This window comes from Juglans microcarpa x Juglans regia, chromosome 2S, assembly GCF_004785595.1.
Source record: "Juglans microcarpa x Juglans regia isolate MS1-56 chromosome 2S, Jm3101_v1.0, whole genome shotgun sequence".
NCBI classification, from domain to species: Eukaryota; Viridiplantae; Streptophyta; class Magnoliopsida; order Fagales; family Juglandaceae; genus Juglans; species Juglans microcarpa x Juglans regia.
Genome location: NC_054597.1, coordinates 23,408,138 through 23,466,992, shown reverse-complemented (window position 1 = coordinate 23,466,992; position 58,855 = coordinate 23,408,138). Strand labels below are relative to the sequence as shown.

The following is a 58,855-nucleotide window of genomic DNA, read 5'->3' as shown; positions in this document are numbered from 1 at the left end:
CCGAAATTCTTGTTCATTCGAATACCTGCTCTGTCGTTCAAACCAAGCATCTTCTGACTATATTCGTCTAAATTCTTGTGTGATCTAAAGAATCTAGACTTTTATAGGCTGATAGTACTATGATTATGGGCAATCTCAACAGTGGTCACCACCCAAGTACCCTCCACCAAGTGAGCATTTATCATTGCCTTACAATCCGTTTTAATAGTTGGACGTGGTCTCGAGATATAACTATGACTAGGATGGTACTTCCCGCCACTCGCACACCCAATCGTTAAATGCTTCACCCTCCCATTAGCCTCTCTCTTTGTCCTTTGTGTTATAACACCAAAATCTTGTTGCTCGGAAAATTTGGCATTGGTGAGGGTTATACTCGTCCACAATGTTAGAACGGGTAACAATGAACTTAAGGAAAAAAATTGAAGGTTTAAAATGGAATGTACCTAGCTACCCTATGCGTATGTATATGAATTCGGATATGCATTTGGCTAAATCATAAATGGCAGGTAGTAAGCATTTCTTGGACAAAGAGAGACCTACAATACACAAATAAAATTACATTAACTATTGGAATCGAGACACCTTCCTTTTATGAATGACCAATGTATCATACCTGAGTCGGTGGAACTGGTGTATAAGGCCTGGGAGACCTTCTATCTTTCTCTTTGTCCATCACACTATTTCAACTGAGTTTTTAGATCGACATCACAAGAAAAAAACCATTAGTCCATTATCATAATAATAAATCAACATTACTAGAAAAAAACACTTTTGGTTACTGCTACATTTGTGACTTTTCTATGCTATGCAGCTCAGCTTATTGTTATCTTATTTTCATATGTTTCAGTTGGTCTTCTTAGTGTGCCTCTGACTTGTGCATTTTATGTTGAACATTGTTAGTTTAAATTATTTTGGGAGTTTTAAGGTTGGAAAATTGTATTTAAAACAGCCTCTAGTTTACTTTGAACTTTACAACAGCCTCTGATTGTATTTAAAACAACCTCTGATTTTATGAGGGTAACATATGGTTTAGATCTGCCCAAAGAAATCTCAAAATCAGTAATTTTATGATTTTATCCTTGCATCACATACATCTAACTGAGGACATTAAATGAGAATGGTATGCAATGCTCCTAAATCTTGAAAACTTGTTTACGGGAAATTAAAGAGTTTTCCAAGCAACTTTCAGTTTACATTTAGGTAATTTAGCAAGTGAAAATGGTATGCAATGCTCAAAAGAAAATCAAATACCATGTTATGCTAAATGGGCTACGATACTGACTGAATTGTAAAGTTCAAAGTAAGCTAGATGTTGTTTTGAATACAATTTTTCAACCTTAAAACTCCCAAAATAATTAAACTAACAATGTTCAATATAAAATGCTCAAGTCAGAGGCACACGAAGAAAACCAACTAAAACATACGAAAATAGAAAATACAAAACAAATGCAGCAGTAACCAAAAGTGTTGTTGGTGCAACCCCATGGATCAGATTCCCTAAGATATAAGACTAAGAAACATCTCAGCAAATCCAACCAAAGAGGATTAAGCAGTAAAATGGATGACCACAATGTAGACGGCGGAAGGCAGACGACACGGCACGGCACACCCAGACGGCACGGCAAAAGGTAGACAACACGTGGACGATGGAAGACGGCAGAGGAGCGGGAGGAACTTAGCAGGAGGGGCAAGGTAGCAGGAACTGAGCCGGAGAGAGAAATTATAATGCAATATGGGTTTTGAGCAGACGGCACGGCAGAAGGTAGACGGCATGCGGACAACGACAGGAACTGAGCCAGAGGGACGAAGTTGCAGGAACTGAGCGGGAGAGAGAGAAATTGAATGCACTATTTTGGGGGAAAAGGGAATATGGGTTTTGAGTAAAACGTCTCGTTTTACTGTAGCAAATAAAAAGAAAAAAAACCACATAGACAGTATGTGGTGTTAGTTACTGTAGCAGCTTAAGTGCAGAGGAACTCTTATCTATTACATGAATTATTATGTCACGAAATATTTATTTGTTATATAATATATTCTGTCTTATGTTACTATCTGTTGCAAGTATGATATATTAAGGATTCTATATGTTACATGTATGTCATGTCACATAATATTCACTGTCACATGTTATGCCATGTTACGAAATATTGTCTGTTACATGTTATGTCATGTTACGAAATATTGTTTGTTATATGTATGTCATGTTATGAAATATTTTCTGTTACATTTATGTCTCAAAGTATGTCATGTCTATCATCTTACGTTTATGTCACATTATGCTATGTCAGGACTTCTGTCTTTTATGTCACATTCATGTCAGGTCACGTTACGAAATGTCACGTATGTCAGTTAAGTTATTAATGTCAATTAGGACCCTAAGTGCTAGGATAGGGTAATATCCTAATGAAACTTCTGTGTTCATGCTGGAGTGTCTAAATAGGTGTGAAATTTCCTGGGTTGATGAAGTATAGTCAACAGGTTGTGAATGGGGCCTAACTAGCTGGTCACCGGAGTGCGCCAAGCACTAACGCCGATGGAGCCACACTTTATGTTACGTGTGTCTATAGTAAGTGTGGCACAAACAATTCATGGGGCCACACCAACTGTGGAGGATACACTACGTGAGACACAGTAATTGTGACATGTAGAATACATAGGGCCACAACAACTGTGGAGTACGTATTAACGCACTCACAACTGGTATAGACACCAGTGTTGTGATGACTCAAGGGAACCCGTGTAGCACCCGTATGGTCACTTTTATTAATTAAGTCTATTGAATAAGATTTCAAGTTCATGTATTTCACATTCAAGTCATGTTTCACATTATGTTATGTTCAAGTTTATGTTCATGTCAATCATGATAACCCCATGACATAAGAATACGCAATCATGGTAATCCCATAAGATAAGATTACTCAATCATGGTGACCCATGAGACAAGAATATGTTTCAAGTTTATGTTTATGTCATGTTATGTTCATGTTTATGTTATGTTCAAGTTCACGTTCATGTTATGTAATGTTCACGTTCACGTTATGTTTCAAGTTCACGTTTATGTTATGCTATGTTCAGGTTCATGTTATGTTCAAGTTCATGTTCAAATTATGTATGTTCACGTTCATGTTATGTTTCAAGTCCATGTTATGTTTTAAGTTCACGTTCATGCTATGTTGCTAGTCCATGTTATGTTTTAAGTTCACGTACATGCCATGTCATGTCAAACTAAGTTTCAGTTTTAATTTAAGTTATGTCATTTATGTCATGCTATATGTCAAGTTATGCAATGCTTACTTATGACTTTGATTATACATTCATATTTTTACTGTCATGCATGCATCATTAACATGTGTGGAAGTTTCCTATTAACTTGCTAAGATTTGTAATCAAATCTCACCGTGGTAGTCTCAACTACCATTCCCCCGAATGGTAGGCGATGTGTCAGGATCAGAGCAGGGAGCAGACACTGGCAAACTAAAAGAGGTTGACTAGACGCCGTAGATACAATACGGAGCTTGTAGATTCCATAGTTAGGTCTTTGGATAGTATTCCGCATCGTTAGTCGAGTTACACGAGTTACTCAACGAACTAGCCCAATAATGTATGTTGGCAATGTAATTATGGAGCCAAGTCTCCGTTGTTTTGAGATTACAGTCTTCTGATACCTCTGTTGTAATCGTGGATGTTTTAAGTATGCATGATTTATGTTTTAACTATTTGAGATATTATAAGTTTAATATATAGTATTGCTCAAAAAAAAATTATCGGCTGTGAATATTGCATAATGCTATATGCATGTTAGGAACATTGCATCTTATATGTCATGAACGGGGGCAGATAATCTTGTGTTGCATGTTCCAACGCTTCGGATGTCCATCCGATCCCAAGTGAAATCTGGGGGCTTCACAATTGCATTCGGTACAAATGAGGGTTTGGGGTTATGTAGTTCTAGCGGCGATAAAACACAATTCCATTAAATGACCCTCATCACCCTAATTTGGCTCGCATGTTATTATTCGGAAGGGAATATTAGAATGCCGCAAGACAACATAGATTTATGCGGAGATCAATATATTATTGAAATATTGAATAGACATCTACAAAATTATAGATTTATTTCAAATGGAGGTCGAGGCATTTCGCATTTTATACTACATGTTAGGTGGACATCATATTATGGAATCTACACGAGAGGTGGTAGTGGAGGAATCAGTAGATATGTTTTGTCTTTTGGTGGGTCATGCATAGGGACCACATTTTGGAGGACCGGTTTTAACATTCTAGTAAAACCATTAATCGCCATGTTAAGACAATGATGCGGGCACTATGTCAACTTGGGAGACATTTTATTACACCAACACACACAACTGGGACGCATCCTTATATTGTAAGTAATTCTTGACATTATCACTGGTTTGAGGTAATTATTATCTAGTAAGATCTTATTTCATTGGTAACGCTTTAAGAACTTTCAGAGTGAGATTATAATATAAGTAATTAATTGACGTACGCAAGACAATATTATTGCAAAAATGCATTGGTGCAATGGACAGCACAATAATGGATGCTTGGGCACTAGTTGATTTTAAGTAACGCTTCTCGATACTGTCATCAGCGAATTGCACAAAATGTGTTGTGTTTATGTGACTTTGATATAAAGTTTTTGTTTGTGTGCACGAGGTGGGCAGGAACAACCTATGATACTCGCATCTTCCTCAATGCCTTGAGTTGAAAGGGGAACCATCCATTGTCTCTCAAAGGTAAATATTATACATTATTTAATTGGAGTAGAGAAATTTTTTCGCCTGGAGTGGTAATGTTATTTATTTGGTAATGAACCCAATTTATGGTTAAGGTATGTTCAGGTTATTATTATCTAGTTGATTCGGTTTTTTCATGCACTATTGGATTTATGCTCTCATATCCTAGATAAATGTATCACAGGTTTGATTGTAATAGTGTGCGTTCATTTAGGGGATATAAAATGTTATTGAACACACATTTAGTGTATTGAAAGAACAATTTCAAGTTTTGACCTCAATGCCTTGATACTCAGCAGTTAGGCAAGGGTTGATCATTACTGCGTGTTGTGCCCTGTATAACTTTGTTAGAACGATGACTCCCAATGATGAGTTATTCCAGAGATTGAGCAATGTGAATACCCCTATAAATAGGCCTAGGGTTGATGAGGTGACCAAATCTTCTTGTGTTCTAGGCATGTCCAATGAATCGACCCAAATTATGGTTGCAATCATGGATGGGATTGCAATACCTATATGGGCACATAGGAGTGAGCATTAAACATGTATTTCTTATTCATAATTGATAATTATTGAGAATTTTTTATGGTTGCAATAGTGCATTTTTTATTGATAAATATAAACACTTTCCAAGATATAATTGATAATTAAAATGAAGTATTTTTTTTTTATTGATAACTGATATTATTATTTTTTATTTTAGAATTAAATAAATTTGAAAAAAAATAATGCTGTGAAGTTTCCAAGCTATAATCAATAATTATAATTGTGTACTTTTTTTATTGATAATTGATATTATGATTTTATTTTTGAATTAAATAAATTTGGAAAAAATAAAGTTGGAAATATATTCGATAATTAGAATGGTGTATTCTTTTATTGATAATTGATAGTATCTTGGAATTTTTGAATTAAATAAATTTGGAAAAAAGCAAAGTAGGGAATTTTCTAAGGTATAATCAATAATTAGAATGATGTATTTTATATTGATAATTTAATTTGGGAAATTTCTAATTAAATAAATTTGGGAAAAAATAATGTATGGAATTTTTCAAGTTATAATCGATAATTAGAAATGTGTATTTTATATTGATAATTGATAGGAATTTTCATATTAAGAAAAATTTCTGAAAAAAAATAACTGTACTTTTCCAAGCTGTAATTTATAATTAGAATTGTGTATTTTTTTTCATAATTCAATAATTTGGAATTTTTGAATTAAATAAGTTTAGGAAAAAATAAAGTTGGGAAGTTTCCAATCTATAATTGGTCACTATAGAAAGATATATTTTATATTAATAATTGATAATTTTTGGAATTTCCAAATTAAATAAATTTGAAAAAAAATAAACTTGGGAATTTTCTATTTTAACATGTTTGGGGATTTTCAATTAATAATTGATCATTGCTAATAGAAAATACATTCATAAATATTAATCAATCATTAAAAACACTTTACAATCATTGATGGGATCCATCACTTTTTCAAATCCCATAAAAAATTAAAATCATCTCATCTCACTTCTACATCCAAACATATCTGCAATGGGATCCACAAATTTTTTACAAAACCAACTCAAATATCTTAACTCAAACCATTTCATTACTATTAGGGATGTAACCGGTCCGGTTTTGGACAAAATTTAGGACCGAACCGGTATGTACCGGTTTTGTATTTTTCAAAACCGATTACGTACCGGTTACCCTCTTAAACCGGTATTTCCAGTTTTACCGGTTTCCGGTCCGGTCTGATCTGATTTTTCGGTTTTTTAAAATGTAAGTTTATCATTAAAAATAAAAATCTGTTAATAAAAAAAAAAAAGCTGCTTCAAAAAATCTGTTCTAAAAATATGTTCCTATTATAAAATCTGCACTACTAAAAAAATCTGTTTTAGTAAAAAAATTAGTATTAGTTATAAACTTATATATTAGTATAGCTATATAATATATTAGATTATACAATAGTATTAATATTATACTATTAGTATAGTTATATATGAGTATTAGTTATAAACTTATATATTAGATTGTACTAAGAAATTTCATGACCGTTTTACTAGATTTTTAGGAATATCAAGCACGATTCTACAGGATTATTCAGAGTTGTTTATTTTTTAAGTGTTGATTTTAGGGTTTTTATAGGTTGGTTAGCAGTGGGTCTGCGTGGTTTGGAGTTTGGATTATTTTTAAGGATTTCTATAGCCGATATTGGTGAGGAATCTATTGTACCGATCAATGCAGAAAACCACCTTTAATTTGGACTATTATTGAAATTTATTGATGCACCAACCAAAATGATAAATGCATATAAGTTGTCAACAAGGAGAAATGGAGGATGCCGATCTACTATTTCAAAGCCTATACAAATAGGGGACGACAATATTGAACAGTGTGTCCGTCAATGTCTAAGAGATCTCTAGATAAGAAAGTTGAAAAAGAAAATGAGAGAAAAAAGAAATACAAATAATCTTCACCAAGCGTATTTAACAAGGTCTTAAGTCACATGAAAAGTGAGAAAGATATCAATGACGGAGAGATAGTAAACAGTAAGTAGAACTAAAAGGGACAAATCAGAACTTATACCTTAAGAAGAAGATAGAAATGGAAATCACGAGCTTGGATATTGATAATATGAATGAGTAGCCTGGCCATAGTTTGTAGATGTTTAAATACATATATAGGTTGCTGGATATTATGAAAATATGCACATATTTGTATTAATTACTTTAAAATTACTTGCTAATTGTAGATATTATGCAAGCATCATGTTGCTGAATTGACTTAAATTTATGATATTTTGTGCTAAAATATTGCATTAATATTAGGTTAGTATTAGATAGGTTGCTGATTTTTATTTATTTGCTTTGTGCATAAACTATTGTGATAGCTGATTGTACATTAACAAGATGTATTGATTGTAGTTTTGTAGTCACCTATGGTGCAGATTGTTGACTTTGAAAACTTTTGGATGCTTTGTGCATGTCAAATACCAAAAAGTGACGTTTACCTAAAATTTTACCTAAATGAATGCGCTTGATCTTCTTAATTGTTTTCCTACCTTATAACTAACTTTATGAGAAAAAATATTTGTAATTTTAAATTATGCAATCGTCGCGTAATCGTTTTGAAAAAAGTAAATAAAATATGAGATTCACATGAAAAAAAATTAATTTTTTAATAATAGATCTCACTCTTTTTTAAAATAATTACGCGACGTTTATAATTGTATATAAAATTACAATTGTTTATAGTTGGGCTTAGCCCACTTGACAGAATCCAATTAAAGATTGTCCAGGTGTGTAATTGAAGAAGCATTTTTAAAGATGAGTTCTGCTACGTACAGTTATTTTTATATATTTTTTATATATTTTATTGATGTGATTGGTTAAAATAATTATTTTATTTTAAAAAAAATGATGCAACCAATCATATTAATAGAATATATAAAGAATACGCAAAAGTGACAATACATGAAATTTTTGCTCAAAAGATATTGCACCCGTTATATCATATATCTTTTCTTAACAATTTTCTCTAAAAATTATATTGTATCAAATACTATAAAAATAGTTGTGTACTCGCACGAAGTGCAGAAAGAATTAAGACTTTAAAATAATTGATCGTGTCATTAAACAGGTTGTATTGTAAAAGTGACTTTTACATCTTTCATTAATTCACAAGACATATATAGAGTTTTGTTTATTTTCACAACTCCTCTCAACTCATATCTTCTCATCTTATCTCATCTAATCATTACAATTTTTTTAAATTTCCACATGAAATAAAATAAACAATTCAATTTTATCAAATTCTAGAACAAAAATAATATTAAAAACATATATGTTAACAATTTTTATTCAAATTTTAATTTTAATTTCAACTCATTTTATCTCATCTTTAAAAACAAACGAGATTGTACAATTTTAAAAAAAATGCATCACATGGTTATTTAGATCTAAACTATAACACTAAAATATAAAACATAAATCTTAAAGTTTCTAACACTAATTATTTTTAATACTCCATATCTAGTCACCACTTCGAGTGGGAGAGGGAGTAATCACCATCAATCTGACTTCTGCTCAGTGGTGGTGGTCGTACTTCGTCGAAATTCGTTTGGCATTGGTTGGTAGTTGCTTTCTTTCTTTCTTTCTTGAAGTTTTTTTTATAAATTTGTGTTTTGAGTATGTATGGGTGCTTATTCATGAAAACATTGATACCATTATGAGTAATAATTTGTGTTGATGGGTTATGTTTGTATCATGTCAAGTTTTGATGGATTATATGGATCAATCCGAATAAGAATCATTTTAATTAAATAGGTCAGATCTTAAAGTCTTAACACTATTTATATAAATAACAAGTTAGGATAAGACTTACATTATTCGTTTAATAATAAACTCTTATTGGATTAACTTGGACATAACACATTTAACTCGTATAAATCTGTTTAACCCGTTTCAACTCATGATTTAACTTGTGTCATATAAATAGATCAAGCCGACTAGTATATTTATTTTTTATCCAATTAATATAATTTCATATATATAACACAATGATAACTATATGAATTGTTCATAATTACATTTGGATCTACGATAAAATATTTTATGGTCAATATCCAAACCAATGATATATAAGAAAATTAATATTTTCATAAAATAAAATTATAGATCAAAGTTTAATAGTTTGAGATAGTAAATAGTAAAATATTACCATTAATATTACATCCCAACAACAATGAAGACATAAAAAACTAAACATTTATGAAATTTGAAAATAAAATTTATTTATTATACAGGTTAATTTCGAGTTTCGTGAGTTGACTTGTAATTGACTCGTTTATTAATCATATCTTATCAGATTAATTCGTTTTGACTCAAACTTATTTATATAAAATTTAAACAGGATTATTAATCTGCATCGTGCTCGTGTCAAATTCATTAGTCGTATCATAGACACCCCTAAATATGACAACTTTTGGTTGGAGAGAACTAAAGTTGCTTTTACATATTATTTGTTTTAAGATTAATCCTTGTTAGCTATATTCTATATTTTTTTAATTATGTTCATAACTTGATTGTACAGTTGTTTGAACGTGACTTTTTCCTATTACTAATTTTATTAAATTAGAGTACGAGGAAAAATCAAGCAAAATATTGTAGAGGAAAAAAGATGAAGTGATATAAACCTTTAAAACTTCAAATTTATTAACGTTTATTGATATAATTTTTTAAACTATTTGAAATTTATGATTAACTATTTAACATAAAAATAAATCCCATAGCTCTAAGAATTCACTTAGAAAAGTTATATATATATATATATATATTTAGTCAAGAATAAATAACCTCATTAATTATTATTTACTACCTTACATCTCACATTCTATGTAGTAAATTGGATTCACTAACAAGTAAATCGGTTCTTGCCCCAACTCTTCTATCTCAGTCCCGCTCGAAAGAAACATGAGAAGAGAAAACTTGAGGAGAGAGAGCTTGAAGAGAGAGAGATTGAAATTAGAGTGATGAGTAATGGGTCTTACATATATATATATATAAAAATAAAAAAATAAAAAATAAAAAACTGTCAAATTTAAAGTACAAAAAACATAATAACTGATGTATAATAAAACTCACTAATCAAATATATATCTCTCGAGGAATGGCCGACTTATCTGAACTTGTATGCTTTTAGACCATTATTCACTCTACAGGTCATGAAGTGCCATAAGTCAGCTGGTTGGAATGCTGATGGGATGCCATTGGTTGGTCAATTGACCTTTGTTTCCTTTATTTTGAAGTTAAAAAGAAACCAATTATGTGAGAGTTTAAGGAGTACACACCCATTAAATCCTTTTTGGCGGTTGAAGTAATGATGGAAGTTATGGGTTAAAAAAAAAAAAAGAAAATTTACATCCACCCTATGTGAGCCCCACGACGAGCGATTACTATGATTACATAATGTGACATAATTATGACCATCTTAACTTAAAAGTTACTGAGTAATATTATAAAGCTCGTTGCATAATCCAAGTGAAAGCTATTATTCTTTGTCCATTTGTAAACACATAGAGTCGAGCTGAAAATGGATAATAAAATTTTATATATTGTATATATAATTTTAACTTTGTGTTTCATAATTGAGAATATTTTAGCTATAAAAAGGATTATAAAAAAATAAACTTTTAAACTGAGGTGACTTAATGTATTACATCAGATTGTAAAATTATTTTTATTGTAAAATAGATCTAATGGATCATATGAAATCACGTCAGTTTATATGTTTACTTTTATATAACAAAAATTGTGTAGAGTCACTTTTACGTATTTTTTGTGTATTTCACTGATCACGCAAAAGTGATTATATTTAACATAATTTTTTATATAATCTTTTTATATCTTTACTAATTCTCTTCGTAATTTATATTGCACCTCTCTCCATTCATTGTCCTTTCTTTATTTTATATATATATATATATATGTATATGTATATATTACTTTTGAAAGATAAATCTATTGCTTTCTCGGCATCATCAACGTCTACTTTGCCTTCATTCGCTTCACCCAAATCTTTTAGCCTTGAACCATTCTAGCATTTGCAAGACAATTCTCATCATCTTTTCAAAGTAAAGATTGCTTTTGCTTTCCTCTAATCAATCACGTACGGATCCCAGGCCCATTATCTTCCTCGATCGGTCATTAATTTTCCTTCACTTGCAATGAATTGTCCGAAAACCCTACACGAATTACTGAATTAGTGATCATGACCGCCATCCACTCCATAATGCATGCATGGGTGACTCTTCATCATTTGACTCGTCTACAAAGACTCTTCTCTTTAGCGCATGCAACCCAACCGTTTGATTGCTCTAGAATGGTACTTGTTGGGTAAGTCTTCCCTTTTTTTTTTCCTGTTAAAAACCATTAAAGTACTGAATCAAATTACATGATAATTTCTTTCTAGTTTTTCCTTTGTACTATAATCGACATTATTAATCACTATAAAAAAATTACTATTTATTTATTGTTAATTATTTCTTATAAAAAATAATAATTATTATTTTTTATCAAAATAAATCTATTCTCATCATAAATAATTATTTTTAACGTAAATAACCCGTCTCTTGTAATGATTATTTGTTTGTAGTCTTTACGTACGTACAGCCTGTGTTCCTTTGACAGATCCGCCGCCTGTGTATATAATTTGAGCATGTAATATTACATGGTTTCAAATGATGTGAGCTAGTGTATTATTCAGTTAATGGCTTTGTGATTGGTCTGTCATCTAATTGGCATTGGGGAAGTCTGTCTTTGTTTTCTGTGTTTGTCCATATTTCTAAGAAAAATAAGTTAGAACTCTTAACTTTCTAATGGAACATCCTCCGTTTTTTCCAATACTGTTATGCCTCTCTAATTCTTATCACGTAGTTGTTCATTGCGTGAATCTTGTTCTTCATATTTTAATAGGAACAATATCACAATAAAAAATCTATTCATCATCCTAACTCCCATCATTCCATGATATGGCATTAAATGGTAAGTTCGCAAGTGAAATATAATAAATAATTTTCAATTACCTAATGCTACATCATAAGATGATGGAAGTTGAAATGATAAGTAGCATTACTCCTATTACAACTATTTTGTATGCCGGAAATAATTGGATAAGAAAAATTATATTCTCAAACTGGCCCATCATGCGTAGAGCTTACTTAATAAAGTACTTACATGATATAATTTGATTTGGAATATAAATTTTAAGATTTAAATTTTAGAAATTAAATATTATCATTTAAGTGATGTGAATAGTATATTTTACCTATCGGCTTAAAAGCAAAATAACTGATTGGATAAATATTCTAAATTTATATGGATGAAGAGATTTGGCCGGTTTCGTATAACATCCATGATTGCAGGATATAACCAAATGATGATTTGTTGAAAGCTTTAGCCTAGTTTAATTTATGAATCTCTCTTTTTAGAGATAAATATTGAAGAGTAATATTACGTATAGTCTTCAAATGGAGATTGCATTGCAAGTCTAGTTAATTATATTTAGATTTTTTCAAAATTACAATAATATTCTTATCAAAATGATATTTTTTTCTATTTAATGAAGGACTTGCATATGCAATCCCTATTTAGAGATTGCAAATATAATTTCTCAATATTGAATGACACGAGTTGTTTGGATTGAGAAATATTCTCAATTCATCTCTTCTTATCTCATCATTATAATTTTTTCAACTTCACATACAAAATATAATAAATAATTTATTTATTTTAAATAAAAAAATAATATTATAAAAATAATATTCTAACAATATTTTATTTAACTTTCATCTCATCTCATCTCATCAATCAGCTCCTACCATACTTTTAGTGATTTATTTCAGATATTTGGTCACACTTTGAGATTTTCTTTTGTTCCACAAAAATCCTTTTAGCGAATTATTATATGATTCATTCTTGACAACAATAACAAAACTAAATTTTTTTTAGTGAAATATTTAAAAGTCGAATAATGCTGTTTTTATTTTTTTATTTTATCATTTTTAATCATATAAGTTGATTTCACGTATTTTAAATAATTTTTATAAGAAAAATATTTTTATAATATATTAATATATATAATAAAATATGACAAATTAAGTTATGTGGTTAGAATCACAAAACTTAAAATAAAAAATTATATTATGGCAAGCATGTTTTAAAACATAAGGTCCCCCACTCCCAAGTTCTGTTGTTATGTACAATGATGTTAGGCATCAATGTGGGTCCCATGCCTGCAACAACAAACACCAGTACAAAGTGTAAAAGGAAAAAAGAAAAAGAAAAAGAAAAAAAAGACTGTGTCGTCATCGTCGGCCAAAGAGGCAAAGAACAATCCCCACCTCCGAAAAAAATCCCCAGAATAACACGTGGCATTGACCAAGCCACTATCCCTTACGAAACTCTTAGCCACGTGTGAATATGAGAACGCAGGGAGCAGCCGGGCTCGGTGAGAATAGTCACACCCAAGACATCTCTCTCTTACGAGGATCTTTTCCGGAGGCAGAGCTTTGTTATGGCCGCCTGAGGCCCTGAACTCTGCTGCTTCTTCTTCGTCTCCTCCTCTGTCCCGCTGGATATCTTGAAATATCGGTCATACAAAGGTTAGCTAGGTTTGGAGTCTGTTTCCGTTTCTCTTCCGTTATATCTCTCGTTGTTTTGCGTTTCATTCTATTTGTTTCTGAACGATTCTTTCGTCTAGGAACACAGATACTAAAGTCTCTTTCTTTTTACTTGATCTCGGGCTTGGGGTGACGTTCTTGTCGTAGGTTTTTATTTTACCTCTAATTATTTACTTCTGAGTTTTGATTGTATTCATTTAGTTCTGAAATATTTTTTTTGTTTTTGCCTTTTGGTTTGTGTGAATTTGTGTAACTGTCAGAGTTGGATTGAAGGAAAACTACCTGATGGAACATCTAAAATCTTGTGCTCAAGATTGCTTCTTGATCAGTGGCTTAATTAGTTTTGGAACCTTTTCACTCATCAAAAAGAAGAAAATGATTTCTTGGGCGATTTCTACTAATCCCATCTTACTGCGCAAAAGCAGAAAAAAAGTATTTCCTTTCAACTGTTGTGAAATGCTTCAGGAGAAGAATTAAGAATCGCTCTTCTTTTGTTGTCTTTTCTTTTTTATGCTGTCTGTTCTGAAAACGGGTACAGTTTCCAAGTTGCCTGAGAATTTCGGTAACATGGAAATCTTACGCTTTGGGTTATTACTATCCATTGTCTATTGCTAAACAAACTATTTGAGTTCTGGGTTTAAGCTATAATTGTAAGATGTTCCATATCTTTGTGTTTTTGCAGTCATTTGTATTCTGATTTAGCAAGCGATTTGTCATAATTTTGGGTCTCTCTGACTTGGATTATTGTGTGTATGGCAGGACGGGGGTTTTGAGGATGGCTAATAACGAAGAGAGAGGTAGCCCACGTTGGAGTGCTTCATTCTTCATGCAGACAACGGAAGACGTTGCGAGAGCTGTTGCTGCAGCAGCTGCTGCTGCCACTGCTAATCGTTCCCAACGTCCATCTGCGGTAAATTCATCTAAAGAGGATAACGGCGGTAGCCCAATTCAAAAAATGCAGCGTCAAGTTACTAGAGTGCTAAAAGGATTCTCGCAACCTCCCGAAGTCAAAAGTGCAAGTTACAATCCAGAAATTCTGACTAGCCAAAAGCGTCAATGGGCAAGCTTTCAGTCACAATACTTGGTATGCTATTTTGAGTTTTTGGTTAGTGGACTGGATGCTCATGCTAGAAATTGGCCTCAACGGAGGAAATACTGAAAGCTCTTTGAGTTTGTTTTATTATATAGATAGTCCATCCTGTCTCTTCCATTCAGTTTTTTTTTTTTCTTTTCTTTTTTTTTTTAATTTAATTTTATATAATTATAGGGTAAGGTGATGGTGTGTTTAATGTTTGTGCTCGAAAAATTTTATCACAATGCATTTATTGTAGTGTTTCTATAACATTTATCTTCTTCAAGCGTGCAGGGTCATAAGTCTTTAATGGAACCAACAAGGCTTTTTGAGAGCATGGCAGTTGTAGGACTTCATCCTAACTGTGATATCCAAGCACTTTATAGGCAATACATTGCCAGGAAGCATAAAGGTTCTGGAAGATTGCGAAGTGCACTAAGTTGTCAGAATCAATCGCGTGTGGAACCTAATCTTGAACCTCAGGTAGGCCTTATTTTTATCAAAATGTTGAATTCATTGGCCTTTGGATGTTTGTTTGAGCATTTGATATGAATATATGATTCTTTGTTTTTCTGTTTTCAGGTGTTGTTTGCCTACCCTCCAGAAAAGGAGCTGCCTCTCAAATACAAAGATCTTCTTTCATTTTGCTTCCCTGGAGGCATGGAGGTTGGGTGTATGCTTGATGGGTCCATTATATATATATATATGTATTATGTTCACATGACTTCTAGTTAGTTGGCTGTTGTGGATTTATAAAATTTAACTAATGTGAAGGTTATTCAGTTGCCAAATCACTGAAACAAGACAAACCCTCAAATTTTGAAACTCGATTGAAGTTGATAACTTCCATTTCTCTCCCATTTAATTTTGGACCCTGTGAATTGAAAAATACCTTGGTGGATTAGGAATAAAACTTCATATCACTAAAGCCTTCAAATACCCTGTTTCTTTTCCTTTTTAATTGGATCACATCCTCCTATTGTAATTTTTTATTTTTTTTACCTTAGTTATCAAAATAATTCTTTTTGTACCTCAATGGATTTTTAGTTTATGAACTTTAAATGCTAACGTTTTGAGCCACCCATGTTAGCTGCCTGTTTACCAAGGACGGTCTCTTCAATTATTCATTTTTAAAAGGAGCTATTATCTAGTAAAAAAAATCCAAAAATTTAATGGAAACTTTTCCAATTCTCTTGAGAATTGCAACAAAAGATAAAAAAAGTAATAACTAGAAACTCTGGCTAGTTTGCATATGTTTTTAGCTGGAGTTGTGTTTATCTTCATGGACAGTGTGGCCCATTGTGGAATGTCACGAATCCAACAGTGAAGTGCAAGCATAACTAACCCTTGTAGCCAAGTGATACTTCTATCCCTTCAGTGAGGGGAGGACTTTGTCTTGGTAAGGAGGGATGTGGAGAGGAAGTGGTTGCCTATTATCACTCCACATAAAAGCGGAAATGTAACGCCCCAATGGAAGACCCAAGCTACATGGCCTATACTTCAAAAGGACTAGTCAATGATACAATTGGAGCCCTATTGAAACTTTATAAAGAGCAAGAACTTCTCAATCCTAAGTAATGTGGGATCCCATACACCACTTACCCTTATCCATATCATATGGGGTATCACAATCTACTCCTCTTAAATTCCCGACGTCCTCATTGGGTCAGTCTGTCGTAGGTGGCACGGCTCAAGTCTTACATTTCTGGTTGGAACCAGGCTCTGATACCATTTGTAACACCCCTATGGAAGGCCTAAACTACATGACCTATACTCCAAAAGGACTAGCCAATGATACAATTGGAGCCCCATTGTAACTTTATAAAAAGCAAGAATTTCTCCATCCCAAACAATGTGGAATCCCATACACCATCTACCCTTATCCCTATTATATGGGGTATCACAGGAAAAAACAAAGAAAAGAAAAGGGTGGTTGTAACTCATTGCTAGTAATAAGATGTGTGCAACAATAATTTAACCAGCACACTTGTGAAGTTTGTGTAGGAATAGAAAATTTTATCACAACTGGTACTTTCTACTTTTAAAGAAGTTAAATTTCTGAACTTTTATGTACTTGACTGGCCTGAGAGTCTAGCCTTTCATTTTCTTTCTTCTTTCTTATGCTTTAGTACCCCAAGTAGATTTTTCTATTCCTTTTTCTTTTTTCTTTTTTACCCTAAAGTAGATGTGAGCAAATGTAGGCGTTTCTAAAACTTGGACGTATGTGGTTTCAGGTTCATGCCATTGAGAGAACTCCTTCCATGAGTGAGTTGAATGAAATTTTGGTTGGGCAGGTATTTTGATACATTACTACCCATTTTATAATCAGAAGAGATTTTTTATCAGCTAGTTTTGGTTATGGTACTTACTTGCACCTGTTAATGTTTTCCATCAAATTTTTTTTTTCTTACCCATCAAAAAAGTGATTTGTGTTTACCAAATTGGGTTCATTTTCTTCTCAAAATGGTAGTATTAATAACCTCCAGTATAAATGATGAAAAGCTGATCCTCTAGTTCCTTGTTTATGTTGCAGGAACACCTTAAACAAACTGATCTCTCCTTTGTATTCCGGTTACAGGTGAGCTAATGAATGCTATGTTTGTTGGCCTTGTTTTCTTTCATTAGTATCATTTGGCCTTTCAATAAAAAGAATTCTAAACCTTTGTTACCATGTGAAATCTTCTGTTTGGCCTATTAATTTTTTTTTTTTATATTTTTTTAATCAGTAAATAAGAATTTTATTGAAGATAATAGGCATAACCCAAGTACACGGGATATACACAAGAGCGACACCTAAGCATGATTATCAAGATAAATGGAGTAAAGTGTTTAAAAATAAACTTCTAAGCTCGACAATAGACCATTCTTGATCTTCAGAGATTCTATCATTCCTCTCCCTCCAAAGGCACCACTAAAGAAAAATGAGAACCATCCTCCTTACGGCTGCAACTTCCAGATTACCACGTAAGCCTCTCTAATTTGCAAGGAAAGCAACTACCCTCCTTGGCATCACCCAAGCCAATCCAACTCTAGCAAAGAAGTCATTCCATAGGGTCGTGGCAACCTTGCAATGAAGAAGTAAATGATCCACCAACTCCTTGCTCGATTTGCACATACAACACCAATCATTATGATAATTCGACTTTTCCTTAGATTATTTATGGCCATCCATACGAAGAAATTTGGCTTTTGGGGGTGCCTTAGTCCTCCATATGCTCTTCCATGGAAATGGATTTGCATTGTTCACAGTGATAGATTTATAGAAAGAACGGACCATGAACTTCCCTTTCTTCAAGAGGCTCCAAAAAAGCTTGTAAAATAGAGAAGATTGTAAAATTCAATGAATGCTTCAACTTTCCAATTTTGTGCAACTCGAAAGAAAGTGACATTCCATCGAGGAAAGCCACTAACTAGTTCCTAGAGATTTGCAATTGTCTTGTGACCTCGCAATTCCAAAAATTCCTAGGCAAGCTTCTTTGAGGGTTCTATCCCCACAACATAGGTCGTGCCAAAATTAGATTCTAGACCCGTCTCCCTCTCCAAACCAAGTATGTCTAAAGAAAAGATCACATCCTCTTCTTATGTGTTTCCAAAGCCCCACCCTATGTGGTCCACTTATCTCATTTAAGCTTCATCCACCCTTAGCGCCACCAAAATTTTAGCCAAGTTCTCCACATTAGGAACATTTCCCACCTAAACCATTTTTTTTTTTTATATATATAAGTAAAAATATTATATATATATATATCAAAAGGAGTAACTAAGTACACTGATATATACACAAGAACACTTTGCCCATAATAGAAAACCCCTAATAACCCAAAAAGCCTGTGAAAAACAACCCAAAATACACCAAGCCCGACCCCAACCACTTATTTCCTGTAGAACTAAAAAACTATGCCCAAAAACCCCACCCCAACCCCTTGTTTCCCGTCTTCACAATGCCCTCCCTTTAGACTTCCCTCTAGTTGAGCTATCACCCTTAGTGTTGTAGTTGATTGTTGAAAAAAGACGTTGTAACTCCCTGCTTTTCTTGAAACTTGATTTGGTTTCAAGCGAGTGGAGTGGCTCGCCTCAATGGCTGTAATTAATTCTTTAAATTGGTCTTCACATTCTCCATGTGAAATTCTCATGAACTGCTGAATCTCGTTAACTTTAGGCAGAATCCAATCTGCTATTGGAGGAAGAGAGACCAAGGGAGCCACAATATCCTCAGACACAGTATCCAGCTGCACTTCTGACTCTAGGCAAGGCACCAACGCCAAATCCATGTTCAAATTCCGTACCTCCTTAGCAACTCCATTGGTTATCTCCAATGGTATGACATCAAGTCCCTTCACCTCTGGTGACCCTTTATGTGCAACTTCAGCGGGTCCCTTCACCAATGGTATGACACCATTTTCCTTCAACTCTGACGAGGCGAATGACATTCTATTGCAGATGTCTCTATGCTGATACCCAACGTAGAACCCACTTCAAATAACCCAGACTTCCTTTTGACCCGCCATACACTTCTGGATCTGGTTATAGGAACAGGGCTAAATCCGATTTTCCGTTTTCCTTTATCTGAGTTTAAAGGATTCGAGCCTATCTTAGTCTTGTTCTTTACAATTCTGTTGCCTCCAGTTGAAAGCAGGTCTATTTTCGTAGACAAAAAAGCTATCGCTGCCTTCAATTCGACAAGTTGGGTTTCTGTCTCCTTTAAAGAATTATGCATCGCGACAAGTTGGTTCTGAGGCGTGATCTGCAAACCACTTACATCATTCCCCTCACTATGAACCCCCAAATCATGACCGGTCTTTAGAGCTACCGCATATGATCGTCTCGCCACTGTGGATGTACTTGGGTCTTTATGATTCACCTCCAAGTTTATATTCTCATTCTTCTTTTGGTTTTCCTTCTTTGACCCATCAGCAAAAAGCATATTCACAGCTCTGCGTAATTCCGCAACAAATTTCTCCCAACCCAGACCTTCATGCCCTTCAAGAATGGCTACAACACTCCGCCGGCCTCCTCCACCATATTCGGTGACAGCTAAAAACCTACCATGCTTATTGGAGCATTTTGAGCCATGAATGTTCTGCTACCTTCGCGCAAGTGTTTTGTGAAGTCCAAATTTTTTCGTGCTTGTAATACTGCTTCCATCGTAGCCGCCAACCATTCTAGACCACTGCGACCCATCACTACAAATCTCCACACCCTTCTACTCCTCTCCACAATTTTTAATGACGATCTCCATGATTCTGGCAAAAGCTCAAAAACCTTCGATTCCACCCAAAAGCGCACCAGCTGACCCATATTGATCAACCCTTTGACTTCAGATAGGGGCATCCCACGCTGAAATGCATCATTCTGTTGAGTAAAAGCAGTGCGCGAAGGTGGCTGGAGTTATCGGGTTGGGAAAAACAGAGCCCAAAGGCGCACCAGGTTGGTAAAAACAGAACCCCTTAACTGAGATAACGGAAACTTCCAGTTGCTGGAGGATGACCGGTGTCGGAGACCCCACAATGGGGTCACTGGAGTCCGTCGAACACGTCTGTAACGATGGCTAATGCAAAGGCTCAGGTCGCGTGAAGTAACAGAGGAATTAACGGAAAAACAGCAGAATACTCCCAGTCGCTGGCAAAGGACCGATGTCGAATGCCTCACAACGGACTCATCGGAGTCCGTCGTCCAAGTCTATGACGGAGTTGAAAGTGCACGGAGACAGTACGACACCTTCGACAGAGATGAAGTGAAAAAACCAAGTTCGCCAGCAAGGATCGACGCTGGACGGCCCTCAGCGAGGACGCTGGGGTCTGCCTGCCTCGTCTGTGACGGAGGTGAGATATCACACTCCGATTGATGATGGGTGAGGGGTGGCGGTGGGTTGGTTGAGTTAGGGTTTCTCATTTCACTGTTCACCCACGGGAATTGCAAGGTGTATGGAGAGAATCGCAAGGTTGATTTTGCCTAATTAATTTTACTCGAACCAAACTTATTCCTTAACCATTTCTGACTTTGATAAGTTTACTTGTAACCCAAAAACCGGCTTCAAAGTATAGTAGAAGAGCCCTTAACAGAGACATTCTGTCTTCAAGAATTTGCTTGCCTTTAACAAAGGCATTTTGGGGCTTTGATACGATCTTCTCCATCATCACACTTAATCTATTTGCCAAGACTTTGGAGAGTATTATGTACATCCCACTTTTACCTGATAGGGCGATAATCTTTTTTGAACTTTTCATATTCGGAGAATCCATCCCCGTAACATTATCCTTGATCACCTCCCAGCAAGTTTGACAAAAGGCCATAATGAACACCCATAGGGGCCTGGAGCTTTGTCACCTGCCATATTCTTTACCACTTTTTTGTATCTCTGTCTCCTCAAAAGGCCTCTCAAGCCCTTCAACTTCTTGTTGATCAAGAGATTCGAATGCAAGACCATCAAGCTTCGGTTCTGTGAAAACTGTCCAGACAATAAATGCTCATAATAATCAACAGTGTGCTGCATGATCGTCGGAAGGTTTGAAGTTGCCACTCCATCTAACCATCATTGTCTCAATGACATTGTTCCTTCTATGCAAGTTCACCATGCGGTGAAAAAATTTGGTATACTTATTGACCATAGAGCCCTTTACTTTAATAGTTCTTTTTATTGAGATGACTTTCTTGCTATTTTAGATCAGAAGGTTGATCTTCATGCAGGGGCTGTGTTTTCTATTTCATGGTCTAGAACTCTACCTTGGAACATTTTTTTGACTACCCTAGGGCCCCGTTTGGATAGTGAAAGTGTTTCATCTCCTCTCATCTCATCTCATCATTATAACTTTTCCAAATTTCCACACAAAATATAATAAACAATTCAAATTTTTCAATTCCCAAAACAAGAATAATATTAAAAAAATAATATTCTAATAATATTTTATTCAACTTTCAACTTTCATCTTAACTCACTATCCAAACGGCACCTTAGTGTTTTCACTTTGTATAGTGTAGTAATCAAGTTGGGTTCCTTGATTATACAACTACCCACTAAGTTATTTTTGAGTCTAGCTTATGAAGCTGAGTAGCTTAGTTTCTTTATTCAAACCATAGCCATTGGAACATCTTCCAGTACCACACATGCAGAATCCCAATTAAGTGCAGAACCCTGTCCTTTCATGATTTTACACACCTACTCTTTATTAGTGCTTAAACTTGCAAAAATCTTTGTTGTTTTGATTTATAGTGTACTTTGTTAGTTCTACTCTATAATCAACCTAAAAACTTGGCTAGTATTGTAAATAGTATCTCAGAATCACCCTATTTATAAGTTTTTTTTTTTTAATTAATTGATTAATTTTATCTAAGAAATGATCTATCTATTAGTGCTGAATGAATATGAGTTCTGAAACATATGTAAAGGTTCTAAAGGAGCAACAGCCCATTTCAGAGAAAGGATGTTATCATGGAGGAGCATTAAATTTAAATTATAGAATAATGATAGGTCTCATTTGTTTTTATGCTAAGATCTTGTGTGCTCAAATAAAAGGACGAATGCTGCAATCCTTGCAGGATTTGACATTCGGACACAGATTTTCTAGTGTAACAAACTGCTATGCTCATGGAGCTTGAGTATCTGTACATCTTTTGAAAACTTTATTACCAAGGGAATATGTTTATTAATTCATGTCATTAAATGTGCTAACTTTTTAGTTTTTATTAGCTCTGACTGATACATTTAATGAATACTCTTCTTTTTTGTTTTCTCTCTGGTACACACATACCTATTCAAATATTCTTTAATAGGTTGCTGATGATTCAGCAATGTACGGATGCTGTGTGCTGGTTGAAGAACTAGTCCAAAAACCCTCTGGATTACTTTCCATGATTTCAGATAAACAACCTTCTGGTCCTTCTTTGAGCCGTCATATTTTGACCACACGGAGATGTTATTGCATTCTCTCGAGGTTTCCCTTTTTCCAATTGCATTTTGGTGTATTGAATAGGTATGTTGGTATTTATATTTGAGTGACTTACTTTTGGTTTACTTATAAGTAAAATAAAATTTTACTGAAACAAAGAAACAGTCATTGCCCTTTTGGTTTTTCTTTTTATAAGTAAATCAAGATATTATTAATAACGCAAAAGACGTAGCCTAATTAAAAATAAGAAAAGAAACAAAATATCATGGAAGCATAGAAGCTACCCAAAGTAACAAAATATTGAAAAAGAAAGTTTTAAACTCCTCTATCTTCCGCTTTCGATCCTCTGAAGTTTTATCATTGCTGTCCTTCCAAATATACCGCACTAGATAAATAGGGACAGCTTCCACACTTGCAATTTGTTGGCTGCTATATAACCCCTCCAATTGGCAAAGAGATCTACATCATTCTGGCATAACCCAAGTCAATCCAACTTGACTAAATGATTATTCCACAAAGTATTGGCAATCCCACAATGGAGGAAGGTGGTTAACAGATTCTCCACATTTTGTGCACATACACACCATTCTGTCACAATGATATGACGTTTACTTAGGTTGGCATGGTGAGAATCTTGCCTAAGAAGACCATCCAGGACAAAAAAGCTGCTCTTAGAGGTGCCATACTCTGCCATATATTCCTCCAAGGGAAAGGCTTACACGTTGAGGTATAAGGAACTTATAAAAAGATTGGACAGTGAACTTTACTTTCTTGGTAGGGGCCCAAGAAATTTTATTTGCACCTCCAAGACTTCGTCTAGAAGAGTATAAGAGATTTAAGAACTCTGTAAAGGCATCAACCTCCCAAAAGGTGGGAGTTATCATATGAGCAAAGGGTAATGGGCATTAGAATGTTGGACTGCAAGAAGAATTGTGTATATGCATGTACGCATATGTTGAATGTAATAATAGATGTTTGACGTGCGTGTTATATATCTAAGTTCTTGCATGTGAATCGATAGAAAGAAAAGCCTGACTAGCATATGTTGCTTTAGGCAGTTCACAATGGGTTTCTTAATTGAGGTGGAATTACATATGATCTTTGATATCGAGGGGCTTTAAATGGTACAAGTTTCAACGGAGGCCATACCCTAGTACACAATTCGCATACCAACAAACTTTACTCTAAGAGGATGGAAAGGGATAAGAAAAGAATAAAAATAAAATTATGAACTTAAAGCATCTATAAGTTGAAGCTTTGTATTTACTATCAATGGCAAAATGAAACATTTTATCTTTTATGCCATTCCATCTTTACATCTGTTGTTATTCTCCTGTAGCATATTGACAGAAGAAAGGTTAGAACGGTTAACACAAGGTATTCTTCTAAATTTGGAGTCCCCTGAGGATTGTTGGAAGACAGAAAGACTGGAAGAAAATGTAGGTACAGATTCAGATGGTGTATCACTGACTCATAGAGCTGAAGAGAACCCGATGGACAGAACGCCTGAAAGTTCCAAATTAAGTATAGGAGAGTGTAAAAGTGAAGAAGTTACAGCTAATGGCAGTTATGAAGAGCATCAAATGCTCGATGGGGATCTTTGCCTGTTAAAGAAAGGTATCAATGATAACGTCTTCAATTCTCTGGATCCTGATTCTGAGACGGTGACAGCCAAAAGAGAATCTAGTGATACAAATTGTGAAGATTGTGATATGAATGCTAATGATTGCTTGGGAAACAAGGAAGTAGTAGAAAGGCGTCCACCAAATGCTGTTCTGCCACTCTTGCGGTATTGTCAGTATGAAAGCTCTGAATCTTCCTCCAGGTATATATCTTATTCACTGTATTATGTGAGAGGGACAATAGCACGTTCCGGAAACATGTTTGCTTTCCTCCGTTTTGTGGACTGTATAAAAACTGATATTTTCTACTGGGACCTGCAGAAATTTATAATCGTTTATATATCTTTTACCTTAATGCGTCTACTTAATTACAATTTGTAGTGGCTGAAGGTATTTTGTATATAGAGAGGAATGAAGGTAGAAATACTCTGATGATTAGTTATCTGATTTCTAAAAAATATAGGTAAAAAACACTATATTTGTTAAAAATTACAAAAAATGGAGTAAAAACATTTTCATGTGTCGAAGGCTTTTTTTCTTATATGGAGACAGAAATGTCGAATGTAATAATATTTGATTGTTAGTGGTGTCATTAGAACGCACTCTTGTATTGTAAGCTTCTTATGAATACCATATATATTGTTTTATGCAGTTTTCAGGGTTCTCCTAGTGAAGAGAGAAATTTTAGAAGTGATGCTGATGATACGGAGACAGAAGAGGTGTCATTCTCTGGCCAGGAAGCTCCCAGTGACCTCATTGATATTCTTGAATGGGCTAAGGTTCAATCGAGTCATATTTTAGACATGCCTATTTACATGTTTTAAAGCTGTCTGCCTCATAATTGTACCCTTGATCTCCTATTGACAATTGAATTCCCAGGCAAACAACAATGGTCATTACAGATTATTTGTGAATATTATCGGTACAATGCCCTGGCAAGGGTTCAACACTTAGGTTCATCCGTTGGAGCACCTGCACCCTCTGGAGTTTTATAGACCAGATGAAATAGTTTTACATTTGCCTGGCTCAACTATTGATTTGAGATCACGCAGCATGAGTCATGGGTTTGCTGAGGTAGATCTGATGATAACTATGTAGGATCAGATCAATTAACCTAACTGTTCCATTTGTGGTAGATTATAAATTACTCTCCACTTGAACCACAACCACCCCCCCCCCCCCCCCCCCCCCCCCCCCCCCCCCCCCCCCCCCCCCCCCCCCCCCCCAAAAACAAAAGGGTCAATGACATCATATTGTTGGTTATCAGGCACACAGTGCACTCTTGGCAGAGGAAGCAACTGCATTATCCGTATGGGCTGTTGCATGCATATGTGGCTCCTTACGCCTTGAGAATGTAAGTTGATACCTAGTTTGTATCCAGCTTCATATTTGATTAATAATGTTCCCAAATTAATAACTCTTCATTTGCTGTTTATTCATTTTATGAATTGATTTATGTGATGTTTGCTGGACTCTCTTTTGTGTTGTCAGCAGCTTGGCTATTAGTAACGCCCTACTCATCTTTTAAGAATAACTTACCTTTGGATTTCTTCATCACTTTCTAAAGAGGATGTATATCTGTGTGTGTAGAGAATTACATTCATATGGGTAATAAGTAAAAGGTTATGTGAATAATCAAGCATTAAAGCCTCGTGCACAAATTTTGGTCTCAGTTCCAATGTCACCACATCTGATGGTATCCTCTGTTTATAACAGAAATTTGTTCTGATCAGGGCAACTATGTGGTTTCTTCCACCATCTTACGTTGAATCTATTGTAATTTGAATGTAAACAGTACTTAGTTGTTTGTCTGAGATGCTTGCATAACAGCTGAAACATGGTTGATTCTCTTTCTACTTTGCAGGTATTAACATTTTTTGCGGGGGCCCTACTGGAGAGGCAGATTGTGGTGGTTTGTTCCAATCTGGTATGTAATTTGTCTCATGTCAAGTTTATGATGGTCTGAGGAAGATGCATATTTCACTGCCCAACCCTTGAACTTCTATTTGAATCATTTATATTTTTTCATTTCTTAAGATTGTATCGGATTTGATTTTTTTTATGTACAGGGAATCCTATCTGCTTCTGTCTTGTCCATTATCCCTCTCATCCGTCCCTACCAGTGGCAAAGCCTGCTAATGCCGGTATAGAATGTTGCTCTGGCCTTTGAAATTTTAGTGAACTGTTATTTTTAGCGTTAGTCTGAACTATTCTTCGTGTATTAATCACGTGCATAAACATCCAGGTTTTACCAAATGACATGCTGGACTTTTTGGATGCACCTGTCCCTTACATTGTGAGTGTAAATGAACTGTGATTTTAATGTTTCTTTCGACAATTATCTTCTCAGAATAAAATAAGAAATGGGGGCCTATAGACTATAAATGGATTCAACATTTCCATTTTACAATTGCATAATGTTGGAGAATTTCAGGATTCTTATGATGGAGACGATTCAGATGAAGTTGTGGCTTCCAGCCCTGGACATCTTCATTATTTTCCTACTTTGTGCCGTTTCATCCATCTTGTTCATCACTAAAAGTTATTTTCCTATGAAGGTTGGTGTGAAGAACAAAACCAATGAAGTACAGTCGAAGTTGACTAATGCCATTCTGGTTGATGTTAACAAGAACCAGGTTTGTACTTTTCTTTCCAGATATTTTATTTGCATACCTGTCTTGGACATGATAAATAGAATGGTTGACTGATGTATTATCCTAGTTTGCTTGCCCTCATTCACTTTTATTACCTTAAAACAAATATGGTCATTAATTGTAGCTATTTTAGAAGTTATTGTTAACATTTTTCCCTTGATAGAAGCTGTAATACCGTAAATTGAATTGAGTATAAGAAGGTGGTGAATGAGATCCCAAATTGCTTGGAGAAAGAAGTTATTGTCCTTTATAATGATTTCAAAGAGCTTCAATCGTAACCTTGACTAATCCTTTTAGAGTATTGGCCCAAATGTGGCTTGGGCTTTCCATGGGTTATTACAAATGGTATTCGAGCCAAACCAGAAGAAGTGTGGGACTTGAGCCATGCCACCTATGGCCTGGCGAGGATCTCAAGGATTTAAGGGGGTAGAGTGTAATACTGCAGATTGGATTGTGTATAGGAAGGTGGTGAATGGGATCTCGCATTACTTGAGAGGGTGAAGTTCTTACCCTTTATAATGATTTCAAGGAGCTCCAATCGTAACCTTGGCTATTCCTCTTGTAGTGTAGGCCCAAATGGGGCTTCGGCCGTCCTTGGATTCTTACAGAAGCTATTGCTATAAAAATATTTTAGGTTTTTAATAATTCTTCCTTAGATGGTTCAGCCTGGAGATAGCAATTTGGTTATGATATTCCATATCAAAGTTTTACATTCACGAGATTTTGCTGTCATGCATGATAAAAATTGGTTAGGAAACCCTAGGTGCTGGTTCAAGTGGTAAGAGTCTTGTTCTTAGTTTTGTGCTCCCTCCAAGTTTAAGGTTTGGACCCTTGGGTGTAGACAATTTTTAGGGACCACATCCCATCATGAAAAGTGGATGTTTACCTGATCTGTGACATGGCGATGCATTACATGGGTTCAGGGTTTAACCAGGTAAAAGCCATGTTGCTTTTGCACAATTTCCAAGATTCCTCTTCATAAAAAAAAGCATTGGATAAGACTTGGAAAGCATTCTTATGGGTCTCACGGGGTTGAGGCTCATGGATAGACTTAGGCCTCGTTTGGTTATATAGATGAGATGAGGTGGGATGAGAAATCTATGAATAGTAGTAAAATAGTTTGTGAATAGTAGTGAAATGATTTGAGCTAAAATGTTTTATGGGGTTTTGGGAAAAGGAAGAGAAAAAGTTAAATAAAAATATTATAAAATTAAAATATTGTTAGAATATAATTTTTTAACATTATCTTTGTTTTGAGATTTAAAAAAGTTGAATTTTTTTTTTGTGTTTTGTTTGGAAGTTTAGAAAAGTTATAATGATTAGGTAAAATGAATCATCGTGGGAGCAGGAGCACGGGCGACTGGAAATAGAGATATAGCTCGAATAGAGGGCGATAGGCCCAACAAACAAACCTTCTGATTAGATGAAAAAATTGAAATTTTGAATTTGAAAGTGTTTATGTTTGAATGGTGTTTGGATGTTGAGATGAGATGGGATGAAATGGGTTGAAACCATTTGTGAAACCAAACGAAGCCTTAAGAAATATGATTTGCATGGTTTCCAAGATTCCTCGTCATAAAAAAAGCATTGAATTAAGACTTGGAAGCATTCTTCTGGTTCTCGCAAGGTTGAGGCCCATGGATTTGATATCTATGGCATGGATAGATTTAAGAACAATGATTTGTGCAAGCCCAGAGCATGCAATCCCTTTGAAAAAAAGTGAGTCAAATTTGAAACAAAATCCACTTTTTATAGTAGGTCGCACTTTTTGCTTTCCAAAGAGCTTGCAAACCCTGACTTGTATCTAGAATTACTTGAGATTTGATTGTCAAATGGTTTGATGGGTGAGCAGTGTTGATAAAAGTGCACTTAGGTGCCAAGGCCAGAGCACTTTGATTACCAAAAGCGAAGCATTTTTACGAAAGAACGCTTTAAGTGTTCTTTTTTGGGCCTTTTGTGTGAGCATAAAGAGCAGAAAAGCGCATTTTTGTATATTTTGATTCAACCATGTACCATGTACTTTTCTTTTAATTTATCAAAAAAGAAATTATGATTTTTTTTGATTGGCTATCAAGTATCATGTGTATATGAAGTAAATCACAAGATAATCGTATAAAATTTTATGTTCATGTAAAGCTTGGCCACCCACGTGGGTGCACTAGTTTTGGCCACTAAATGGTGGCCGTTCCATTTTTTTTTTTCAGTTTAAATAAAAAATCAGTTTTTATTCATAATTATGTTTTAGAAGAACAAACTTAATTATTTAAAAAAATCAAAACTGACCCGACAATCTATGAAGCTACTTAGCGTTTTCAATTAACTTTGACAGATGACAAAAGTAACAAAGGGCCTCTCTTTAATTAACTCATACCACATGGGGTTATTTCTTAAAAGAATTACAGGATCTTAAACCTAATTACAAGATCTTAAACCTAAGTATCACATTGCATAAGGGTTTTGACCAAAACTTCCTAAATTTATGTAATTAGGTGACTACTTGATTTTCATGTTGCATTGCTCTAATACATAGAGTTAATAGGCTAAATATATTGCCATCTTGCTTTTTGAACCGTTTTTATTGTATTTTTTTTGTTATTATCCTTTACTTTTAAAATATGCGCTTTACTTTAATTAGGCGTGCACTTGTGCTTTGTGCTTTGCACTTTGTGCTTTGCACTTTGTGCCTAGTCTCTAGACAGCATTTGCGCTAAGTGCATCTAGCTCTGGTGAGTACCCATGAATGCTTATGCAAGGCTCTATAATCTTGGCCATCAAAATGTAAAGCCCCATGTCATGCTTAAGTGCATGCTTTTCTTTTGCATCATTTAATTTGTATACCACTTTTGATGATGTTCTTTTGCTACTTATGAAGCTGTTTTGTATGATTTCGTTTTGTGACATTTTGTAAATTGTAATATTTATTTGGACCCATAGATTAAACTTTATAGCCAAGTTACCTGTCATAAAAAAAAAAAAAAAAAAAAAAAAAAAAAAAAAAAAAAAAAAAAAAAAAAATTGTGGCTGACTTATTAGTTACTTATTTATTGCATGTGCATTAGGTGAAGTCATCGTCAATACCTCAACTGCCCCAACAAAAGGAGTTACTTTCCTCCTTAAGTCCTTATCATGCAAAGCTTGTTGGAGAAAGTTATTTGGGGAAGAAACGGCCAGTGTATGAATGTACAGACGTGCAGGTGTGCTCTTCTTCCGATCTGTTTTGTCACCATTATCCTTCTCTTGCAGCCTCCGCCACCTCGGTCAAATTTTCTTTTTCTCAGTATTTGCAAGTTTTCAGAGTTATTGATGATGAATACCAGGCCAGCAGGAAGCCCTTGTTCATAATCTTCAATAGTGGTTTCCTCTGTTTGTATTAGAAAGCACATATTGTCAGAACCTAGCATTGCTGAATTGTATTGTGTTGATTTTTTTAACCTTATATTATAATTCTTAAGAAAGATTGGATCAGTAGTAGCTTTTTTTTCTAATCTTTCCTTAAGAATTTGAGGCACTGGAAGTCTAGTTGTGTAGTACCTTTTTTTTAAAACAACTTACTAAGCCATAAAGCCATAAAACTGAATGTAACAATTGGATACATCATCAAACCCACGAGAAACCAAAGGGCATACATTTTTCCTAAACGAACTCCGAACATCTCATGTGATAAACATTTATTTCATTCTTCATTAGGTCAATATCTCCTCTGGTAATTCTAGCTTGGGGACTTCTACATTGTCAAAAGCAGTTAGTTTTGAAGTCTTGGTAGCCCACACATACTGTGTCTAGGTTGTGCACTAGTCCTACATCTTGTAGCCAGCAAGGGGAGCTGCTCTTTGGATATATGCATCTTGGTGGACCAAACCTTCTTAGTGTCCTTCAGTGTGGTCTGCAAAGTTCACTTTCATAATGTATCATATAGTAGGTGCATAAAAAGAGGCTTACAAGAAAGACTTATAATTACAGCATATAACTGAAAATCTTTTGTAAGAAAATTTTAACATTTATTTTAAAAGGGCATGATCATACTTCTTACCTGGTTTCCAAAAGTTACAAAATCCACACTTCATTAGCAACCTAAAGAAATCAGTCGTAGTCATCACCATTTACTTCTACTTTCACACCTTTTTATACACTTGACATATATTGGAGTCCTATACATGCTTTTACATTTAGGGTCAAATTTGATTTCTTTGTTTGACAGTTGTGTCTTCTTAAAGGAATAAAACTCTTTTTCATGGATGGTCTTATTACACGTTTAAGTTGACTTGTTTCTCAAACCTCACAGAATGCCAGCCAGTGGTCTTTGTCATTACTCCATTCTCTATTGATTATTCTTCTACGAAATAATCTCTGGTTTTAAGTGTGGAACTTAGGCTTTAGTGCCTTTTTCTTTAGATTGGCTTCTTATCTTCATTGACAATCTCTGTTTGGTGGGAACAATTATTAAGCCTGGGCAAACAATTAATACCACCAAGGAAGGAAGTGATTTTTTTCTTGTGAAATATCAATGATGTTCGATTTGTCATGTTCTTTCCTCTTCGAGATTGTCTTTGTAATGATGTGGCAACTATAATTACAGTGCTATGTTCACTGCTGTTTTCTTGTATTTGAATGCAGGTTGAAGCAGCCAAGGGTTTCCTAGTGGTGCTAAGGTCTTACTTGGACTGTCTTTGCTCAAAGCTCCGTTCACACACAATTACAAATGTACAGTCAAATGATGATAAGGTTTGTATTTAGCCCCAATTGGAATGTTAGGAGATCTTGATTTGAATTATTTCTAATAGTTGGGTGGCATCTAGTGAACATCTATTCTTTTGTTTCTGTTATAGTCCCTATATTATTGGAAGAAACAATCTACACCATGAAATTGTGACAATTATTACCTCTTAAGAAATACTGACTATGTTCTCTTAAAAGGGAATCAGGAATTTAAGTGGTACATACAAGTGGTACAAAAATAAACGGGATAAGAATTCCAAATTTATGCAGTAGTATGCTGTAAAAGTCAGCGCAGGGATTGGAACACTGATCCGTGCCCCTGTTATTGAAGCAAATTCATGCTTTCTATCTTTCAACTGGATACCATTGCTTGGATGCATTTGAAAGCCTTGACATTAATAACAAATAACACAAGAAAAATCCTGCAATTCATGAAATATATCTTCATCCTTCAAGGAACTTCCAGCACTGATAGGCATATTTGATGCCTTGGGGAGCCATTGAGAGATGACTAAAATACCAAACTAGGGGATTACCTGAAGGGGCAAAAGCAAGTTCCGGCCAGGCCGGATAAGATTTCTTTTCTCAGGGAACTGCACATTTGTGTTGGTATTCAGGGAAATTGAGAAAAATAAGTATATGGGTGCATTTGCTACATCTTTGTGCCAGAACAGTTGAGGACTTTGGGAACAATGAGCAGAAGAAGGGGTGGAGATGCATTAATCCTACCACTAACAAAGCATACGTATGGCCTGATGTATGATAAAAAGCATAATTTTTCTCAATGATGACCTTTTTATCTCATCCATGTATGAATTAGATCAAAGTTAGTTAATTTTTTTTGCTGTACATATTAAAAGAACAGTCACTAAACATATTAGATGGCGAGTGATGGACAATTGCAAGAGTGCAAACATAGATGCCCAATAGTGTGATGATTTCAACTGTGATTTTGAATATAGCAAACAGTCACTTGATAAAATTTGACTTGTTTTGGCAAAGCTATAAAAGCATATTGCTGGAGATCTGACACAACTTCCTTATACTTCATCATAGGTATCATTGCTTTTGAAGGAGAGTTTCATTGATTCATTCTCTAGCCGCGATCGACCATTTATGAAGGTGTGTTTCCTTTTCATCCAACAATGTTTACACTAGTTTGTTGAAGCCAATTTTAGTGCTCACAGACTATTTGAGGAATTAGCATGCTAAAATTAATCAGAGAGATTCTTTTTTGTCTTTGCCACCGCTTGAGCATCATAGTATTTATTTTTTCTGCATATGAATGTGTCAAAGGAAAAAGGTAGGCGATTCTCTAAGAAAGAGCCAATGGCATTTAAGATGAATGAGACTTCCACCCCCCTAAAAGAATGAGATGGTAAGTTAAGACATGGGTTCTAGTTGCATGGAGTGCACGAGGTATTTGCTAGTTAAGAGAAGATCTTAAAGACTTACTGACCACGTCTTTTCCACCTAGGGCCCAAGCATCAGTTTGCAACCATGATGTTGGTTTATCTTTATTCATGAATTAGTTTTGAAGATCATTATGGGGAAAAAACACGATGTTTAAGCCAAATTACTTGACTCGGGTTGAACTGTAGACAATCACTATTTTGAATTACCTTTTTGCACCTTATTCTAATCCTCTCTTAATGTTCTATACAGTGGAAAGTACTAAGAAATCATATTAACTTGTTTATTCCACTTTCTGTTATCATACCAAGCAGCATTTTGTGGACACGCAACTCTTCTCTGTACATACAGATCTTGTTCTCTCGTTATTCCAGAAAGAATAGTGCTTCCATGCAAGATTGACCTGAAGTTTGTATGGTATCATTCTACATTGAACGCAAGTTCAATTTGTGTAATTATTCAATCATAAAATTACGTAAATTTCCAAATATCGTATGAGTAAATTTTTCCTGGTTTTGAATGCGGCTGTAATTTGTTCTTCATATTTCATCTCCATCCCTCTCTCCTTCAATGTATACTGAATATGTAAAGTCCTGATTCGGGATTATTATGCCACGATAGCTCAGCCTTTGAAGACAGAAGTTAGAACTGCGGGTATAGGAAGAAGGGTGTTCTGCATCCCATCTGAATTGTCAATACCACCATTACATTTTATCTATAGCAATTCATTGCACTTTTCTGATACTTCTCCATCACAACAATAGTCTGAGACTTGGAAATGCAACACTGTTTAACCATTCGAATTACAAGATTATATCGCCATATTTAACCAGCTTACTCTATGGACGTGATCCATTGCAAACCAGTAATGACAACTGCCTTTTGGGATATAGAAACTGATGTTGAGTTCAGATTTTAGCATCAACTCCAGTTTTGAGAATTTCTTTGTATGAACTTAATAGAAGGGCACCGGGTAAGGTTGAAGATTGACATTAGCCAGATGGATCATTGCATTGAATGTGATTGAAAGTAGAATAGAAATCTAAAAAATGTCGTCTGTCTATGTATGGAATCTTTGATATGAAATATGGTGTATGCAGGAAAATATTGCATAGAGTCAGATGTTATGTGTACATATATGATCAGTTTTCTCTGCAGAATATATAAATGCAAGTTCCGGTACAAGTTCCTTGGCAAACACCATACTGAATGGACTGCAACTGGTCTCCCTGGACACTGTAAATTTTTGTGTCAGTTCTTTTAGTGTCGTGGACCACCATTACCCCATTTTGCATGGAGTAAACTAATTTGCTTGATCTTGTTAAAACCCTGCTCTCTTTAGTCTTTGCAACTAGCAAAGATGAAAGGGGCTCTCGACCTGGCTTTGGATTGTAAGAAAAGTGAAGGGAATTCAGCCCCATGACTTTTCTTCTGACCAGATGTTCTATGATTAATGGAAGTGCCGAAGCACACACCCCACGATACTACCATGTAGTCCACCACATGCAAATTATTGAGGCAACAAGTTCCCAGTTGAGAATTTTGAGGACAACTAAGCCCATTATAGAGAGAAATTCTGCCCTCTCTCCTCCCTCTTTGCTTTTTCTCCAATTTTCTCTCATTTTTGCTTTTTTCTCCCTCCATTTTCTGTCAAATTTTGTCGCTCTCCACCCATCATCTTCATACACGATCCCCACCAATAGAACTGCCTCCATGAGCTCCACCATGGCTGGCCGCTATTACCACCATATTACCCGTGCATGAGAGCCATGCATCGTCCCATTGTGGTGCAATCAATGCCTCCTACGTAGTTGTCAATCCCCGACTAAGTTTTTTTGGGCCTCTTTCTTATTTTCTTAGCACTTTTCCTCAATTTTCCAAAGAAAAACCCTAGATCTGTTGTCTCCATTCCCCGCCATTGACACACACCCCCTCTCTGACTTGGAATATATCGCTCTATCATCCCCTACCACCAGCCCAGAAATACACTCGATAAGTGGAGCCCAGCCCATGAACTACCCCACGCACTGGCGCTTCTCAAGCTTTTCCTCCATCTCCAAGAGTGACTGTAGTTCTCTCTTTTATCGAAAGTAGAGATGAGTTCTTACTTGTTTTGAGGATCTGGAGGATGAGAGTATGAAAAGCTCTATCAGATGGCTTAAAATGGTCAACTACAGTGCACCTGTATCCATTGATTCTCATCAACAGTACCTCAAATCACTCGCAATTTTGCAATCAAACTGCCTTTTGGCAGTCGCTATACTCGAGGAGCATGGGTTCGGATCAATGTTTTAGCTCCATTTCCCATTTTGTATGTGTTATACAAATTTTGTATCTTCTTTTTTTTTAATGAATTTATTTTATTTATATATAAGAAATGAACGTTCCCTCTCTCTCCAATAAGCACGCAAATTGATAATGCAATTTGCAGGAAGCATCGGAAAAAAAAAAGGGCCTACTAAAACTTGTATAACTATATCATAATAATTTCAATTTTGATTTACTTGCGGCTCACCTCTTCTCATTTTTCTTCTTGTTCACGATCTCTGTAGACTTTATACCAAGATTTTTGTGGGATAATGATATCTTTACATTTTCTTTACTACTACTTTACTATCTAGCTTCTTTTGCTCTTTGAATCTGGATTGAAAATTTGAAGAAATGACCTTCTTGCATAATCTAGAAAAAAATAAATTCAATCAATTAACGTAATTATGTAATTTAATTAAAAATAAATTTAATTTCATAAAAATTAACTCAAAAAGCAATAGAAGGTCAGTTTTTATAAAATCGAATTTATTTTTAATTAAATTACATGATTACATTGTTGATTTAATTTATTTTCTTCTAGATTATGTAAGAAGTTCATGTTCCGTAATTTTTAATTTCGATTCAAATAGTAAAGAGAAGAAAAAAAATAGTTAGATAGTAAAACAGTAATAAATGGGATATAAACGTATCATTACCCATGATTTTGACTAGAATTAAGTCTAGATGCTTATAGACATGATATAATTGATTTTTTCCTATTTAATGCTGCTATTTATTTTGTGTTGGTCGACCGTAAAATTTTCATTCTCATATTCATTGATGTTGTTTGATTTTTTTATTATTGATTTTTCCTCTCAAAAAATAATACATATTTTTTTTCCATGCAACAACCATCTTCACAGCAGTCAACTATGGGTACCATTTTCCAATTAGGTTTGCATTATTGTGATATATCTATTGCTTTGGAATGTTTGTTGGGTCTCACCCCATTCTCAATGATAAAATTATCTCATCCTTTCCATAAAAAATAAAAAATAAAATAAGTTTATGTCAAACTGTGCATGGGAATGTTTCAAGAGGATATTTAACTATTTATACAGTATAAAACGGACCTGAGAGGATATTTTGGAAGTGGGGTCACGTTAAAAAAAAAAAAAAAAAAAAAAAAGTTGCATGCGTTTGAGATTGAGACTGCCAGGGTATAAGAATAGTGTCATGTAGAGAATTGAGTAATGTTAGATATAATTGTGAAATATATATTGTTACGTAATCTTTTTTAAAAAAATGAGATTCATTATTAAAAATTATTACTTTTTTCATATGAATCTCTTACTTATTTATTTTTTTTAAAAAAAAACTTACACACTTTAAGACTGTAAATATTATTTCAATATATTTATTTTAACAAAATATAATTATTCCTTGTTACTTTCTCATTCTCCCTTTATTTATTTCTTACTATTTTTTTCTGCTATTATTTACCATTTCCTATAGCAGTACCCTGCATCAGTGATTAAGAAGTCGAGTGTTTGAAAAAACTCATAATATACTTAACTTGTTTTCATATTTTGATTTATGATTTTGAGTGTGGATAAACACTTTACAATCACATTAATAAATAAGTAGATATTAAAAATATTGAATCTTAAGAGATAGTTCAGCTGATCCAGCTTTGGCTTTGCTTTCTAGTGGTGACCCGTTCGAGTCTCCTTAGGACTACTAGAAGTTTATCTGATCGTTAACTTCAAGATCTTGTGGATTTAGTAGAGGTACGCGCAAGCTGGCCCAGACACCCTCGGTTATTAAAAAAGAAAGGATATTAAAAATATTGAAAAATATAAAGATATTGCAAATACATGCAGTAGTTAGAAGAAATAAGTATATTTTTAATATGAATAAAAATAATGATATTTAAATATATTTTTAATATGAATAAAAATAATGATATTTAAATGATAAAAGTATATTTTGGTTAGCTAAAATAGATAAAATTTTAGATAAACCATTGGAGATGCTCTTAATGGTTAATGTTGATAACTTTATACCTGTAAAGCAATGGTCTGGACTCTGTTTCGATCCTAGTGTTTAGCTTCTTAGAGCATGCCATTCCATTTTAAGCTATTTAACACGTAAAAGGACACTGATCTCTTCTAATGCGTTTGAACCAAGTGATCAAGAACTTTCTGGTCCCTTATTTACTTCCACTGAATAAGTAAGCTAAGCCTTTTATAAATGCAATGTTCTGTCACAGTCCCATAGATCATGGAGAACCCATTTAAGAAAAAGAGAAAGTGCAAAAGCTAGGTTGAATGTCTGGATCATTTAAGTTCTGAAACCAGCTTTATTAAAAATACAAGTGTAGGCTGGGTCAGATTCTGGTCTTTTAAGTAATGTTCCTTCCAGTAGGAGTAAAGAAATGACAACGAATCATTAAGAGAAAGTTAAAGGGTTTTTTATTTTATTTTTCTGGGGATTTAAACTATAATATTGTTGTTCAGTAATCTGATCAGCAAGTGACTGGGGGATTAAATTAAGCAACATATTGTTCAGTAAACAGGACATTTCGGAATAAGAAAAAAACTATTCATCATCATTTTTTTTATAATTTTTTTATTATTTTATAACGTGATATTAAATGATAAATTTATAAATAAAATATAATAAATAATCTTTAATTAACACGTTATAATATGATAAAAAGATAAAAATTGAGATGAGTAATAGTTTACTCTTAAAGCACATAAATATCTGCAGTGAAAAAAAAAAAAAAAAAAAAAGGAAAAAGAAAAGTAGGGGTTTCAGTTTAATCGGTGCACAAAAAAGCCCCTGGCCTTAACCTCTCATGTTCCAAATTTCCGATATTGAAAAAGGGTCAGATGGTAAGTGGTGGGGTGGGGAGGGAGTACAGAGTTCTGAGGTAAAGGAACAGAAAAAGTAAAAGAGTTTAGTAGCAGTAAAAGCTTGAACCGTACGACCTCTTCAGACTGCCCATTGGCTTCAGACACCAACTCTTACAGTCTCATATATAGTAACGCCAATAACTATTATTTTCTCCTTTGTTTTTTTCGATCTTTTATTGTTTCTCCACCTTTAGTTTATGGGTTTCCGTAGAGATGTCAGAGACAAGAGCTGCCACAGATGCAACTTAGCTGCAGAACCAGAAGCAGGAGAGAGGTGCAGTCATAATAGGAGCAGAGAGAGAGAGAGAGAGAGATGGCATGCAGCACTGTAATCAAAACCATGAGTTTTATTCATCTACAGAAGATTCTGCAGCCCAATGGTCCCTGAAATAAATATACCTACTCTACTCCAAGGGCTCAAGTAATAAGTAATAACCTACACGCACCTCTGATGCTGCTCATACTTCACTTTGGACCTGTCCTTCTTTCTGTGCACCTCTGAAGTCCGAAGAGGTTCTTTGTTTCATCTTTCTTTCTTCGCTTTGAAGTTTCCTTTTCCTTTTCGTTCTTGTTCTCCTTCTCCTGCTCCTGCTCCTGCTCCTTCAATGATGAGTGGAAGAAACAGGTTCCCCTTCACTGCATCTCAGTGGCAAGAGCTTGAACACCAAGCTCTAATCTTCAAGTACATGGCATCAGGCATCCCTATCCCACCTGAACTCCTCTTGACCATCAAAAGAAGCTGCTTGGACTCTTCTCTCTCATCAAAGTTCTTACCTCACCAACCTCGACATGGTATGCCAATACAACTAGACTCTCATGTTTTAGAGTGAGTGTGCGTCCATGCGTTTTTATTTGAGTATTTGAATATAATTTTGTGCCTTCGGTAACAAAGGGGATTTGAGGTGTTTCTGGGTGCAGTTGGCTGGAACTACTTGCAGATGGGTTTGGGGAGGAAAATAGACCCAGAGCCAGGCAGGTGCAGAAGAACAGATGGAAAAAAATGGAGGTGCTCGAAAGAGGCATTCCCAGATTCCAAGTACTGCGAGAGACACATGCACAGAGGGAAAAACCGTTCAAGAAAGCCTGTGGAAGCTCTGAAAACAACATCAACAGCAGCAAACACAAATCTATCATCTCTAACAATCTCATCAATCACCAAGAACCACTCTACACTTCCGCCAGCGCCATCTCATTCTCTTTCTTCACTTTCTTCAATGTCCTCAGAAACCCACCACTACCTTCACCATCCTTGCTACAGTACCCACCTTCACCACCCTTTCATTTATCATCCCACATATTCTTCAAGGCTTCCCGGGATTGGTTTGTCACCTCAAGACAACAATAGCCCCTACCTCTTGGACTCTGGTTCTTACTCCCAGGCAACCAACCCAGATTACAGGTCTGTCTTACAACAGAAGTCTATAAACCTAAACATGTTTGTAGTAAGTGCTTGTTAATGATAGTGTTTTTCTTTGTTGTTGGGAAGAAGAAACAGGTATGTGAATGGGCTGAAAGAGGAGGTGGATGAGCATGCTTTCTTCTCAGAACCTTCTGGGTCTATGAGAAGCTTTTCTGGTCCATCTATGGATGATTCATGGCAACTCACACCTTTGACAATGAGCACGTATTCAAAGCAAAGGAGCTGCTCTAGTTTACAAAGTGAGTACTCTTACTTGCAGCTTCAGAGCCTCAGTGGCTCGACAAAACAACCCGAGCAAGACCAGCATTACTTTTCTCTGGGCAGTGCTATAAAAAATGAGATGCCAATCCAAATAGAGAAAGAACAACCCCAGAAGACCATTCATCGCTTCTTAGATGAGTCGCCGCCTAAAGAGAGAGATTCATGGCTCGATTTGGATGATAAATCATCAAATAGCTCATCAGTATCAACAACCCGGCTATCAATTTCCATTCCATCTTCGTTCCATGACTTCCCCATCTTCAATTCCAGAACCCATAATGGTAATCGAACAACCCACTAGTTGATCTTGATCAACATTATTTCACAAAGAGTTTGGTATTTTTGTTCTTTATCCTTCATGAACCAGATGTTTCTTGCCTAAAAGCTCCGTTTATGATCTGCAGATGGTTGAGATTACAGCACTGTGTTTCTGAATCAAAAGGCCGGAAATGAACTCACTTGGTGGTGAATCATAGTTTAAGAACTGCAGGCTTTTGTTATTTTTTTCTTTTCCCAACGGTTGGCTACTTTGCTTGTTTCTGTGTTCTGATTGAAAGATGAAAGATCCCATGTCTTTTGCTTTCTTCCTTCCTTCTGTACCTTTCCCAATTCAGTAAATGTTTGGGTGACTCGTCCAAATCTGCTTCATTAGTTCATTGCCAAGTTTGCATTTTGATTTGTATCTTCTCTTCTGGGTTTCATTCAATGCTCTCTGCTCTCTTCGTTGTAATTTATGATGGAGGGGTCCAATGGCACCAAGATTTGCTACAGTTTGTCACTTCTGAGTTCACCCAAACTACTTAGTACAGATAGACCCACCTTGTAGCCATCAAACCAAGGCAAATTCATTCACTGCCCATACCTACTTGCAGCTTACTGTATACAATGGGAATAAAACACTTAAAAAAAAACTGTCTGGAGTTAGCTACACAAGTCCTTATGATATTTACTTTGATCATACGTCCATGTCACCAAGGAAAAACAAAGATCGAAATGGAATGGCGATAAATTAGTTCAATGGAAAACATTTGTTACCAGACTCTTCGTAATCTCTTTGCAAAGAAGCGTGGCACATCTGGATTCACGTGGAAATATATTTACTTTTTCACCCCCTTGAAGTTGGCATACCGGCCATAACTGTATATATATAAGAATAAATATAGATAGAAGTCACTATTAAGAGTATTCATTTTATACACATGATGTAATATTATCTTGACTACATATCTCTTTAAATAAGTGTTAGAAACAATCAATTAGAAGCAGCTATACAATAAGTATAAAATATACACTGCTATAACAACTTCTCTCTAACGTTACTATGTATTCAAACATTGTCGCTGAAAGCTGTAGCTTTGGATCTCCGTATTAACGTTTTGTCGTTAATTAGAACAGTGCCGTGATAAAACAATAATACTTTTTTCATCTATCTATAAAAGTGGTGTCATTTTTCTAATGCCATTCCAAACGGAGTTTTTTTTTTTTGGAGAGCATGGTTGTGAGGCATAAATGACCTTTACGAGTTTTGAGCAAGTTTTGCTCCTATTTTTTAACAAAAATAGTAGGGTTACTATTATATTATTATTTATCTATTATTTTTTTTGTATTTAATTTTTTTTAAGTTTTTATTTTACTTAAAAATTAAGAAAGTGAGTATTAATAAAATTATATATATATTTTTGATTTTTTTTAGTGATTAAAGATGTTAAAAAAATATTTAAAAGAAAATAAAAAGAAAATAAAAAAACTTGAAATACAATTGGGTAATAAATGGGTAATAATAAGGGTAGTAAACCCATCACTATCCATTTTTTAAGCACTAGAGTAGTAATGACTTGATCATTAGCTCCATAAATATTTATTTATGACTAATTATTTTTAGTAAAAATAATTATTTTTTGTCAAAATGAATTTATTTTTATCGTAAATAATCGTTATCATCGTAAATAATCCATCACAAATACTTATTTTTCTTGTAGCGTCGGGCAAAGTAGATTTAAGCACTACATTTAACCAAAAAGTGCTGAACGGAGAGGAAGAACCTCATTAATTCCCGATTTAAAAATGTTTTCTTTTCTTTTCCGGTTTTATTTCGTTCATTTTCCTAGCTGCTCTTATAAGAACTTGGAAGTTAATCTTATGATCTACATGAGCCTTTCAGCATATCAAATATCACACGTACGTAGCATTGCACCATGCAAATCTCTGAACGTCTGATTCTTCAATTCCACTTAGCAAAGTAATAAGATATCATTAATTAGGCTCACCACTCACGCGCTAGCTGTCACCCTAACATGTGGTTTTGTTTTGCCGTTGGGAATCTAGATCTCTCAACGGTAACTATTCAACTATATATGCTACAGCATTTCCTTAAGGTTTGAGATTTTGGAGGCATAAAAAGTGAGAAATCTCTGCCACCAACTCCAAAACAACATATATAGTACTCATGTAGACTTGTAGTCTGTCTCTTTCTTAGCTACGACCACAATCTGAATAGTCAAATATTTGGATTAGTAAAAATTTAATTATAAGCGATTATGTGTATTAATATGTACATTCATTCAATATGATTGATTAAAAAGTAGATTTTATTGAAAACAGTATTAATTTAAATTTAGAATATGAAGGCAACAATATTAGTACGCAGATTAGTACACAAACTTACTTATATATAACAAAACTCTTTGGACTAATGCACAAACCGTTTACAATTGTAAGAAATAAACTTATTTCACTTTTCACAACATTTTATACAACAATATTTTAAAAGAAAAGTTATTTTTATAAATTAACTTATAAAAGTAACAACATTTTATTAAAATACCCTTATTTTATAACTTATATTATGAAATATGTCATGAAAAGTATTGTGTAGATATCGTTACTCTTTTTGTAATCATCTGCCCCCGGCCGATTTTGCACTGCGTTTCCTATAATAATATTGTAGTTGGAGTCCCTCAGCAGCCTTCTCTTTGTATTCTTGATTTCATGTAAAAGACATGCTTTAACTATAATGAGATTTTACAAAAATAAATTCACAAATTGACGAGATTTGATAGTAAAGTACGTAGATCTAATATATCAAACAAAATTACGTTACTTTGTTGGTTTATGTTTGTGGAATCTATCTGTAATTGCATCCCTTCTCTTTCCGTAAACCTAGCTAACTTGGATAAGAAAAAAAAAATGCTATAACTAAAATGTGCCAAACATAAACTGTACGTTCGGAACTACAACCTACTTAGGGTTAGAGAAAACATTCTAGTATTGTTGAGCCAAATATACCAGACATACGTCATATATACTATATAGTTTACCCTAGCTGATCGAGCCTGCAAGGGTTAATACGATGTTCAAGTAACCCAAAAACCACATTCATCCTCTATTTTTATACCTTCTGTCATCCTCGGGCATGGCTGCCTCATCACCCTCACGTGATGAATATTCCCAAACATAAATGTCGACAAATTAAACAGCAGAAAAAAAAAATGGAAACTATTAGATTAACTTTTTATACTGTGGGATTGCATGCTAGGAGTACTTAAAAGCGAAAAATCTATATATACAAATGGTTTTCGGCATTAAAAAGTTGACTCGATTTTTCTTCCTAATTAGGGGTAAGCAGTGGGACCCTACGGCACAGAGCTGATCCTCCCCCCCCCCCCTCCCCGCATGGGCGGGGCGGAACTCAGTGCTGCAAATGCGAGAGGTAGGTGGAAAAACCTAACTCCCGTCCCATGCGGGGCGGGGGGTAGAGAGAGGGTGCCCCTGCATAGTATGGTGTGGGTAGCACCCTATCCCTAGCTACAAAATAAAATTTTAGATATTTCATGAGATTTAAATTTATTTATTTTTTTAGTTATATCTCATGCTATAAACATTATATTGAATTATTTATGAATAACTTGAATTCGAGTGGAGCTCAATTCGTTTATTAGATCGAAGAAGCTTAAACATAATATAGTTCCATTTATCAAGCAAGCCTAACTCACATAATTAATTAACTTGTCTCGAGTCACATAATTTTATATTTTATTCTTTTGTAGGTTTTTGTTTTTGTTTTTTGTAGTTTTGTTTCAACTTTGAAAAAAATAGATACTTCAATAGATGGGAGGGAATCATCTTATTAATGTAGTAAAGTTGAATATATATAGATATGTAATTATTCCCGTTTGGATATAGAAACGATTTCATTTCATTTCATCTCATCATTATAATTTTCTTAAAATTTTCACATAAAATATAATAAATAATTTAACTTTTTCAAATTCTAAAATAATAATAATATTAAAAAATAATATTTTAATAATATTTTATTAAATTTTTAACTTTAATCTAAAATTATCTAATATAAACAGATGACTAAACGAACAGGTACATATAAACTTGGGTTAGTTTGTCTAATGGGTGCTGCATGCTATAGTGCTATAGCCTATACCCATTGAGGGTAGCCACCTAGAGTTCCCATGAACGGCCAATTTTTTTTTTTCTAATATTTTTTTAAACTCTTTTAAACATTTTTTTTAAAAAAAAAAACCCATAAACTCATTAAAAAATACTTCTTCAAGCATTAAATAAAAAAAAAAGTCACATAATTGTTGGTTTTGTTGGTGGGTTCCCTGGTGGGAATTTCATTTTCAGTGTCTAATAAATAAACCCAAAACATATAATATTTCGTGATAAACAAATTATATATATATATATATATACACACACACATACATATATATATATATATATATATATATATATATATATATAGAGTATTACAAATTACTCCCATACTGTAAGCTTAAAAAAAAAAAAAAAGAGAAAAAAAGAGAGAAAGGAATAAGAGAGTTTGGGAAAAAAGAGCACTAGGCGAGTTATCCTGAAATCTGAAGTAGGAGTGCGCCTGTTCTGCATCGGTCCAAAAAGTGTAGGAAAGAAGTTCTTACAAACTTCAGAGCGACAGACTTATAAATAAAGGACTATCACAGTGAGCAGTTGGGACAGAACAAAAGTAGACATACATGCATGACTTTCAATCGGCCTGCACATTCAAACCATCTCTCTCTCTCTCTCTCTCTCTCTCTCTCTCTCTCTCTGAGTCATCGCCAAAGGCCAAAAAAAATTTCTTATTTTATCTTAACTTATTTCATCTTATCTGTAAAAACAAACGAGACCTAAATCTATGAGTTTGTAAACCGAAGGTGTTGATGCTGTTTTGGTCCAAAACCAAAACCGCACCGACAAGTTGAAAATGTGTTTATCTTGACCGAAACCGGCCGATGAAGGAGAAGAAAACCGGTCGGTTCGCCTGCAAACAAACTTATAAACACTTGAACGCCCATCACAGATTCACAAAAAATATGAAATATCACAACAAATATCAAAGATTCAAACACTTGAAAAGGTACAAATGGATGAATCATGAAACGACGCAAATGGATGGAGCTGAGATGAGAAGAACCCATTGAAACCAACAATGGATCTATGACATCGAAAAGCGAGAGAGAGAGAGAGAGAGAGAGAGGCGCGAGATGAGATTCGAGAATGAGAGGGAGAAAAAAGGGGAGAGGATCTTAACCTAATCAAGAAATGACGCCCGCCGTTTGCTTTTATTTTTTTCAACTGTGGGGGCCCAAAACAACGTCGTTTCACTTAAATAAGTGAAATGACGTTGTTTTTATATAGGTATAAAATGAAAAAAAAAATGAACCGGTCGGCCGGTTTAGTGGTTTTTCACTGGATCAAATAGCGACCGAACCGACAGAGAGCGATTCTTCTTATTTTCCACGGCCAGCCGACCGGTTCCCTGCCGGTTTCGGCCAATTCCATGCTCCAGTGGCTGGTTTGATTGGTTTCCAGCCGGTTTACTCGGTTCTTGTACACCCTTAGACTTTGTACCATCAATCTTAGGCTTATGTATTTTATTTTATTTTATTTTTTTATTTAATGATTAAGAAAATAAATATTAATAAAGTTGTATTTTTTTAATTTTTTCTTAATGATTAAAAATGTTAAAAAAATATTTAAACAAGTTGACCAGTGGTACACCTAGCGATAAAGGCTGGGCGGCTCGCTAGTAGCATCCAACGCCAAAACTTATGTCAAATTAAGGCCACCGAGCACTAGTATTGACTTAGCCAAATACTAACGAAAGTCATAATTTAACTAATGTGACTCAAATTTCATCTTATCTACAATATTAACTACGTACAATAAATCTATCCCACAAGTCATATATGAACTATAGCAAAGTCACGTGAATTTTCTACGACTTCCTACCCTGACCTGCACGGCTCGTCCTTTAACACCAAGGTTTTTCGCCTTTTTGTCGTGGGATTCTATTATGACTCCAACATTCACGTTTTTCATGGCCGGGGATAGTAGCGTATTCCAGACAGCATATCAAATGTACGTATTTTGTTATAATTTTGATTAGCAACCATGCATATTGTTGGATTGTGAAAATAAACCCGTATAGCACAATTTGTTGCTCAGCAGATGCTAATTGTATAGATTGTTGGAATGTAAAAATGAAAATGATTGTTAGAGATTGTGAAAATGAAAATAAAAAAGTATTTAAACAGATAAAAAATTGCATTAAAAAATAGATAAAATAATAATAATAATAATATTTTATTATTATAGAGAGTGCAATGACTAATTCAATAGAAAAAAAAATGGTATATTAGCCAAACTTTGACTATTAGAATAACTAATCCAATGCTAGCTAGTGCTCTAACCAGTTGTGTATGGAGAAACTCGTCTCAAACAATGTCGTTTGAGGTGTATGGAGACTTCTTGTGCATGTAAGGCCTCAAGTCGTTAATTAAGCTGATATATTTTGAATCATTTTGGCCATTTGGATATAGAAATGGGTTCTCTTCTCGGAATAAACTACAAGATACATAAGAATATTGTACTTTTTTTTTAATCATATTTTTTTCTTTTTAAATTTTTGCTTGGAAAAATGTTAACGATAAATATTTCTTGTATATATATGGTCATCCAATATGGGAGAATTATATACGCATACATGTATGTGATATATGGATGATCATTTAAAATCTACAATTTCTACCTTTTAGAATTCTAGCTCATTCATGCATCAATTCTTAGAATTCTTGAATTCACCAATATATATCTTAATTCGCATAGTACATTTTCATATATATTATTTGAGTAATGCTACATGCAATCGTGGAGTGCGTAAGTACCGTATAGTTGCTTTGAAAAAGAGTGAGGTTCACTATTAAAAAATTAATTTTTTTTCCTATGTAGATCCCGTATTTATTCATTTTTTTAAAGTGATTGCGCAGTACTTGCACACTCACGACTGCAACTATCATTTTTAATACTACTTAGATTAAAATGGAAGTCATGATCAGTATCATTTGTAACATACGGGTTAGTTTTTGCATTTTTCTTATAATTTCTTCTACCAAATGATCTCCAAATAATTTTTAACGAAAAAGGGGAAAAAAAAAAAAAAAACAAAACTTGCATCTTTCATTAAGAACAATTGCAAGAAATAAAAACAAGGTAAAAATCTTATCGACTCTTCGACCATACTTATCATACTTCATTTTCATATTGGTCATCATACATTTCAATATATGCATGATCATAACCTCGACACCCTTATTTTATAAATCTGATAGGATATATATACTCCATAGTACATTTGAAAATCAGAATCCATATAAACGTCAGGTTAGCACAATATTGCTTGTACATTTCAATCATCAAAATTATCACCTTTCTTGTCATTTCTTCTACAAAATTAACTCCATATATTATTTCAACGAAAAAGAAAAAGAAGAAGAAGAAAAAGCAAAAGACACAACTTGCATCATGCATGGATAAAAAACCATTTGCAACAAATTATGCTTTTCAATTGGCAAGACTTACGATACTTCCTTTTTATACTGATCGCCATACATATATAATAATACATGGCCATCACTCTCAATAAGCTTATATGTGTGTGTATGTATATATATAGATATATGATATGTCTTGGGATTAATGCCCTACGAATCCTATTTGCATGAGTGACGTTTTGCTATTGTAACACCTGGTCCCATTGTGAAACCCAAGCTAGCCTAGCCTTCAAGAGAAAACGTCGACAGGGTAAGCTTCATTCTTTTCAAAATTTTTTCTTGACCCCAATGGTTACTGCTCTTATCTCTTCCCATTCAATTTTTCACACCTCTGAATCCCTCTCCACCTCGAGTTCCACCTCCTCACGCCTCTGTAACCTTTTTTTTTTCTACCTTTTAAGTTCTTTCTCAACAAACTCTTTCTATCCATATCTCTCAAGCTCTCGGTTCTCTCTTAGAGTCTCTCTCGTTTCACTACAAACTGACATGCACTCATCGTTACCTAGGTTTTCCACACTGCTACAACACCGCCAGCCTCCTTGCATGACCATCCTCCACTCTCATGCACCATCATCAACAATAGATGGTGCCGGACATCAAGACTCTGCTGTCAGAGGCAGCCCCGTTGCACTCCTCACAAGGGTCACACATGCAACCATCGTAAGCCACCCCAAAGTAGAACTCCTCCTCTAAAATTTCCCTTGAATCAACCACCCCCACGCACGTTCAACAACTTTAAGCCACCGCGTTGCAACCTCCTCTCTCTAATCACCACTGTGCTAGCCACCGAAACCTTGGACGAGTGTACCTTGTTGCACCACGCCGAAATAGGGGAGGTATTTCACCACTATAAGACATTGCAACCACCTCCCACCGAGAACTCCATCATGTTGAGACCCCACAGAAAACTCTGGTGAAAACTTCCCGTCACACCCTGTTTGCTGCATGCCACCTCAGTCTCACGATAAGCTGCATCTGTCTTTCTCTCACACTTGGCTTGCTCATCTTGTTACCTCTCTCTCTCTCTCTCTCTCTCTCTCTCTCTCTCTCATCAGATGGTTTCTCTCTCATCACCCTCTCTCTCACTCAGTGCTCCACCTCCAAGCTCGCCGGTGAATTCAGCTCAGCTGTCCATCTCCGTCGACGTCCATCTCTGAGTCCCTGTCGTAGTTGACCTAGCTCTCTCTCGGTGAGCTTAGTTTTTACGTATGTTCTAGCCGGTTCTTTTATGTTTGAGAAACTTTGTCTGTAAACTTTTTTTAACTTCCCATTTTATTACCTAAAACATCCCTTTTGGTGAGTTTTATATTTATAAGTCTAGTGCTCAATTTATGAGAGTAATACACACACACACACACACACACATATATACTTTCAAAAAATAATTTTTTTTATAAAGATTTTTCTTGTATCTTTTGTAAAAAAATAAAAATAAATAAAGAACAAAAAAGAAAAAAAAAGGAGTTTTTCAATGATATGACCAATTTTTGAACCCAATTACATCGCGTGATCCTCCTATTCTAGGTGCGAGTCATTTCCTTCCATAGTCACTTAGTGGAGCACACCATTTGTGCCTAAATTGGGTTTTCAATCATTAGACTAATTTCTCTTTCACCAACTACAAGAAGGTCCCAACTTCACCACTTCTTCTTTGATTTTCTATCATTCTGTTACAACTACCCAACACTATCCACCCCATGGGTTTGATTTGGAGTATGGATTTCTGCATTCTCGGATCACTCCAAAACAAAAAAGATGGTAAGGATATCGTGAGTACTAGTGTGTGGTCATCAGACATAAATGCGTACTTAATGGCTTTTGATTGTAGTTGAGAATGAGAGAGGATATCTAAAAGTATAAGTGAGTGTGCATGGATTTTGGTACAGAAGAGATCCTTTCGTTATCGATGTGTGGTAAAAGTTATCTTCGTAGGTGCTGAAATGGATTACACTTGGCATTGATGTATTTATGGATTTTAGTTTTAGAAAGTTTTGTGAAGTTATTAGAGTGTGCAGTGGAAGCGTGATTTTTAATAAGATGATTGTTTGAGAGTAAACTTAGTGATGATTGGGAAATGAGTTGTGAGTGAGATCACACAGGTTTTAAATATCGTGGTTATAGATTTTGAGTTTGAGGATTTCTAAAAATGATAGATTTTGTTTAGGGATCTCCAGCTAAGTTGGATTCATTTGTGAATTGAGTGTGAGATTAAGGACCCCAGACTTAGGAGAGTTTATTTTTACTATCCATATGATCAGGTTAATAGTTCTATGTGCTTTTTTCGATTGAAGTTAGGTTAAGAAGTTGGGTGAAAATTTTTAGTAGGCTATTAATTGAGCCCATTGTGGAAGATTACACTTTGAAAAGGATTGCACACCAAGGTGTATGATAATTGCTACAATGTCCATGAGTGTGTATGTCTAGAGGGAATTATTCTTAGACTTGTAATCCCATAATTGAGGTTTATACTTTAGGATTGAACTGGATCTCTTTATATATGGAAATCAACATTAAGTACGTAAATGTGTATGCTAAGAGGATTATGAGGTATTTAAGGCACCGGGCATTAAATATTGGAAAAATTAGGTTCGACAGAATGATCGACGATAAAAAAGCATGCAATGTTGGAGGTGACAGTTAAATGTGTAGGTTTTACTTGAGGTACTACTAAATTTCGAGGACGAAATTTTTATAAGGAGTGGAGAATGTAACACTCGGTCCCACCGTGAAACCCAAGCGCAGACCAGATGGAAACCTAGCCTTTAAGAGAAAATGACGCCGTTTTAAGTAGGCTTCCTCCCTTTAAAATTTTTTCTTGACCCCGACGGTTATTACTCTTATCTCTTCCCATTCAGATTTTCACACCTCCGAATACCTCTCCACCTCGAGTTCCACCTCCCCACACCTCTATAACCTTTTTTTTTCTCCCTTCTAAGTTCTCTCTCAACAAACTCTTTCTATCCATATCACTCAAGCTCTCGGTTCTCTCTCAGAGTCTCTCTCATTTTACTGCAAACCTACAAGTAGTCACTGTTACCTTGGTCTTCACGCACTGCTACAACACCGCCAGCCTCCCTGTACGACCATCCTCCACTCTCATGCACCATCATCTGCAATAGACGGTGCCGGATATCAAGACTCTGCTGTCAGAAGCAGCCCCGTTGCACTCCTCATAAGAGTCGAACATGCAACCACCATAAGCTACCCCAAAGTAGAACTCCTTCGACGTTTCCCGTGAATCAGCCACCCCTACACACGTTCAACAGCTTTAAGCCACCGCGTTGCAACCTCCTCTCCCTACTAACCACTGTGCCAGCCACAGAAGCCTTGGACGAGTGCGCCCTGCTGCACCACACCGAAACAGGGGAGGTATTTCCCCACTATAAGACACTGCAACCCCCCCTCCCAACTGAGAACTCCATCACGTTGAGATCCCACAGAAAGCACCGGTGAAAACTTCCTGTCACCCCCTGTCCGCCGCACGCCACCTTAGTCTCACGGTGAGCTGCATCTCTCTCTCTCACGCTTGGCTTGCTCATCCCGTTACCTCTATCTCAGTGCTCCGCCTCCAAGCTCGCTGGCGAATTCATCTTAGCTTTCCATCTCCGTCAATGTCCAGCTCTGAGTCCCTATAGCAGTTGATCTAGCTCTCTCTCGGTGAGCTTAGTTTTTACGTATGTTCTAGCCGGTTCTTTTTTGTTTTAGAAACTTTGTCTGTAAACCTTTTTTTAACTTCTCATTTTATTTCCTAAAACATCATTTTAGGTGAGTTTTATATTCATAAGTCTAGTGCTCAGTTTATGAGACTAATATATATATATATATATATATTTAAAATATGAATTTTTGAAGTGAACAGTAAGTACAAAATTTTATTTTGAATCATTTTAAAAGAATATTTTTTATTTAACCAAAATTATGATTTTTTCTACGTATAATAATTTTGATATAATTATGTTATTTAGTTTTATATTTTATAGTTAGACCTCAATAGTAAATGAGTTAGAATTTAATACTTTAGTCATCGATTAAGTTGGATATTGAGGAGTTTGGAAAGTGATGATATTTTTAGGGATTGAGAATTTAGGTTTTTGAAGAATAAAAATAGGTTATTTTAGCATCTTAGGCTTAAATATTAAAATACGTGTTCGATTGAAAATTTGCGGGAATTATGTGATTATTTTATAGGTGACGATTAATATTTGTTTGACATTGTTGAGAAAATTTTCGAAAGGCTAAGAAGTCCAAGTAAACTGGTTACATAAACTAGCTTTGCATAAAAGAAATAAAACAGGTTAACTTTGAAAATATGCACGTTTGTTTTGAAAAGAAATCTGAAAACGACCTCAGATGTTTGTTCTGCATATGCATAAATTCTATATAAGAGAAAGTATTTTCGGTTATGACTACCATAAACATAAGCTAATTTTGTGCATTATGTTTCTAAACTATGTAAAAAGAGCAAATATGAGATCCAAAAAGTTTTGTTTTGATTAAATGAAGAAGTTTTGTTTATGTTATTCTTGAATATGTGAAATGATATGAAACTGTTCAGTACTTGGTTTTGATATGATGTGGAATCTGAAAACTTTGGTAGGAGATCCTGAATTTTGATTCTGTATCTGAATATGATCTGGTTTCGATGATGTTCTGTTTGATTTCCGTTACGGCCCCGCCATGGCTATAATAGTGGCATACAGCCTAGCCACGGGTATAATGGTAGTTTATAACTCTACCACAGGGTGAAATATGGTATACGGCCCAACCACGGGTATAATGGTGGTTTATAACCCTACCACGTGGATGAAATATGGTATACGACCCAGCCACGAAGATAATGGTGGTTTATAGCCCTACCACGGGGGTTAAACATGATATATGACCCAACCACAGGTATAATGGTGGGTTATAACCCTACCACGGGAGTTAAACATGGAATATGGCCCAACCATGGGTATAATGGTAGTTTATAATCCTATCACGGTGGTTAAACATGGTATCTATCTCGATTTAATGTTTTGATATGATATGAAGATGATCTTTCAAATTTTGATATACCAAATGATTTTTTAATAAGAAAGTTTTATGAAAGTTCCGCTCTGAGATTTTTGATAACATGTTTTGGTTATGCATTCTGTAAGCAAATATTCTAATTCTGCATTCTGAAAGAAAATGTTTTGTTCTACATTCTGAATTCTGTAACTGCTCATGTTTAAATACTAGTATATGTTTTTTGCTTACTGAGTTGTTGATAACTCACCCCTTATCTCCAAAATAATTTTCAGATATTTTGATAGTTTAACTGAGGATCAAGATTATGAGGCATTGGGTGAGATGATTTTAAGTATAATGGACTAAGCATAGAAAGTTTTTATAAGTATTGGCGATTTTGTTAAGAAATTTTATTGTGTTTTGATGACTTGTCATTTTGGAAAATTGGTTATATTAAGGAAATTTGTTTGAATAGAAATTTTTATATGATATTGAGAATTTAGAGTCTATTATTATATTGTTAAAATGTGAGTTTAAGTGATAGGAAGTAACTCCTCGACCCGTGTGAGACTAGGGCGTTACAACTATAATATTTTATTTAATAAAGTATTTGTTTGTTTGATAATTACACGAATATTGGGCATTGCATTTATTTAGTCTGTAAGTTATATTGTATGTAACGTGTCATTCTAATACTTAACAAAAGAAAGGGCAAGATTACTTGTAGAAATTGTGGCCCATAAAGCTCCCAAGACAACTTCACTCAAGAACACTCAAGAACTTCACTTGGTTTCACTCTATTGCTCACTAAGGAGGAGAAATGCTCTCAAAACTTAAGAGAAGGCTTGGAGGAGAGGTATGGAGGAATGAGGAAGTGAGGGAGGTATTTATAGGCTTTTAGATGGGAGGGGGACATTGGTTTTGGCTCCATGGAAGTGAATGTGAGTGGTGGAGGTGGGAGGTGGAGTACTTGAGTGCAAAATGCCGAGGGTGACATCACTTGGTTCAGTTCAATAGTGGTCTAAAATTTCACAATTCATCATGGAAGAGAGCTAGGAGATGTCCATAACTGCATGGGTTGCTTGATTCAAATCTTTGAAACAAAAATCCACAAGACAAGCAAGCCATAGCCAACGGTTTTGGGTTTCCTTCAAAGCTGTCTAGATTTTGATCTCTCTTTTGTCCCACCCTCTTGGTCTGTATTGGGGAAATTATGACCATAACTTGAAAGCTTTTTTAGGTGAGGAAGAGAGGCATGAGTGACTGCCAAGTGATCATGCTTAGGCAGAAAAACAAAGGGGTGAAATGGGTAATGGTTCAACCAAGTGATTTCAAATGAGTGCCTCTTTGAGCCAATCGGTTGGGCTGCCTTAGGGAGGTAATTGGGTATGCTTTCTCTTGAGTGATTTGAAGTACTTCCAAGGTACAAAAGGATAAGGGAGGTGGTGTGGGGTAGTTACCAAAATAGATGCAGAAAACTCAATTGAAACCCAAGGACACTCGGTTTGGTTTCAACTAGGCTTGTAATGGAATTGGTTGGGTTTCTTGGAGCCAATTCGTCCAATGCTAGAACTAAACTAGGAGGATTAAGCCATGAAAATATTGTAAAAGGCGAGGGCTAGGGGCTGATTTAGTGCAATGCACATGAAGGTGCACCTAGGTGCCGATTGATGGTGACTTGGGCACTGACATGCCTTTGCTTCTATTGACATGTGTTGGGAAAGTCTAAACTTTTAAATTAGTCTAAGAAAAATTAAAATCAACAATAAAATTCAATAATCTCAGATTATAAATGGGGAAAATAAATTAAAGAAAAATTAAGCTAAAAACATGGTTTAAAGGTTACTAATCATGTGTGAGATGATTAGTGCTTCTTAACTCAAGTTAGAAGCTTAACCATGGTTAGAAGGAAACCTTAGGGGCGTGTGATACAACTTGGACTTCAGGGAAACCAATGGTATGGTGTGTGTGGGCTCCAATTGGAAGAATGAAATAAAAGGCAAGGCGTTGGACTTCAAGGGTTGGGCTTTGGTTGGGCCAAAAGTGCAAGCCTTGGATGTGGGCTTTGAAGTGGGTTATTATATGGACCTTATGTCCAGATTTGTGGGGCCTTTCCATGGACTCAAAGGCCTACTAGGTTGGGTCCTAATCTTTGGGTCTTTCCTCAATTGGACCAAAGTCTTGAATCTTACTAAGTTAGGCCCAATGGCCTTATGCTTACTAAGTTGGGCCTAATATCTTGGGTCTAATAAGTTAGGCCCATAGTCTAGTGTCCACTAAGTGAGGCCTAAAATCTTATGTCTTCCAAGTTGGGCCTAAGGCCTTCATTCTTACTAAGTTAGGCCCAATGGCTTTATGTCCTTTACATTGGGCCTATTTTCTAGTGTCCTCCAAGAAAGACTTAAAACTTTATATCTTCCAAGTTGAGCCTTAAGGCTTTTTAACATCTTAACCTTAGCCCATTACATCCTTAGTATATTAGGGCCCTAAAGTCTTATGTCCATCATGTAGGGCCTTTATACCCAAAAAGTTTGGGCCCTTAGTAAACCACTCTTTGGGCCTTCTCTAAATCCGTTCAACATTTAACCTAATTGCTTAGCCCATCAACAAGCCATGTGTCATGCTTCCATTGGCCTCTTGGCATTTATCCTCAAAATTTATAAATCACTAAAAATTCTCCAAAATAATATTACTAAACCAATCAAGCTCCAAAAATTTCATTTTCCTCAAAATCAATATTGCACTAGAATCTTCTAATAATTCTACTGAACCCAAAATATATGGCCTTTTTGCCAACTCAAGCATCCAAAAGTGTTTTTATTCTCAAATAGCCCAACTCCTAATTAACTAGGATTAAGGCTTCTAAGGTCAAGGCCTAAGGATCCTTTTAGGTGGGCTTTTACATATCAGGATGTCTAGACCACGCTATTTCCCTCCAAGCACCAATATCTCATAGCTAAGCCTGTTTGCTAACAGTTTAAGCCTACAAATCTTCATGTATATGTGAAAATTCAAGCCTACTTTGTCTATGATACCTATAGATAATTCAAGCCTATCGTAGTAAAATTAAAGCCTATCTCTGGTACTTTACCTATGTGACTTATGGATTTATTCAAAGTCGTAAAAGCTCTGATACCACCTATGGCGCCCCCGACCCTCTCTTGTGGTTTGGCAGAAGTTGTGATACCGGGATGCCAGCCTTAAGGGTCATACACCCCAAGCGCATAGAGACATCAAGTGTATGTGCATACATCTAATACTATAGTGTGTAGTTAAATCGCAGTGGAAAATAAAGGGAAAATCATTAAATCTAACAGTACCAAAATTTAAAGCTACATAACCAAATAAAAATCCCTAAGTTGCAGGTCTTACAAATTTCGGCATTTCAATATTATAGTCATCCAAATAAAATTAAACCAACCAACAACACTTAAGCAAAAGGGAAAAAAAGTCCCCACATCTTCACTCCTTAGGCGAAGTTAAACCTCCACACTCATAACCGTCCTCTGCATCAAAGTCTATAACTCTGTGGAACGGAACCATAGGTGGGGATACTACTGTGAGATTTTGCAAAATCTCAGTAAGTGAAACCAAAACTAATATTCAAAATACAAGTAGGTGAAAACTAGGAAATCATGCATAATAGGAATTTAGAGGAATTACAGCAATTACAGTTTCTCCAAACACAAGAATACCTGATTATCATACAAGACACTATGCACCCAAAATCACATTTTATAAATTTGAAAGCATCCGTTTTTAAATTAAGGTATGCACCAGGGTCTCCCCTATGGACCATTTGCAAACTCTGGTTGCCTTTGTCACACTACGGGTAATGACTGTGTGTGTGATTTCGAAACGAGCGATGCATAGCTCCGCGCTTGGTGAGTACATGCTTAGGCATAATCTAGCCTCCACAACAGAGAGGAAATGGAGTTGGCTCAAGCGAGTTACTGTCTCGCCCGAGCTCATTGTCACCCGACAACAACCCAGGGGACATTACCTAGTTTTATGCGCTCCTGAGTGACCAAAGGAGGTCAACTGAGATAATGCCCCATCTCGGCTTGGGGTTAGCTAACAATTTCGAACATCACAACAAACTACATGTTCCATTCCCAACGCTTCATGGCCCTTGGCCACCACACAGATTCACAACCAACAACTATTTAATTCCAACACTCCACAAGGCCGTTGGCCACTTCACTTATCTGCTACCAATGCTAGAATTCAACCCAACACTCCTAATCATTTATTCAATCACCATTCACAACTAGATTGAACAATTCATCAACTCACAATTTCCCAACTATGAGTATTTTAAAATTAGTTCAGGAACTTCTGCAACTTGATATATATTAATGGAAAACCAAAACTCTCAATTTCCAAGGCAATAGGTATGCAATCACATAAGGCTTTCTCACAAAAAATAAAAATTTCAGGGGAGTCAAATCTGTTGGGGGTAAAATGAATGCAAGAGTTTAAACCCACCAAAGACCCCATCAAAATTGAAGGCCTAGAATGAAAGGGTATAAAAGAGAAAGGGATGAAAGGGGGATCTCACAAAGACAAGGGTTTGATCAGACATAAAGTGAAGAGGCGATATACAGCAAGGGAGATGACATATAAAGTTGAAGGATGAGACATAAAGCAGGGAGATAGACACTAAGAGAGGGAGACTAAAACAGAGATGGGGACTTTCGATTTTGGCTCCTTGAGGAGAGAATTCGAAGACTAGAGAGAACTCCAGGGGAGTACTTGTAGAGAGCTTTGTGAGGGCGGAGCTAGAGACTGTAACAAACTCGATTTCTAGTTGATTTACAGTAGGACCCGTGGGCGTAGGCCTCGATGTTGAACCATGTAAACACTTCTCTCATTTACCTAGTTATATATAATCAAGTAAGCCATGAATGAGAGTTTGAGCACATCTCCACAATGAACCACCACGAAAGAGGAGAGGGTCATCCGACCATATTGTGGGCATTGAACTTTGACTAGAAAATGCATCAATAGTTTGGCATTGCTTTTGGGATCGATTTGTTGTTCTCGTACCAAAAGGTTGCATGATACAACAAAAGCTACTTCCATATGGAGGAGGCATTGCACTATAAAAAGGACGGTAGTGGGAGAAAAGGAAGTGGACTCTGACAAATGAACGGAGCACATGGATTAAGCATGGGTGGTGAAGCAATCCGTTTAGCACCACGAGGAAGAGCATTGGGTGAGCCAAGTGCTTGACCTCGAGGTCTCACAATCAGGCATCCTCACGTGCCACAGAGCAGAAGCTTGGGGTGAGTTTCATGCTCACCTCTGGGATCTAAACGGCGGGCACCCACGTCCACAACCAAGGAGCAGCTCGGGCGAGATTCATGCTTGCCCATCAATGTTCCACTTGTGGGAATATTCACCCACCGAGGTTATTCTAGTGGGTTTCCTTGCCCAAAATCGAGGAACAACTTAGGGTAAGCATCGGGTTCGCCCTCAAGCTTCCACTAGAGGGTGCCATAGCCCACCACAAAGCAAGGTCACCCATTAGACTTGATGAGAAGACTTGGTAGCCATGAGGAGGATGGGCTCATGAGTAGATTGAGGCGAGTATTATGCTAGCCCACATGAAGTCCCGAGCTCCATGGGCAATAGAGCGATTGGACGGGGAGGAGGCCCCATCCTATACCATCAGGCATGTGGATCAAAGTTTTGCATAACGTACTGGACGTCATACTGGTCAAGGCACTGGAACGAAATATTTCGGTACTAATACCATTTTGTATACTGTTTCGGGATAGTCGATATATGAATAAATTATATATATAAATATATATAAATTATATTCCAAAATAATAGT

At 35.4% G+C, this 58,855-nt stretch overlaps 2 protein-coding genes across 4 annotated transcripts; both read left to right on the top strand.

The window, feature by feature from the left end:
* The first annotated feature begins 13,749 nt into the window (after positions 1 to 13,749).
* Positions 13,750 to 34,016, top strand: LOC121252473. The gene is given in 21 exon segments (XM_041152140.1): positions 13,750 to 13,917; positions 14,695 to 15,019; positions 15,302 to 15,490; positions 15,590 to 15,673; positions 17,242 to 17,301; positions 17,541 to 17,585; positions 22,778 to 22,977; positions 24,233 to 24,718; positions 25,168 to 25,304; positions 25,395 to 25,433; positions 25,436 to 25,468; positions 25,471 to 25,589; positions 25,783 to 25,869; positions 26,380 to 26,442; positions 26,585 to 26,659; positions 26,761 to 26,811; positions 27,074 to 27,151; positions 30,229 to 30,363; positions 31,784 to 31,891; positions 32,942 to 33,007; positions 33,613 to 34,016. Coding segments are annotated over 20 exon segments (2,433 nt in total). The 5' UTR covers positions 13,750 to 13,917; positions 14,695 to 14,710; the 3' UTR covers positions 33,682 to 34,016.
* Positions 34,017 to 38,550: 4,534 nt separating this feature from the next.
* LOC121251439 (growth-regulating factor 1-like) lies at positions 38,551 to 40,798 on the top strand. 3 transcript variants are annotated; one of them, XM_041150698.1, is made up of 4 exons: positions 38,551 to 39,261; positions 39,388 to 39,868; positions 39,956 to 40,431; positions 40,555 to 40,798. In XM_041150698.1, exons 1-4 carry the CDS (start codon positions 39,075 to 39,077, stop codon positions 40,560 to 40,562), a joined length of 1,152 nt encoding a protein of 383 aa, XP_041006632.1. In that variant the 5' UTR covers positions 38,551 to 39,074; the 3' UTR covers positions 40,563 to 40,798. The 3 variants fall into 3 exon arrangements, with proteins under 3 accessions (XP_041006632.1, XP_041006634.1, XP_041006633.1); XM_041150700.1 differs by having other exon boundaries at positions 38,554 to 39,261; positions 39,965 to 40,431; XM_041150699.1 differs by having other exon boundaries at positions 38,555 to 39,261; positions 39,959 to 40,431.
* The last annotated feature ends 18,057 nt before the right edge of the window (positions 40,799 to 58,855 follow it).

Coding starts and splice junctions, on each gene's coding strand:
- LOC121251439 (XM_041150698.1), top strand. CDS start 39,075: ATGATGAGTGGAAGAAACAGGTTCCCCTTCACTGCATCTCAGTGGCAA. Junction 39,262..39,387: donor ACCTCACCAACCTCGACATG/GTATGCCAATAC, acceptor TTCTGGGTGCAG/TTGGCTGGAACTACTTGCAG. Junction 39,869..39,955: donor GCAACCAACCCAGATTACAG/GTCTGTCTTACA, acceptor GTTGTTGGGAAG/AAGAAACAGGTATGTGAATG.